Here is a 72,089-nt window from a genome sequence, read left to right on the forward strand (position 1 = left end):
CCAACACTAGGAGGGTCCTTATAGTCCCATCTCCTTACTCTATCATCCACACAGAATTTGAACTTCCATAGTCTCCACATTATGTCATGCCTTAAACTAGGAGAGGCGTGACAGGTACCTAGTGCCTCACTTGACCGAGTGAACCACTAAAACATAAAGGAAATGGTACAACGAGGGCCAACAGGGCCCTTACAATAACATAGTGAAATAAGATAATTGTATCGGCGAGGTCTCAATAATATCAAAGACATAATGAAAGGACCGGCAAGGAAAACTTAAATGATAAGGAACTACCAACCGATAAGGCTGCAATTGAAATCACATCTACGCCAAGCTAACAAGGCTATAACGGAAAGCTAAAAAGACCCTATATAGTATGTCCAAAAGTCTCTACGAATATCACAACTCAAATGGTTGGAAAATTCCCCAATGATACCAACAATCATCTACAAACTCAAGTATGCAAAACCTACCGACCCCACTAACTCCAAGAAGAATGGAGCTTACCAATCCTCAGCTGAGACAACATCCCTATTGCAAAGGCCGATCAGGGCCCGTTTCTGAACCTGTAGCACAAAATGTTGTGTTCCCAGGCAATGGAACGTCAATACAAATAAAAATATATTGATATGTAAGGCAGCAGGTGAAATCATAAATAGATGTGACAAAAGGACAATAGAGATACCACATGAAACTGAAACTGTTATGACCTCCATGGCCGACATCTGACCTCATTGAATTAAACATGTATGGTATGCTCATGTAATCGTATGTCATGAATATATATATATATATATATATATATATATATATATCATTATAAAAACGTTTAAGAATAAAGTATAATGCTTTAATTCCTAACACTCTTCTGGTTTGTATCCACTTTTTGTTTAAATGTGGAAGTTTTTTATATATCATTATAAAAACGTTTAAGAATAAAGTATAATGCTCTAATTCCTAACGCTCTTCTGGTTTGTATCCACTTTTTGTTTAAATGTGGAAGTTTTTTATCAACTCCGATGGCTTTAACATTAAAATCTTTTAATTTTTCCATTATTATGTAGTTGATTGTTGGGAAATATTCTTGCAAATCCTTGCTTTCCATAGAAATGTTGAAGAACCTGCAATAAACACCATCGTCTTCTGCATAATTCTTTACTGAACTTATCAGATGTATTGGTAATTTGGACAATTCTTGTAAATCTGGCTTGGCATAAACCTGACCTAAATAGACAAATTCGAATAGTTGAGATGTAAAGCCCGGTGACCCCGTTTGGGAATATATATATATATATATATATATATATATATATATATATACTTTAAAAGCATGTACTCTTAATTTGAATGTTAGATTACTATAATATTTCTAACTTAGGTTATGACTTTTTCGATGCATTGTGACTTTTTCAATAAGTTGTGCCTTTTTTCGAAGGGTTGTGATTTTTCGATGAGTTGTGACTTTTCCAAAGAGTTGTGACTTTTTCAATAAGTTGTGACTTTTTCAAAGAGTTGTGACTTTTTCAAAGGATTGTGACTTCTCGAAAAGATCATGACTTTTCAGATAAGACACAAAAAACATTTGTTCATACCACCATTTGTTGACTATAAATAGAGGGGCATCCTCTCATTTTTCAACCACAATTTTTTTAATCTTCTACCTTTCTTCTTCTTGCATTTTAAATTTTTTTGTGTGATTTATTGTCTTTGAGCGAGTTTGAAGTTTAGTAGAATATGAGGTACCACTATTCTGATGAAGCAAGTCGTTTTATCCTAAGAGGCTTAGGGTATATTCCATAATCTCGAGTACTTGAGAAAAATAATTTTGATGATATAATAATTATTTTTTTGCTTAATATATGCATTAGTATGTAATGTTCCAATATATAAAGTTAACATGATGTAGTCTAAATTCATTTGTTTTTGTTAACAATTTCTCTTATGATGTAGATGTATGCTTCTGAATATCTTTTCCAAAATTTAGAGAATTGTCACAATTTGTTTTTGATGATCAAGACAAAACAATAACTTTATTTATCAATGCTACTTATGTGATTTAAATTCTAATGAAGTTTTCTTCAAAATAGTAATTACTATATACACATTGCCCTTTGTTTTACTTATTTACTATTTCTTAAGATTTCAATATTTTAGATGAAGAAAAGTTCATATGACTTGTAATAATGTTAGTTGAAGTTTGTATTATTTTAATTTTTTATTATTTATTAAATAATTAATTTTATGAGATAAATATTTTCATTAATACAAATATATATTTATATTTGGGTAGGTATTTGTATTTAAATTAAAGTATTATTTATGTCACAAATGTATTATCAAGTTAACAAGATCTTGTAAACTTCAAAATATATTATTTTAATATGTTTCGAGTTTTTATTTTTTTTTTAAAAACTCACAACCAATGTGAAAATATGTGAATATATAAAATGTAGTTGTTCTCTTCACATGTTCATATGACATCTAAACAATTTAGCATGGAATACACATGAAAAACACATCTGGTTAGATGACAAGAAAAATACAAAGTAAATATTGTCTATAAGGTAATATTAGTGAGATAAGACTAATTACATGATTAATCTCATCAAATTGAAATAAATATACACATTATTGCATTTAACTAATAAATTTTTTCATTGACCATCTTCATAGGTTTGCGTGAATAAGAAATATATATGACGATCCATGTTGAACATTCACAAAAGAATCTGTAATATTATTTTTTGCTAAGCTTATTATTCAAATCTCCGCTTAAATAAGCAAATACTATTTACTATAACATATATTTTTGGAATTGGTCATCACGTGCAACACACGTGTCAAAAAACTAATATAAATATATATACAAATGCATGACATACCTGACCAAATGCTAGCAATGGTGATGCCTTCCGGTAGCTAACCGACATCATATTCGCCAACTTGTAAAATAAACTTGAACATTTAACTCGACTTTAGGAAGGTAACATAAACTTGAGAATGTTCATAAAGATATTAAGGTTCTTAAGAAATTTCATTGTAACTTAATTTCACTTTAAAACGACTATTTAGACCTATAAAACCCATAATAAACTCGAAGATCTTCACTCTTCTATAATTTAGCAAATCAATCATTTAGGAACTCAAATGGAGACTTACATGTCTAACTTAATTTACTATAGACGACTCTAAGTTGGGAAAAGTGCGAGCCTGATTAGAAACAAAATTGTTTGGCAAGTCTATAACCAAAAGAATAGGGTACAAGATTTAGTATGAATATAATTTTCACACAACATTTACATAAGAATTTCTCACAAGAAAGTACGGTTTAACAACCACTTAGACACAATATAATAAATCTTCATCATTTCAGCCTCATTCTTAGGACAAAAGCTCGCTAATAGACATAATTAATAAGAGACTCTATGGAAAAATAACGTTAACCGTCAAGTATACTTCAAATAGTACAAACACGACATCTCAATGCCCTTCACAGAGGATCTTCATAGCAATATAATAATACAAATGATTCATTCAATGATTTTCAACTTTGAGTATTTGTGCGATATAAAAAAAGAGTTTTGCCTTAACATACCTTGCCTTATTTTGCAATTATACGAATATTTCCACGCAACCACGCTAAATCTATAACAAGGATTCACGTTCAAATTAACAGAATAAAACTACTATGAATAATTGATAAGCTATTACTTCGCCATGAAGATAAGAACATTAAAACCCACTCTAATAAATAAACTAAAAGGACAAAACTAGGGGTATGACAGGGTTGGTTTGGGTTTTTCAAATATCAAACCAAACTATTTGTGTCGGATTTTTAAATTTATAAACCAAACCAAACCAATAAAACTCGGGTTTTTCAACCTCGGGTTTTTTCAGATTTTTTGGGTTGTTTCGGGTTTTTCCGGTAAAGTATTCATACAAACATATAATTTACTAGTACTTCAAATATTTCTTTAGTCCTACCAAAATACAATTATTTAAGATGTTTCTTAAAAATATAACACAATATGATATGATTAATGATACTAAAATATCCAACAAAAATAATAATAATGAAATCGCGTAAAACAAATATTGCACATTAACAAGTTATAATGAAAATGATCATAATTTATAAGTACTAAATCGTGCTAAAATTAAATTTAATAAGTATTAGTTACATGACTAAATATTAAAGGAAATTAAAATTAGATTATGTATTTTAATTGTCTAAACCAATGTAAAACTAAAGAACAAATATTCAATATTATTGTCATTCTTAGTGTTGAATTGATTTTCTTTTTGCATTAGTATTAATTTGATTTTGATTTAAGCTTTATTATAATTACCAACATCTGTAGACTATAATCTTTATTGGCTCATTCATAATTCTAAGTTTCAAACTTGAAATAATATATTAAAAGATAAAAACTATGAAAAAGTATAAGAAATATTTAAAAATTATATCAAAGTAAATATTTTTATGTATAAAATAAAATTAAAAAATTATATATATAATGTCGAGTTGGTTTGGTCTCAGGTTGGGTTTTTTTAGTTAAAACCAAACCAACCCAAATATAGTCGGGTTTTTCTTTTCAAAACGAAACCAAGTCAAACCAAATCACTAGTTGGGTTTTTTCCCGGATTGACTCGATTTGCAGTTTGGTTCGGTTTTCGGTTCGATTTTGTACACCCCTAGACAAAACCCTGACCTTCCAACAACGATAGCTCCAAAATTGCTAACCTATAACCAACACACCATATGAATAAAACTACATCAAACTGTATAATGATTTTACCTCTGTGACTAAATATTAACGTAAAAGAAAAATATATTTTAGTGTGTAAATTCATGTATGGCTATAGTGTGTAGCAGGGATCAGCTTGTTTAGACTTTTGGTGAAAAAAAAAGGCAAAGAATGAACCTGTCACGACCCAAAGTACACCCTAGGTGTAACATGACATATAGAACTCTGAGAGGTCCTACAAAAGCCACTTAACATACATCATACACGATAATAGAAGTAAATATTTTAGAAGATATCAATTTACATCCAAAGAGTTTGACAAAGCGTAAGTCTAACATAATTCTCAAAGTCATCTAATACATCATAAGAAAAGTGATTGGGACGTAACACAAACATCACATACTAAGTATGCAAGTGAAATAAAGGAAAATAAATAAAAGTATCTTGGTCCTCGGGACATGAGGAATCACCAATCTTCAAAGTCTATAAAACCAACTAGTCATGAGTATGGGAGGTAGGAGCGTCAGACCCTACATTAGAAAAAATAATGCTGGCACAAGTAAGCATTAGTACATGAAATGTACCAAGTATGAGGTGATATGCATAAACATAGACATGATGGCATGAATGACTTAAAATGAGTAGGCATGATCATATTGAAACATTTGAAAGCTTAAGAAAGAAATGACATTAGAATCATGGAACATAGTCGAATACATTAACGTAAAAGACATAAGAAAAGCTTGAAGAAAACATAATTATTTTGTGGGATCTTAGCTTTAACTGACAATAAGACCATGAGAGATATATCATGGAATCTGGTATATCCCTCATACCAAAAGAAGGGGAATCTACTTGCCAAGGTAGAATATGTACATATCATCATTTGATAAAGTGGATCCACTAGCTAAGTTATTTAAGAAAATCCTACGGCACATGTAGTTTGGGACTAGAGATTTCTACTAGAGACTATCCTATTTGAGCCTCCACCTCAAGCCCTCTCAGTGCTAAGTCTAAATTCCAATGGAATAGATAAAAGTTGAATATCAACATAACATAGGGAAGGCAATGATCAATACCAATCCACGTATTTCAAGATCAAAACATAGAAAAGCTCCTCAAACATAATTCAACATAGATGAGAAACATTTTCACCAATGTGAATCAATATGTGAGAAATACCTTTCACAATCATTATCATAATAACATTTGAGAAAACATTTCACAATAACCTTGATACATTCCTTTCAAAGTATCCCCAAATCATTTACAACAATTTCATAAAAAACATGCATATCTTCATAAATTCATAATTCATAGGCTCACGAGTTCATCCTAGGTTCATAATTGAAAATCATAATTTAGGCATGGGTCAACCTAATTTCAACTAAATATCATATAGTAACATTTAATCATGCATTAGAAAACATAATTAACAATAAACAATCTCAATTGAATGAAACTCATAAAGATTGGATAGAAACCCTAACTTAAACAATTGAATTTGAGATTGAGAATTGGAAACCTTGGGGGGGCGAGGGGGGGGGGGGGGGGGGGGGGGGGGGGGGGGAGAGGGATGGAAGAATGGATTTCATGGGTGAATACCCACATACCTTGATGCTAAAAGCCCACAAAGAATGGTGAATTGGAGACTTGCAATTGAATCCTAGCTTTTTCTTCCTTAGATTTTAGGAGGGAATTTTGAAGAATGTATTTGGTTAGATTTAGGGAAATAGAAGAATGAATTGAAAGTGGGTAATTTGGGGCTAAATAGTTTTATATATGGCTTAGGGTAGAATGTAAAATGACGTAGTATTGGATTAAAATAATTAGGGAAAAGACCCAAAAAAACCCTTATAATAACTGTCGAACTCGACCAACGGTTTAGACCTATGAATTGTAGCACTTTCTATGGTCTGTAATGGTCAACCGTAGACCAAGTACTGGTATAAATAGACCATAAGAATAATTATTAAGGGAGATACTGAGTAGAGAAAAGTCATTATACTTTTTAGAGTTCTTTTTTTTTTTGGTCTTTTCTTAGACATTAGTAGTTAAAGACTCTTGTTCTGGTGTGGCTACAAATGATTGTTTAATATTGAATTTTATGTATTCAAGTTGGTTATCGCATAGCTTGTTCTTTTGTTCTTGATTTAGTATTTCGTGATTGGCAATTATTGTAATAAATGTATTGTCCAAATTCAACTCTGTATAGAAATATTAGGAGTATAGAACGTCGGACAAAAGGAGTATGATCTTCTCTAGAAATTAGGGTTGATTTGTATCTAGGATAGGGATATATCTAGAGACCTTACTTGGTTACTAAACAAGATGAAAACGCAATGCTCTGTGATTGGTTCAGTCTATCCCTATTGAACAATGTAGTTAGACTGCCAATTGTGGTAGGCGATTAGAGGTCGGGAGACCATGATCATACATTCAACCTTGTAAATCAGCGATTTGATAACCAATTGAAGTCCATAGAAAAAGATATTATGCATGAATTCTAAGTAAGTTGCAGCCCTGGAATTTCCACAATCATAGTAAGGTAATCTTAGTATTTAATTCTTGCTTACTTTTATTTATAAATCAAATAATTTTGGCACTTCACTACTAAAAAACTACCAAAAAGAAATGGATAAAAGCGTCGCAGTACGTCGCTTTTTTGGCCAAAAGCGACGGAAATGCTACGCAATTATGTTCGTCGCTTTTCCAAAAGTGACGGACAGCGTCGCTAAAAAGCGACGGACTGTGAGCAGTTTTGAATTATTATTTTTTGAATGTTTTTACAAAAGCGACGGACTCTGTCGCTATATATATATTTTTTTAATTTCCAAAATGCGACGCAGTCTGTCGCTTTTGAAGAAATTCAATTTTTGAAAATCCCAGAAAAGCGACGGACAAAACCATGTTGTCCGTCGCTTTTTCTGCAAATTTTTTTACAGCAGAAACTTTTCTGCTGCCCACCTGCAATTCAATTGATCTATATTATTCAACCCAATCAAACATAAAATTATAAACAATCTACACAAAACATAAAACAAGAAACTTAAAATAACATTCGAAAGTATCTAAATCAAAATTTAAAGACTTATAAAGTCTTTCAAAATTACAAAAATTCATAAAAGTTCACCGATGGAAACTAGGGAGTGGGTCCTACACAATCATCCTCACTATCAGTACTGTAGTCGTCACTTTCCTCGAGAGCCGAAGTAGTAGTTCCACGAGCGAGGTTCATCACTTGTTTTTGAATTTGCTGAACGGTCTTGCTAATGCTTTCTTGTTCAGCTACTCTTCTCCGCTCCGACTCTGCCAGTACCGCTGTAAGTTTAGCTATTTGATCGTACATAGCATAAATCTGAACACCGTCAAGTGCCTCGGCTTGACTTGACGATCCAATTCCTTCTAAGCTTGACTGGAATCGTCTTAAATTGTTTCGAGAGCCTAGACCATAGACTCTACCCTTGTGTCTCCCTCCACCACTTTTTCTTTCCAGATCTGGGTAGAAAGTTCGGTGTCATTTCGACCGAACTATCTAGATTCTCATCGACGTAATGCTGAAACTCATTCTGCATATTAAATATAAAAATTGACATCAATATATATACCTATCATAAATATATTCATGATTAATATATATTATTCATATTAAATAACTTACAAAAGTTTGTTCGACTCTTTCCTCCACCCACACATCCGGATCCAACTCATTTTCTTTCTTCCTGACATGAGTCTTCTTGAAAACCTCTGGTGTAATGGGAGTGCGTCCCAATTCTTTTTCCTATAAATAAAAAACTAAAATTTATAACGATATATATGAATCAACTAATTATTTATTTAAAAGTTTGAATTAGAACTAATTACCATCTCTCTTGCAATTGTTCCAATAGACTTTGCACCTCCGGTGTGCAACAAACCACCCTTAAGACGACCTCTAGTCTTTTTGGCTTGGTCTGATATTGCCTTAAACTTGTCTGTGTTCCAATATCGACCCAGATCAACAAAAACATGTGGCAACAGTCAATTCGGACGTTCAACACTATCCCGAACTTTCTTTAGCCAGGCAGATAGTCTGGCGGATGCCTTCCTCTCAAATGTGGTCGAAAGGACATGATTGTTCCTCGGCTCCCAAGTACACATAGTCTGAATAAAAAAAATTGAATAACGTTAAATAGATCGATAGTGAAAAAAAGTAAAGTACACTAAACTTAACTAAAAAATATATACCTCAAAATTATTAAACATCACTTGGCGTATACTATTTGGTATCTTGCTCCAAGAGTGATAAGTCTATGTATATAGTCTCCTAACACAGTCTTTTAATGCCCCAGCAACATCCTTTGTCGGATGCCACCTGCAAAAAACATAATAAATATGTTAGTTCATGAATAATATATTAAAGAATAAGAAATAAATAAAATAAACTAACAAATAGATAACAAAATAAACTTACGATGATCAATCTGGCTCAATCATGTCTGTCCTTCTGACCAGGAACTAGAGGAAGCATCTCATCTGGAGTAGCACTAGGTGTAGCTGTAGAAGAAGGTGATGCATCATGATGCACATAACGCTGAGTCAATGGAGGCGTACTGGCCATAACATTAAACTGCTCGCTACTAGAATCTCTAATCCTCATGGTAAATAACTGAGGAGATGCACCTGTGGGAGATTGAGTACCTACCGATAAGGGTCATCCTCGACGAATAGCATGTAAAGGTAGGTCCTCGTAGCGTACTGAAGGCACTGCCTATGAAGTTGAGAAAGCACCTATTGGTCGATGGTAATTAGGATAATATTGCCGAGGATCCGCCGTACCAAACGGAACAACAAGTATATGAGTATCATGGTTGATGCGCTCTGGCGCAGAAGAAATAGATCCTGCAATATCCTCACGATCTATGGGTCTCCTAGACTTCTTTTTTTAGCATGTTTAGTCTGGCTAACTCCAAGATGCTCGCGATGTCTATCACTGTCACCGCCTGATGATATCTGTATGCAAATTTACATGTATAATATATATAAAAATTATAAATTCAATAAAATTAGCAAAATACACTTACATATATATACTAGCTAACTTTCATTCTATACTATTCCTCCTCGCTTGTTTCAATTCCATCATTCTCCCATTCTTCCTTCTCAGTTGTTTCATTTTCATTATCGTCCCATTCTTCGTCATCAAATGATTCAGTTTCCTCATTCTCGGATATTTCTTCCTCAACATTCAGTATCTCATCATCAGATACTTCTTCTAATATATGTTGAGGATGTTGTAGTGTGGTTTCCAATTCAACATCAACTTCTTGTTGAACAATTGCAACATCATTTTGATACGCCACATCTAAGACATTTTCAATTTCAATTCTTCCCACAGACTTACTTTTTATAAAAACCCACCAATCAGCTTTGTCTCTACGCAATGGATATAAAGTGTAATACACTTGTTTAGCATTTTGTGCAATAATAAAAGGATCATAACTTCTGTATTCCCTGGTGTGCTTAACTTCAATTATATTATGTTGATGGTCCACCTTTGTGCCTCTATGTGATGAGTCAAACCACTCACACCGAAACAATACAATCTTCTTCTTAGGCCAACCTAAATACCTCACTTCAATAATCTCTTGAATGACACCATAATATTCAATAGTTTGACCAGTACCATCAACATCACCTTGTATATAGACACCACAATTGTTTGTTTTCTTGTTCCTAGAAACTTCTTCAGTTTGAAACTTAAAACCATTGACACAATACTTATTCATTGTCAGTACTTGAGATTTAGATCCAAGTGCTACTTCTTTCACTAATTGCAAATGTTGGACACTTGAGTATTCATCGTAAACCTACGTGATTGTTATTTCAAGTAATATAATTTAGTATAACATGACTATATTATTAAATACTTAGTGATTGCACACTTACATACTTCCTCAGCTATTTGAAAAGTTCTGTATAGATGGCTTCATTACCCCATGTGTTTATTGTTAATTCATATTTAATTTCTAAACTTAATTATATATAAACTTCTAATCCATGAATTTTTATGTTCAAGTTCAAGTTCATATGAAAGTTCTAAAATTAGTTAAATATAAACTTCATATCCAAGAATATTAGTTATATATATATATATTCAAGTTTTAATAAGTTTAAGTTTTCAATTCAAGTTCATATCTAATTTCTAAATTTAATTAGTTATATATTCAAGCTAATTAGTTCCAAGTTCAAGTTCAAGTTAATTCTAATTAATTCAAGTTCATATCTCCAATCTATAAAATTAGTCATGTATAAACTTCTAATCCAAAAATTAGTTTATATATATATATATATATATATATATATATATATATATATATATTCAAGTTCTAATTCCAAAAAAAAACCCTCTTATATTCATCACATTCAAACATTCATCCTATATATGTTATGACATTCAAACTTCATTCTATTAACAATTTACTAACTAACAATCAAATTTTAAAAATTCCCAATTCACAATCAAATTAAAGATTTTCAAATTCAAACAAATACTAAAATTAAGAAACCCTAATTCATTCTCTAACAAACACAATCAATCATTCAATCCAAAACACAAATTCATTCTCTAATTAACAAAATCAAACATAAAAAATTAAAAACTAATTTAAAGAAACCCTAACCTTCTTTTTAAGGAGAAATTAGAGACAATTGGAAAGGGAGCTAGGCGGCGGCAACAACAACGACGACGACGGCAGCAACAAATAGTGTTTGGGCTTGGAGCGATTTTAAAGAGAAGGAAGAGAGAAAGGAAGAGAGAAGGAAGAGAAGGAAGAATGTGGGAAAAACCCGTCTGGGTATCCAGATATTTTAAGGAAAGCGACGGACAATGTCTCTATGTCCGTCGCTTTTTCTTTTAAATGTTTGACCAAGATTTGACCAAAAAGCGATGGATTATGTGACACTGTCTGTCGCTTTTTTTAAAAAATATTTGGCCAAGAAGCGACTGACACAAAGATGTTGTCCATCGCTTCTTTAAAAAATAATTATTAAATAACAATTAATAGAAAGCGACGGACAGAGTAGTTATTTTTAAATTTATATTTAATAAAAAGCGACGGACAGTGTCTCTACCTGTATTAAATAATTAAGTATAAATTTTATATATATTTGACGCAAAAATCCGCTAAAAAAGGCGATGGACTAAGCGATGCTGTCCGTCGCTTTTTGTCAAATAATTTAAAGAATAATTATTTTTATTAAAAAGCGACGGACAACGTGACAAAAGTCGTCATTTTTCTGGGCGACGCAGTCCGTCGCTTTTCATTGCATTGTTTTTTGGCAGTTTTTTAGTAATGCTTCTAAAAAAATAATCAGACTAGTAAAAATTAGTAAAAATAATTAATCGACAAGTCATTTGGGTTTGTTAATCCAGCTCTTTTAGAGCCACTATATTACTTGTGCGATCACGTACACTTGTGTGTACATTCAGGAGAAACAGGCAGGCCGAATCATCTTCAATTACACTAATCTTCTTTTGATCTCATAGTACCAATTCATAGAATCTCCTTTCGGTCTCATCTATATGATTAACAAATCAACCCATTACCTTACGGAAACACTCTTTCGATAGATTTCGGAAAATAGATCTGAATCATAATCTCTTTCAAGCAAACCATAGAAATCAAACCTATATTTTATGCATCAAACTAATTACCCACTCCAATCGATCTCTTTTGAGCATCAATCAGATATTGAAAATAGGATTAAGTTTGCAACCTTAACCCATGAATTTGCCCCATGCTAATTAGCCTAAATCCATGAATGAACAACAGTAAAATGGAGCAAAATACAATACCCACTACATTAAATCAACACCCAACCCCATAATTGCAACCCTATACTTGGGGTTTTAGTCACCCATCACAAAAGGTAAAGAAATTATACGTATCAAGATAGCCGCCATGGATGTGATGAAAATTAAGCAATTATAATCCACATCCATTTTTATTTCAACTTCCAATTGTCAATTGCAAAAGTAAAATTGAAAACCCTAAAACTAAAGATTTTCCACAAGGTACTCTCAAACCAACACTCTATCAAAACAAAAGCTCTCAAAAATTCTTCTGCCAAAAGAAAACTCTCGATTTTCTCTCTTTTAGGCTATTTATTATTTTCCAAAATTTTGCCTAAAATTCACTGCGTGACCAACTTGGTGACATTAGTCGGGCTCATCGAACACGATCAGAGGATCGTTGTTTTTTCCTTCACTCGATTTTCATTTATTTCAGGCTTCAGATGTTTGAGCCTCAGTTGGCAAACTCGTTCGAGTCTTCCTTTTATATTTGGCGGATCGTCGATTACCACCTTTTGAGCCTTCACTTTTAATCCAAGTCTTGTCACCTTCGACGATGGTCATCTTGTTCTCCCTTTCTCTTCGGCGAGTCGTCGTTTCTCTTTTGGTTCGCCAACCTACCTCTATTATCATTAATTGTGAACATCGTCACTTTGGACGAGGTCATGCCATTTGGGTGATTTGCCCTTTTGAATAAGTAACTACCAGTACGAAGTTTGTACTTCTTTCAATGTTTTTGGCCTTTCTTTCAAGTATTCATTTTCTCCTTGTCTTTTAGCGTTCATAGCTGCAAATCATTAAAATATTATCAGAATAAGACATAGTTAAGCATGAGGAAACTAATTGTTGAACTAAAAATGCCTCAAATGAGTCGAAATATACCACTCATCACTATCATATTGTCCTCCTGCTCTTCATGTATTCTTTCCTCTTCTATTTGTTTAGATTTCAGAGTCTGCTCTTGTTCCTTCTCCGTCTCTCTACTATTTTCTTCCAAACTGTTTTGCTTACTCATGCCTATCTCCCCTTGTCTTTCCATGTTATTTTATGTTGGTTCTTGTTTTCTGAATTTCCGATTCACCCATTCTTTTGTGCTTACTACTTTCTATTTGGTTTCCTCTTCATCTCTCTCCTGGTCTCCTTCTCTACCCAGAGCCTCAAAAGGATTGTCATCTTGCACACCATTCTCTCCTTTAATGAGCCCATTTTTATCTCTTTTTAATTTATTTATTCCTCTCACTATCCATTCTTGTTTATTTTGTTTTAGTCCCGCCACTCTTCCACTTATTAGTACCCTATTGTGGTCACCTTTTGTGCCTTCAGTTGTCTTTATTCATTTTAGCTCCTCTTTCTTCTTTGTTTCTTCTTCATTCCTTGTTTCATATAGCTCAGGATGTAATGACCAACAACTTTGCTCATTGTGCCCTTCTAAGAAATACTTTTTTTTACAATATTTAGGCATATAATCATACTGCACCTTAATCCATTTGAATTTAATGTCTCATGTGACACGATCTTCTTCCGTAATTCTCACCCATTGTGGTAGCTTGGCCATCAAAATCTACTTCAATTTTGACCTTAGCACAACTAGGTCTTTTCTGATTTCGTGTTGCCATGCCCACCCTTCTCCTTTGCAAGGAAATTCAGGAGTGGATCCGAAAACGATATCCATGTAACTCCAATCGTTGTTTCTACATTCGGCTCAAACCATGGATCCTACTTAAGGGTTCTCATTTTCTAGTAATTCTCTCTAGATTTCACATAGAAAATCGTTGTAGAGAGTAGTTGCACATAATCCTCCAAGCTTGTGAGTCTGATCAATATATGCCTTGTGTCCAATACTCCTATTGTGCATTCACTCTTTATTCCGCATTGCCACGGTATTGTTTTCCTCAACTCCATGATGTCGGGTTTGCCATACGAAAATTTGCCTATAATGGCATAGTACAAGTTTTCCCATATTATAAGCGATCTAACTTCTGAAGCCTTCCAAGTGATATTTGATTCTCCATGCAACATAACCACTGGCTTGGGGAGGATATATGGATGTGGTGGCATAGTTGTTTTTGGTTTAAGAATATGAGTGTAGTGAGTTGTGTTTTGGTCTGCAGGTTTAGGATTTTGTATGTTTGGATTGTCTTACGTAGATAAGGGTGGAAATTCTTACGGTGGGTAGTCCTACCGGTGGTGACTCCGGCTATGGATGTAACACTCCGTATTCAAAATAGACAAAAATGCAGATTTTGAGAAGTTGCAGGTGCAACTTACGGTCACCATCCACAGACCGTAGATGAGACCACGGCCCGTGCTGGTGGTCCGTGGTTCGCCACTGCAACCTCTCCCCAGCCAGCTCAAAAAATTGGTTAAGTCTCGACTCACGGACAGACCCACGGTCCGTAGATCAGACCACGGTCCGTGGTCTGTGTCCGTGGATCAAGACCTCCTTACCCAGCCTCTGACATGAACTACGGTTGACCAGCACGGACCGTCGTTCGATCCACGGTCCGTAGGTCTAACCGTAGATCGAAGGATAGCAGCCAGTTAGCTGAAAATTCTGATGGGTCAACTTCAGATGGTCATAACTTTTAGCACAAAATGAATTATGTGTCCCATGACCTATGGTTAGATAGATAATTGAATTATCTTTCCAACGCCACCTAGTTTGCTAAATTCCAACCTCCGAGTAAAAAGTTATGCCCGTTTTAGTGAAGACCTGTCGGGCAGACTCGAACTACGGACCCAATCTACGGACCGTATATTGACCTACGGCCCGTAGGTCCAAACCGTCGATCACTCCGACAGCAGTTAATTCAAGAGTCTTTTGGTCTTTTCCCATTTCGTTTAACCCCTAAGATACGTCGTTTAAACCCTAAATCATGAGGTTTTAATTAGTTTAAGCCTAGAAACATAACTAGAACTTACCTAAGTCAAATTCATTAATCAAAACTTAGAAAATTAGAAGCAAGAGAGGAGAAAAAGGTCAAGAACCCTAGTTCAAGAACGCAGCGAGGTTTCTTCAGTTCCAGCCCCGAAATCGAAAGATTTCTCCGTGGAATTCGTCACCAGGTATGTGGGATTTCACTAGTGGGTTCCTTTCGCCCATTAGGTCCCTAGAATTCAGTCAGATTCTTGATTCCATGATTATGAACAGACCTAGGGTTTCTAGAATTATAGCAGATCATCATGAATTAGTTATTTAAATGTTCCAAATCAGATTATCATGTTATTGCTCAGTTTATCGCATGAATTTCAGAACCCTAGCTATGTATTTCTTTAGTTCTTGAATTACACATGCTAGGTCAGATATTTCAGTATTCAGTTTTACATGCCTCAGTTTATGAATGCATCATTATCAGATTAATTGTTGCATTCTCAGTTTGCATGTTCAGTTTCGAGCTATCCAGTATTTACAGAAATTCAGTCATAACCAGTTAACCACTTAATTCATTGGGAGTAGCATAATACCGAGTTGGACTAGGGTTTCAGCGTACCCATATAGTCCCAGAACTACGAGCCACGTAGGTGTAAGTCCCCTCTGTGGGCAACATCAGTTTAGTGATCACGCCAGCATGCCTCTATACCTCTGGCAGGGTATATTGGGTCCTCTCGATGGGGCGTATACATCGGACTCCACATTTAGCTCATGTGGTTTTATGTCGGTTATTAGTAGCTCCCACAGTTCAGTCAGACTCTATTGCATTGACCATATTTCAGTACAGTCAGTATTCAGTCTCAGCATGTTATAAATTTGGTCATTGCATCAGTTAGCTCAGTATTCAGTATTTTCAGTATCTATATCATGTTCAGATTATATCATTGCTCAGTATGCTTTGTTCAGTTATGTGTTATTTCAGCTTTACTCTATCCTGCATGCTCAGTACCTTTCAAGTACTGACGCATACGTGCGCTACATCTTCTCGTGATGTAGGTTCAGGTTCTCAGCATCCAGATCACGCTTAGATCGATTCTCGATCTCCAGTTCAGCAGAATCAGTGGTGAGTCCTCATTCTCCGAGGACAATAGTCATGAGTTTCTTTTCAGTATTCTAGTCCTTTAGTTTCAGTTTTGCTAGACTTAGCTGGGGCTTGTCCCAGCATTTCTAGTCAGTTTAGAGGCTTATTTCAGACATAGTTAGATTCAGCTTAGTATTGAGTTAATAACTTCTTTGTATTAAACTCATCAGTTTTCACATATATTCAGTTATAGTATATGGGTATTCCCCATCTTTTCAGATTTAATTATGAATTAGCTTCCGCATCAGTTTATTTTCTTTAGTATGCTCATGATCATGCCAGCAGGGTTAGCTTGGGATCACGTGTGGTCCTAGGTCCCGTGTCCGCGTCTTGGGGGTAGCTTGGAGCGTGACAATGGAGGTCACTTTCAATACTAGGGTTTTGGTTCTTAGGGTTTTCTGGTAGAGAGTTTTTTCTCCAGAGTAAGATACCTTTTGTGGAAATCCACCTTGATCCATGCACAACCTATTTAGTCCATTCAATGATATTTTATACTTCCCTTCCATACTTCATTGAATATATTCACAATAAATTGCAATATATTTTCAAGTCTTACCTTGCATTGAAGGTTTTCTCGTGGCTCTTTTAAGTTGGGATTAGGAATTTGATGTTGATTCTGAATTCGGATAAAATGATACAAAAAGATATATTTATTGTGTAGCTTGATAGCTCATGTGCTTAAATACAGTTCACATACCGAGGGTCTTAATTTAATTTTATAGCAAAAATTGCAAGTGTTTACTTATATATAGAATTATACAAATTATCTTTTTGAAATATATTAAGAATCATTTTCATCATATTATACACTAAAGGACAAATAAAACAAAAGCTCAAACTTAAAGGACCATTTGATCATTTTCTCAACAAAAAAAAGTACAAGAAGTAATTACCATGTTAAAATAATGATCATAATCATTTAAATATTTGTGATTGACAATTGTTTTAAACTTGTAGCAACAGTTAACTGAAGTACAAGTTACCTTAAGCTTATTTAAAAATCAGATTTAAACATGTAAGATTCTAATAGCATGAATCTGAATTAACTTAAGTCTCAAAATGAATATTGGACATCTGATAGGAATAAAAGGTTATTCAAAGTTTTCATTAATTTTACCTTGATATATAAAAACTTAACCCTCGTTTTTTAAATTCTCAATGGGAACAATAAAATAATTGGTCATGCTTATTTAAATAACCTATTAAGTAGTGGAAACATCATATGGAGATGAATTGTTCAACTCTTGAAAAAGATAGAGTGCATTTCTACAATCTAAATATTTGTGATTGCATGAAACCCAACGAACAACAAACAACACAACTCATTGTGCGGACACAACTTTAGTAATTTGATCTCATAAGTTTAACCTTGATAGTTTAATCACATAAAATTTGCATTCATAGTTATTTACTACAATTTTTAAGTTTAATTACACAAAATCTTTTCAACCCTTGCGGAATAAAAATTGACTGTCAATTTGGTACTCATCCAATTAGTAAGTGTTTCTCCCTACTCGTCGGATTCAACCTCAACTTTGTTTGAATTACTATATTTGCATACGACTTTGTTACATCACCTGAATGGAATTCAAACCCAAGTTTGTTTGAATTACTATATTTGCATACGACTTTGTTACATCATCTACGCATATCACAGTGAGTCGATTGCAAAAAATCAACAGTCGACTAACGTTTAACTAAACAAAAAAAAAAATACAATTTACACTGCCCCTATTGTATTTTGGCATGTAAGTCATATGTATAGCATTTTTTGTGCGATAATTGTAAAGTGTATTGAAATGATGCGTAAGTTGACCTTGTACAGGATTTCAATTAGACACAAACATTTTATATGTGCGGATATACTTATTATGCATGGAAATACAGTGTATTGTGCCTGCACGCAAATACAACATTTTTTGGTATATTTTGAAACAAACTCTTACTACATTTTGTAATCAGGGGTGAAACTATACCATATACAAAAATTCCTCTTCATTATACCTGAGTTATTAAGGAGTAAGAGAAGGGAAAATGAGGAAAAGATTACTAGGTAAAGAATCGAACAAGTCACCAATAAAGTGAAAATTTAAATAGCCAACCAACTAAGCTTTCTGATGTGTACTACAATTTTGGTAAATATGTGCAACTTAACTCGACAGCACAAGAACGGCCAAGGTAGATATCACTTTCATCACTTGTGTTTGGGCAAGGGGTGTTCATGGACCGGGTTTGTTTGGATTTTTCAAATACCAAACCAAATCATGTGTCAAATTTTAAAATCTATAAACCGAACCAAACCAATAAATCTGTAAAGCTCGAGATGGAAGACATCCTTTGCATTTACAAGGATGAAAGCACATCACGAAGCTTAATAAGAGTACGAGGTGGGAAGAATGCAGCTCTTACAACCGTCACGTTTAAAAATAATGGTAAGAGCAAAATTCCAAGACCCTTCAAAGGATGCATAAAGCTAGACCCTTCATGATACAAAGATACATTACACATACAACAGATTTTCAGCAAGTGAGGAAAGTAATGCATTAAAAATATACTGACAAGTTTTTATCTATCATGTTCTGCTTAATCTTACATCTGTCCAGTAATTCGCCAAGTTTGTCAGTTTCTTTCATTTCCTTAATGGTCATCAGAGGTTCACTTTCACCTTCATTTAGATCTTTCATTCTATTATAACTGGCTTTTACAAATTCAACATGTCCAGCATCCTTCCCATGCTCTATTTCATTGCATGCGCCAGTTGTTGTGGGAATTTCTTCACTGTGAGAAGTCATACCTGGATAAGGTTGGAAAGCTCTTCCTTCCCCGTCAAGCATAGCACATCCGAGAAGAGGCATCCGTCCAGCTTCAACCATTTCATCAAGAGATGGATGTGACAAATGGTAATGCGACTGTGCAGAGTCTTCAAGTTCCACAGCTCCAAGCATTGAAGTGGACAAATCATGCTTTATCAGGATATACACTGAGAAAGATGTCTCCTTAACTAACTTCATCAACTGCCAATTGAATGCCCGTTGGAAAATCATAACCCAGTTTGGTACAATGTAGTAGTATGAGTTCTGGAGTTGAAGCTGCACAAACTTCTGCATCATAACACTGGCCTCTTTTTCTGCAAGTGGCAGTACCATCAACTTGCTAATCTCTGTGAAGTACTTTGTTAGACAACTTTGAAGTTGTAATATCTGGTTTTTAACATCCACATCAGAACCTCTATGTAACCAAGATGTATCATCTAGAAAAGATGGAAATTTGCAGTCAGATATTGCACGCACAACTGGTTCAATTCTTGGAGCTAAGCTCCATCCCAGCTGTGGCAAGTGTTGGGTCACAGCTTCATGCTCATGGCTATGTTCCTCCAGCAAACCTATTTCCGGACAGGGCCAACAGGTAGGATTAGCATGAGCTGCAGCAGCTATTTCCCTCATAGACTGATCCAAGGCCTCGTTAAAGGCTGAGATACAATTGTTTGGACCCACATCACAAACATTCATTTCACCAAGAACCCCAAGCAAAGAATTCAAATGGTAGAGAACCAGTTCTCGGGCTTTTACACACTGGAGAACTGGTTGTGGTGGTGATTCATTTGCCAGCCACTTCAGTCCTCCTCTTAATTGTTCATCGCTGAAAAACCCATTCAACTGTTCCATCTGCTGGTTTTTTAGGTAAACAACACTAAAGGAATGAAGTCTTGATTCATGGACTTCATGTAGCTCCAGTTCTTTAACTATAGTGGAAGGATCTGCATTTTCCTTGCACAGCTCACTTACGATCAAAAGGGGTAACTGAGAACCAGAAGGTACAGACATTAACAGTTTATGAAGCTGATTTTTCTGAAGAACCCATGGGATGCCTTCTGACAATAGGAAGAGAACTGCATTTGCACCTGCTACAGTCTCATTCAGATTCTCAAAATTAGTGTACTTGATAACTGATAAACAACAAATAAGGTCCCCGCCTGATTCGTTAAGAAGCCAATTCCTCCAAACAGACAGGCCTGGAGACGTTATTAGTGTATGATCTTCATCTTCTCTTGCAGGCATGAGTTTGGAAAGCAACCAGGACTTGGCATTCAACTGGTCCATGCCATTTTTTGGGTTCAGATTGTTTATATTATTATCCTCACAACATATTATTACTTTCCAGCAAAGGCATCTGGCAGCTGCATTTTTTTCATGGAGTGTGGTGGCAACTACATCTGAAACATTCAGCCTTGACCATGATTTTTCCTGAGTTCGGTACCATTTTGAGACAGCATGATCAATTTTGAACTCGACTGTTGTGCTATGTTGCTAAAACAAGGATGAACAGTAGCAAATATCAGTGAAAATAAATTGACCATAAAAGTGCTCAAGGATGAAGTGTATGCACATCCAATTTCAGACACACAGATAGCAAAACTTGTAAGTGAGATGGAGACATTCTTGTGCAGAAAGCTGACATGCACATATGAATGGAACATCTCCAGGATGGAGGAAGAAATCTTTATTTCCTTTCCGCTCTTTTGCTCCCATGGAACAGGATTAGAGAAATAATTTTTCACCATTTAGTAAAAAGTTAACATTATGCAGATGTCTAGGGATTGACAATAAAGATTTAAGGCTGGAGTCAAAGAAAGAAGCAGTAAAGTTCAAAACTATTTTGAGTTCATGTTGAAGCTTTTATGTCAACCTTGCCAAATAATCTGGTAAAATGACATTTTGTGAGAACATCAAATAAATTTAACAATTTGCAGAACTTGAGATTTCAACCTAGCAATTCTGTTTATTTAACCATGTTTCTATCAACCAAGCAATTCTGTTTTTTTAACCATGTTTCTATCAACCAAGAATTTCTGTTTTTTTTAACCATGTTTCTATCAACCAAGCAATTCTCCTTGGGTGGCATTAGATTGATTTTTTCTTTTTATGTGTGCATTTGTAAGAGAGGCCTCTACCCTGGGATCAGAAGATGTACTTGAATGTTTGGTGAGGAATAGACAGAGATGATGCCTCTTGTCTGTGGCATTTGGTTGGGATTCAATTCATTCCAATAACTGCCCTTTGTTGGAAAATTCAGGGAGGAGGTCGTCACTGTCAAATCACTCAAAACTCTATTTGAAGACAAGTGAGGAAATTATTTTCTTTACTTCTATGAGCTTGCTTACACAAATGTAGTGCTTCTGTATTTATAATCTAGAACTTTTAGAATGCATATAATTTAATTCTTAATTTCATCATTCCCCTAGTTCATGAACAAAACAATAGATGCATTCTAAGACTGATACAATAAGCTTCTACTTCATCGACTGACATAATTAATGTATCACCCAAATCAAAATGTTTTTTTGTCCAAAACACAAGGTTCAATTCTCGACACCCTAGGCCTACTTTACGGCAAACATTTTTCAATCAATTCATACCTATTATGCCTATTTCCACACAACAAACATACGGTATAGAAGTGGAAGTGGGAAGAAGAACTACACCCAAATGGTTGGAAATTTTAGGGTATCTTAGATAGATGAAATAAGGTTATCAGTAATCTGGTTGGATATGATGCCCCTCCAAACAAATAAAAGCAAGAGAAATCTAATAGTTCTCTAAACCATGAAGTGATCAATCCTTCATATGAAGAAATTGAGAAAAGCTTTTTATCAAGATAAGATGACCCAGTAATAGAGCCTATGCAGCAAGAGGCTAGCTTTTAGGAGCTAAATATCTAGAAACATCAGACTTGATCACAAATAACATGAGTTACTGTGACTAGCAGAGAGATTTAGAGTGTAAATTTTAGAATACTGACCAGCATTAAAGATTTTAAAATAATAGCTTAAATGTTATGTCGATTAATTAGTCCAAAATACATCAAATAAAGTTCAAACTAATAAAAATTAGTACAGATCATATCAGTTTGAATCTAAGTTGATCGGACTCTTCACTTTTGGTGCCACACCCATGTCGACATGACATGGATGTGGGTATGGGACCTGTTAGACCCTCAGCTTGATGGTTTGAATGGCTAGGGCTTGGCAAGGGATTTACATGATGAACCTAGCCAAGGCCCAATGACTTCGGTCAAGATCAAGTTCAATTGAAGATAGACCTTGGCCTTGGCATGGCTAAGGTATGCAAGGCAAGGTGTGGCTAAGGCATGACAAGGGCTGGGCAAAGCTAAGGCAAGGCCAGGCAATGCTGCGATCGTAGCATAGCCGTGGTTAAACAAGGTTGTGGGCTAAATGCTGGGCGAGGGTAGACAGTTCAGGAGACTGGATCAATGGCAAGTTGTGCAGGGCAGGACCTGCGCACAGTGCAGGCACGTGTAGGGATGGCAATGGGGTGGGCCGGAGCGGGGCGGGTTTTGTCTCCACCAAAAAAAAATTCAACCTGCCCCGCCCCACCCCACTTAAGCACTTCCACCCGCATCCACCCACCCCGCACCTACCCCACATCCACCCGCTCCGCCCTACCCCGCTTAAGTTTCTTCTATTAGTTTCACTAAAGTTGCAATCAAATTTTAAATTATAATAAGTTTGATCCTACTAAAAAAAGTTGAATTTGAAATAATACGATCACTGTATCCATTAGAGCATTAAATATTATGATTTTCTCGGATCATAAACATTATTCATTTTGTTTCAATTTATGTAATACAGTTGAAATTTCGAGAGTCAATAATATATTATTTTGGGTTTGATCAAAATTTCTTTATAAATTTTTTAAATTGTTAATTATTGTAATACATAGTACTTCATATTTATGCATTTTCTCAAATCTATAAAATTTTATTATGAAAATTTCCATAAGATGGATATGTTCCCTTTCCAGATGCAAGGACTAAGGACTATGTAAATTATATAAATTAATATCCTTTTGTAACAACAAAAAAAAAAATCCTTTTGTGCAATTCTTGAGGCTTTCGGTCTCATTTTGACCCTTGTGGATTTTAGCTTAAAATGAAACTTGGGTGTGGGACCCAGTTTTCGTCGAAACGACTTCGGATGGAAGTCCTGATGGATCTGTTGAGTCTGGCATGCCAAATTCGATGGGGTAGAATATTTCGTTTGCGCACACGGCGTTCTGAACAAATCTCGGGCACCCCGTTGGAGAATTCTGAGTTTGAGCAAACTAGCTGAAGTGCGCTTCTAGCAACCAGAATTTAAGCCTTCAGTGACCGGATTCAACTTTTAGCGACCATTTTCGACTATTTATATCCCAAAATTTCAACTTCAGCCCTCATTTTAAAAATGCAATATCTCAAGCTTGGGAGCTCTGATTAAAGTGATTTGAAGTTGTGGATATCCGGAATCTTCGTGGCTACACATTGGAGTGTTTGGTAAGTGTCGGGGACTCCCCATTTGAGGAATATTCCGCCCCGAAGGGACGCCAGCTCTCTTTTGTTTTCTTCAATTGGTGATTTTGATGCATGTGGTGGTTTGGGTTGTTCCGAGCATGGAATTGAGCCCCATTTCGGGGCACAAGCTCGATTAGTCATTTAGGACTTTTGACCGAGTCAATTTTGGAATTCTCGGTGTGGGTCCCACATTCCCATTTTTACTCAATTTTGGGTCTATTTCCAATTGTTACGATTTTAATGTCAAAACGCCTGTAATGACATCGTGATCGGTAATTTGATAGCGTGGTTTTCAAGCATTTCGGAAGGGGCTAGCCCTTGTGCGGTGGATTCAGAGCGCTCGTGAACAGTTTTGAGATGGCTTCAAGCTACTTTCTTGATTGAGCTTCTTAGATAATGCCTAGTATAGATTTCATGTGATTTTGGATTGTATTTGTCGGGTATTTAGCTTTCCTCTTGTTATTCCATTTTTTCTCGACTTCGTAGGAGCCTTGGGCTTAGTGTGGATGTTGGAATCCTTAGTTTAGGCTTGTAGCTTCCCTTGTGGTGTAGATGATCTTGCTTATCCTTGTTAGGATTGATTCATAATGGCAATAGACTAGGCTGGACATTAGATGCTTTAGGTTGTGTTTTAGCACCTTGTAGTTATGATTTGCTCCCTTTAAGGCTTGTTTTGGGTTGTTTTCTTTGCATTGATGCTTGTGACCTTGGTGGCTCATTGTAGCCGTGAATTGGTCCTAGTTGTGCTCAACCTGGGACTAGAGCGGTGTGATTGGGGTAGGGCGTCATCCCTTGAGTTTGCTCCCCCTTTATTGATTTGAAATCTCTTCTTGATCCCTTCACTTATTGTTTAGCGATAGGCCTGTTGTATCCTTATTGAGCTTATGATTATATTGTTGGGCCCGATGTCGTGTGCGAGGACCACTTGGATCCCAGGTTAGTACTCATCCCTTTGGTTGCGTGATTTGGTTGGTTGTGTGGTTATTTGACTTAAGTGCCTTGTTTGAATGTTGATGATGGCATGCATTGCATTGTTTGCTCATTCTCACGTGTTTTGTGGTATGATCCCGATTCATACATTGGCATATTTATCATTCATGATGAAACACTGTTTTACTTGGCTTTTATCCACCTAGATCAATTGATTTATTGGTTTTGAGATTACAAGACTTCTGGGACGTGCTCCTTTCCTACTTAAGATTTTAGAGGTATCTAGGATACGCTTTGTTTTTACTTGACTAGTCGGCACATCGACGCCCTTTCTTGCATGATCTTTGGCTACTTTGAGGTCTTCTTCAGAGTCGACACGCCCCCGAGTCACTCTTACTAGCTAGGAGGCGTACGCCCATGATAGTGGACTTTCTGGCTGGGAGGCTATGATATATTGAGATCCTCTTCGAAGTCGACACGTTCCTGAGTCACTCTTGTTAGCTGCGCTGGGAGTTGAATGTGGTTGTAGTTACTGGGGCTGGGAGCCCAACTTTTGCTTTTTGAGCTTGGATTCGTGGCACTTCTCTGAGGGTCTTATTGCATCCTCTGCATTCATATGTAATGCCTATCACCAGTATACTTGTTTGTTGATTATTGATTGCACCCTTCGATTTATGGGGTTCGGTTGGGTTATGATTGTTGTTTGTACCTTCTAGGTTTATGGGGTCCGGTTAGGTTATTGTTTGACAATAATTTGTACTATGTTATTGTTTTCTTGTTAGCTGATAGGCTTTGACTTTAGGATTGTGGTTGTGGGTTTTCCTGATCCTGGGTAGTTGACTTGGTATCTTAGTTACTTGCGATTAGGCTGTTGGCTAGTGTTCCAGGTACATTCTTGACTAGGCTTCTAGCCCCTTGTATCCTGTTTCTATAAGGTATTGCCGATCTACTTTAGTATCTCCTATTTAGTTGCTTGTGATATGCTTTCCTTATTACTTGTTTATGCTTGAGTTATCTTTTGAGTTCAGTCAGTAGTCAATGCCTACTGAGAACCCTTTTTGGTACTCATACTACACTTATGCTCCCTACAGATCCTAGTTTGAGTTATCGCCAGTGATTTGGAGTCGTGTGGAGCAACTTGGAGTCTCGAAGACTAGGGTGAGCTCCTGGAGTTCGGAGTTGCCGATTTCCGTCTACTTTAGGCTAGGCTTAGTCTTTATATTGTATTCAAAGACAAGCCTGTACCTATCTAGTATTTGTAAAAGCCTTGTTCTTTTATTTTGATTAGATGCTCGATTACTAACTGATACAAGGTCTTGGGATGGTTCCTTCTGTTGCATTTCTATAGACTACCCTTTCTTAGCTTCGTTATAAGATATATGCTTCTTATTGTTGACTTCCGCTTGGTAGTCAGTTGCTTATGGTTCTGGCTAAGGGTCAGGCTTACCTACTTGTGGGGTATAGTAGGTGTCATCATGACCTAAGAAATTGGATCGTGATAGTTTAGATGGGAACAAGTTATCCCAGGATTAGCTATCCTGGGATAAGTTATCCCACCATGTATGTGATATAACTTATCCCATCACTATGATATAAATGGTGGGACAAGTTATCCCAAACTTGACAACCAAACAAGACACCAAAATTATATCCCAAGACTATTTATTTTTATCCCTCATACCAAACGACCACTAAGGGTCCTAGACTGCCTAGTGGGTTAGATCGGGAAGGGTTGACCCCATAACAAGACCATGCCCAATCGGTCAACCAATTTAGGGTACTTTGACCAAAGTCAACGGAGAAATTCCAAATAGATTCAATAAAAAAAAGGGCAGACTGTAGCACCAAAACTACCAGTATATGCAGGGTCTGGGGACTTCCATGTTAGAGGTCTCAAGTTCGAAACCCCTTGCCAGCGAAAGCAAGGGGTTTGCCTTCTAGGTCGAGCTCGTCGCACCTGGCTTGCCTAGTGCGGATTACCTCTCCTATGTGGTTTGCGAGCTATTGCATAGGAGCGGGGGTTTTACCCTGTACGCACCCAAAGGGTAGCGGCTGCGGGTTTCCCTTGTCATCAAAAAAGGGTTTTATTGTACGCAGCCTTACCCTTCTCAATAGATTCTACGATTTCGGTAATCAAAACAAAAGCTAAGGTGAAATTGAAGAAAATGGAATACTTTGTATATAGAAATTTCTTTGTCACCCTTATTCATTCTCTCCTTCTAGGATTCTAATCAATTTCTCAAGTATTCAACATAATATCTCATAAGTTAGGTTTTATAACTCTACTTTTAGATATTTGAATTATCTTTAGCCAGGCCCCCACACCTGTATCCATATTTGGACCTATATCCTCAAATCTTAGATCATGAAGTATTTGACTTCTAGATCCGCACCCGTATCGTACACCCACACCCGAGTCCAAGCAACATGGGTTTGAATTGAGAGAGTGGAATGTTTTGAATTCATATAACATCTTTAGAATTACATACTTGTTTTTTAATATGTTTAACTTGAGCTGAGGGTCAATCGGAAATAGTCTCTCTACCTTCTCAAGGTAGGAAATGGTTGTGCACACGCCACCCTCCCCAAACCCCACTTGTGGAATACACTGATATGTTATTGTTGTTGTTGTAACATCTTTAGCACTAAATAATCCACCATTTTACCCTTTAAAACTTAAATTATTAGAATACGTAGTCAGATGATATTATGAACTGATAGAGGGAGAATATGTCATTTTAAGAAAGATGTCAAGTAATTTTAGATGGCCAAAATCGGAGGCAAGTCGAGTTTTGGCCAGTGGGCAAAAACACATCCTGAAAGACCAGAAAATTCACTTTCTTCTCATGTTCTGTAGAGCCAAATATTAGTTTTCACCATTACATAGAAAAACAAAGTGAGAGAACAAGATGAACCAGCACTACCTGCAGCTTCAGCATCTCCGAAGAGTATTGATTAATAGGTAATGGTTAATTACTGACTCACCAATAAAAGTAAATAGGGGTTGGAACACTCAATACTCATAGAAGTATAAATGGGTCCTATCACTCAACACTCTCAGGTCACAAACACTCCATCCTTCCCATTTTATGTCACAGATTGACCTTCTGAGGGACCTAACAATTGTTGGTCAAAACCTATGTTAATTACTAATAAAAATTATCAAAATGCAACTTGAAAAATTCTCTGGTACATAATTAGATTTTCATAATCAAACCAAGCAAAATTATCAAATTTGACCTCTAACTAAATATGATAAATAAAAAGAACATGGTAAATTATAAACCTGGCCTTCAAAATTCAAACTCTCACATAGATAAGGACACAGAAACTTGTCATCCAGACAACAAAATATAGTAAATTTGAACGGTACAGATGTATCCATTAATTTTTCAACCTTCACTTGTATTTAAGGCCTAATAAGACTAGCTTCAACCAAAATAGGAAAAAACAAAGGTGGATGCAATCATGATTTAGCTGCCAGCGTGGCTTTGGTCTAGTGGTAAGAGCACAAATGTGGATTAGGCAAACGTCACGTGTTCGAGTCTTGACGCAAACAAAAGCCCAAAATTGAGTGGAGAAAGGTAAAAGGTCGGCCCATCATCCACCCAGTTTCGAACCGTACGCCAATGACCCTCAGGGATTTCTCGGTTACCAGAAACAGGTACCATGATTTAGTTAAAGTGTTTACTGTTCATGCAGTACACAGAAAAAAAAAAAGAGCTTTTATTATAGGATACTGAGGCTGCACCAGCTCTGTATTATGAGAAAGCACGGAGGCAGAAATTTAATTGGACAAAGCTGGAGAAAAAGAAAGGAGACTTTCATCACTACTTACAATTCTGTTGGGCCACATTGGAACTCCAAGAGAGAGCGAACTCAGAGCAGCTTTAGATGCTAACTGTTTCTCCTCTCGCATCTCCCTTTTCTTTAAAGAACGTCGCTTCCATTTCCTGTGAATTGACAAGGTAAGCAGAGAAACAGGGGTAATTGCAGCAGATATGAGGTCCATGTAGAGCAAGCTGCACCTGATAATCAGTTTAAGTTTTGCCTCAGCAACTTCTTCATCATAATAACTTGCTGCTGGTTCATTAGTTTCAGCTTCCTCGCCGGTGATCACCAGTTCTTCATCTTCATTCTCTTCATCACACATGTGCTTCAATTCTGTGTCTTCTACAAGAGAACTAGCTGGCAAAACTGGAGAACTCTCCCACTCATCTCTGGCAGGAATAAATTGAATGGGCATACTTCTTGCATCAAATTGTGCAACTTCATCGTTTTTAGGTTTCCCTGAACTCCCAACTCTTGCTTGCAGCTGTACTTCAGGTGTTTCTGCACTCCGAACTCTAGCTTGTTGCTGAACCTCAAGGGAAATATGAGGAAAGAATACCGAAGGACTAGGAGGAGCCAGTAGACTTGACACCGCATGACTAGGAGGAGCCTGCAGACTTTCATATTTTATCTTCTGATAAAATTCTGTTTTAGTAATTGGAATCGCCTCTATCTCATCCTTTGGAGATGAAACAGTTACATAATCAGGCATGTTCTCCTCGATGGACAGTGAAGAACTATCAGGCTTGAGAAATTGAAAAGCTGAAGGTTTTTGCTGATGATCCTTATCTAACAGGATCTCTGTTTCTTTCTCCAACACTGACTCAACATGCGGAACCGAAACATCCTCGAATATTGTCCTTGATTTTTTCTTATGGACAAGTTTTGAGCACTTGACAGGATAGTCATTGTCTACTTCCATAAATGGACCTTCCTTCACCATATATGGTTCTTCAAACTCCTTTAATGAGAAACCATAATACTCGAGAAGGCCCTCTATGTCCTCATCCTGATACATATCCAGGAGCAGAAGTTACTCCACTCAAAAACTGTTATATAAGAACACAGCCAGCAAAAATATTCAAAAATTACCTCCATCCCAAGCCATTTGGCAACTTGGGTAACAGGGATTCCTTGGCTATTCTGCAGTCCAGAGTGTAAAGAAGCCAGGGCCTGGGTTCGTAACTGGAAACACCAAGGAAATGAAATGCTTTAACACAATGTAAATCTACAAACAGGTGAAATATTTAAAAGTTTGCCCCTATAACCTTCAACAACGGAAACTACTTCCAGACATACACGAGCATAAAATCAGTGGAGCAAAGGAAAACACTTTCAAGTTCTCTATTGCCTTAAGTCACTTATAGAGGTCCTTTCTATTTACTATGCCAAAAGAAAGCATGAACTTTTCTGTTAATAATGGCAGTATTCAATCGGAATTAAATGGTCCCCAATAAAGTGGAATGAATATATAGAATTTATGCAGCTGAGATCCCAACCCATCTGAAATTGAGGCGTAATTGATTGGTTGAATTATTGAACGAAAATACGGAACTGGATAGAAGGATTGATAAAGTCGATAAATCTCGCTACTTAAATTAAAATACTACGGAAGTGTGGGTAATACCTTCGAGAAATGAGCATGCATTAAGCAAGCTTGAAGATAGCTAGCCCTTCTTGCAAGCCGAAAGAAAGCAATAAAATTACCGGTCCTGCAGGCCCTGAAAATATAAAAGAAAAAGCATTCTTAGGTGACTTTAGTGGCAAGGTAATAATAAGGTCTCCTAATGATGCAATGATGAAACAACCTTGCCACATCACGGGCAAAGAGAACTTCTGGGGTTTGCCGCATATCTGGTGCCATCTTTGCTAAATCAAGTGAAAGCTCTGCAGGTTCAACCTAGCACAAAACTCAAACTTCCACAAAAAGAAAAACACTCGGAAAACAAATTCAGGAATATGCTTAATAGTTGACTTACTTTATAGCCTGGATGTTTATCAAGCTTTAAAAGTGCATAATAACCTCTAAATTCTCTCTCAGTTTCCACATTTATTCCTCTCTTCCGGTGGTCGTCATACAATTGAAATAGTTCAACTGATGTTTTATTCATCTGCTCAATATTGAGATGTGCATCAAATCCCTCAGAGAACCCCTCTCCTCTCGTGTATTCACACAATTCATGCATGGCGAGTATATGGAGCCTTATCTGAAACAAAAATGATAGGCAATAAATTTAGAATCTATTTCAAAACTGAGTAACATCACTAAAATCAACAAGAACATTTAGGTATCTTGTTTTATGTGAGATTAAGCAAAAAATTAGCTTCGGATGAAAAATTCTACTGCAAGGAACCATAGCCCCTTCATACTCAAACCCAAACCTATCTGTAAATCAAGCTTCTTGACAATTAAAATATCCCTATCGGTTGAATCAAGAAAACATAATAATATATGCTAAACTACATAACCATAATATTTTGTTACAACAATAGATCGCTTGTATGGTTTGTGAGTATAATGCAATGATTGATTGTAAACCAAATTGACCTTTGTGAGTAAGCAGATGCCAATTTTTGTCCATCCCATTTTCCAGATAGAGCATGTTGAGATTTTATACTCAGAAAAATATGGCTAATTTATGCGTACCTTAAAAAGTTACTAGCTTATAAGTTAACTCATCAGTATCATGGTGTATATCTCAACATTAGGATGAGTTTAAATGATTCACATATAAAGCCTCTGAAAAGTTGATAGAAGTTTCACTTAAAAAAAACCTCCCAGAAGAATAGATAATGATAAGACAAAGATGCTTGAAAGCAATATAACAATACACATGGCCAAAAATATCAACCATTTGCTCCAGCATATTAATAGCTTCACGGTTGAAAATATGTTGCATCCTCAAATCCATACGGATTGCACGCATCCTGTCCCATAAGAAGTTATACAGGCGAAGAAAGCTTTCTCCGTAAGGCTGCTCTAGCAAATTCAAAAGATAATCCATGGTCTTCTGTAAGATTGGCATTGGACGTATGAGCACAGCTTCCCTCTCAGCTGTCCTGGTGTACTGAAAAGAATCATTTGGCAATGTTCATCAATTCGTTCTTTCTATGCTCTCATGAACATTAAACTTTTTCTATTATCTTAAATGCGAATAATACTTGAGAGTTCCCAATAAAGACCTTTTTGACAGCAAGCAATTTACTGGTTTGGTTTCTGTCTCCATCCAAACGTTCATATTGGTCAAGATCTCCTTTCCTTTCTCGTTCTGCTCTTTCTGATTCTGCAACAGAAAAAAATTCAGGAACAAGTTTGACATCTGGCGAGAAATTTATTACCTGAACAAAATAAACTTCACTCGTGAGTTTGACACATGAACCACAAGCTAACTTCTGCTCCAGACCAATAAAAGATACAGTAAGGATTTTTGGAGGTATATAGCTTCCAGTTTCTTAAAGAGGGCCACCAACAATTGGGGAGTGCTTATTGTGACTTACGAAGAGAACATCGTCATGTTCAAGGCACGATTCCCGGAGCCACTGTAGCTCGAAGTTCTGGTGACAAGAGTGATGGTGTTTGAGTCAATAAGACAGATAAAAGGAATCAACCAAGGATTAGGGATTTAGGGCTCTTTGGTAATTTAGAGATAGTGCCATAGTGGAGGGGATGGAATTGACATTTCAGAAGACTATATAATAAAAGAGAGACAATATGGTGGGGGGTTGAGTTCAGCATGTAAATTTGGGAAGATTGGACGGGCAGAAACAAGAAAAGAAAAAAGACTTTTGGTTGTTAAAACTTTGACTACTTTTATTTAATACGACAATCCAGAAGGTTTACAATTGTCACAAAAATAAGGGCTTTCAGTTTCTCTGTGAACAAGAAAATGATTTATTATACAATAAGCTAAACCACAATCAGCATCAAAGAAATAATTTAAGCCACAATAATACGTCCTTAGAACTCAGGTTTCCCTCCACCAAAGCCAGTTACCTTCAAGAATTGCACCACTGTCTCTTTCCTCTAGTCATTACTTAATGGAATAGAGACTAAAGCAGTTAAACTTGCAACTATTTTGCTTTTCTTCCTTTTTTATTTTATTTTACTTTTTTTTTATGAGGGGGTTAGTAACAACTTTTCTTTTTTTACCTGTAACTACTTTTCTTTCCCTTCCAATCCATAAAATTTTTCCCATATCCTTCCCATTAGTGGTCTAGCTCAGTGGTGGATCCAGAATTTTCATACAGGGGGTTCGAAAAATAAATGTCTAAACGTGTGAAAAAGACAACTAAACACAAATCCAAGGAAGTAGAAATATATAGTTTATAGGTACAAAAAGTTAGTTCTTTTTAGCTGAAACTAAATGAAGAGAAGCTAAAAAAAATGAATTGTTCACAATGGGATTCGGACCCTAGATGTGAGGGTCAATTTTAAAGGAGTATACCACTATGCTACAGCTTGCTTCTTGTTCATGAGGGGGTTCAAAATTGATATATCTAACATAAATACAGAAAATTTACTTTATATATACAGTGTAATTTTTTTTCCGAGGGGGTTTGGGTGAACCCATGTGGATCCGCCCCTGGTCTAGCTTAACCGCAGCAGTCGGAAGTGGAAAATACCATTTGCTGGCATAACTTATTTAATTCTTTCTGAATTGTCCCGTGAAGAGGCAGGACATTTCCAGCAAAGTTGAAGATGGAGGCTGAGAAGAGAAGAGAAGGCAAAGCAGCAGAGGTTTATAAGAGTTAGAAAGAATCCCTGTTAATCTGCATGTTATGTTATTCTCACCTATAACTAAATCCGCAGGAGAAGGGGGACATAAAAGAGAAATTTGATGGGGAAAAGCTGAATTTTTTGTGAGATCACATGATCACGCAAGCCATTGACGTAAATGGACAAGTTAACTCATCATGGCAACTGCATAACTTTCAACAAGTGTGTTAGATAAGATGAATAATTAGACAACGTACCTGGACACATATCAGGACATGACCCAATTATGACACCAGAAGACTCCGACCCTTGATAATCGGATAGCAGATTGCCATCTGAGAAATCATCAGTTGAATCTACACTATCTTCCGCAGAAAATTTTGGTCTGTCCACAACAGATTGATACTGACTCATTGAAGGACCCTTCTGAGGAATACTAGAATCATCTCGTGCATTTTGTTGGCTTAGATCATCCTTGAAACGAGCTAAGCGCTTTGCCTTCGCCTCAGTTTCTCTGTCAACAAGAAAAGGATTTACAAAATAATAATCTGGTACGGATGACATGCAAATCTGTATAATTTCTTACCGTTGAATATCATCATCTGCATGATTGGAGTCATACTGAAGAACTTGATCAGATGAAGGTACGGACGGAAACTTGGTCCTTTTGGGAACTGGAAAGTTCATTGGCTTACTCAGATCAACTTCAACATTGACACTATATCCAGACATTGAGGATTGAGGAGCTAGAGAGTCAGGGGGGGCATTTGACCTCAATTTGGAAGGAGAGGTAGACGGCCTGAACAAGCATTTGAAGAAAGCAGGAAATCAATGGCCAATTGGTTTACTCTACTTTTTTTCTTCACATTCAAATGTATAGATCCTTTTTTGCACTACTGTCAATAATAAGAGTTCTCCTGAGACCACTTGATCTTCTTAGTTTGAGCCAATACTGACTCAACTTGTGCTGCAACGTAACAGATTATGGCAGATGTATATAAAATGTTGTTGTCAAAACACAATTTCATCGGCTTCTTATCAAAGTCTTCTTCAGTGGCCAAAAGCAATCGAGATACTTATCCAACCACAATGCACGATGGAAAACACAATTTCTTAGTGAGCATATAAGTCATTGTGCCAGTTCTATGTGACTTGCACAAACAAAGAACTTATCTTGAGTATAAATTACTATTAGATCACCACTCTCAAATGGTTCAGTTTGACTTTCAGCTTTGCATTGAGCTAACTAGCAAGCAGAATGTCAGGATGCTCTGATCACAAGCTCCCACCGAGTTTGTTTTGTTCACATTCCCTATTAATGCAAGAATCTACAGTAAACATGAAATTTACTTTTCTTCTATTATTCTTGTTTTGTTGGAATCAACAAGTTCTATAAGCAAAAGGCTCCCCTAATAATTGCTTGACAGAAAAACAGAAAATTTACAACCATACATGGCAGGCTCCCAATGATAATTGCTAAACATAAGAAAGAAATTTACAACATAGGTAGCTATAATAATAGTTCTAACGAAAACCTTTACAAGAAATATAGTTTGAATAAGCAAAAAATATGATATCCTGCACCTTTCAAGCAAGCCTTTTCATTGACATTCTTTGTGCTTGTTAAAATAAAGACACAAAATTGGCAGTCAGGATTTTTCTGTCATACCTTTTGGATTCACGTAGACCAAGAGCTGATTTCTCAAAAGAAGCCACGTTAGGAGGTGAATGCGGGGGGGACCTCGTTCTTTTTGAGACTTGATCTGCATGCTTCACTGGGATCTGTCTTCCAGGGTCATAATTTGTTGGAATCGAGGGCAGCCTTTGGTGAGGTAATCGAATTGGAAAGTTTTGAAACGGCTGGGATGAGTTTCCCCGCATATGAGGGGGGAGCGAAGGCCTTCATGACAAACCCATAATAAAATAGAGTTAGAAACTTCCATCTGAAGAATTGCCTACCAGCAGAAGTCCAGCTACAAGTGGTAAATAGTGTTCGATTCCAAATTGCTACATTTCTACACCCAAGGGTGTGGGCCTAGTGATCAATGAAGTGGTTGGGGTCTCAAGTTCTAATCACAATGGAAACAAAAAACACTAGATGATTCTTTCCATCTGTCCTAGCCTTGGTGGACGGAGTTACCTAGTACCTGTTGTCAATGGCGGAACGGAGCCAGAAATTTTAACAAGGGGGTTCAAAATCTGAGATGTAAACACATGAACTAGTGGAAGGGGGTTCGACATCTATTATACATACCTAAAAAATAATGTTAACCATGTATATTTTTCACCGAGGGGGTTGAACCCCCTCATTATATGCTGCCTCCACCCCTGCCTGGTGTTGGCGGGAGGTGGCACCCTATGAAATTAGTCGAGCTGCGCAAAAGTTGGCCCAGACACAACAGCCATAAAAAAAACATAAATTTTGGGACAAAAGATGACGCTTTACTTTTTAAAACTTCTTAACATAGTATTACGATAAGCAAGTGAAGCATGAGAAATCCTCATTAAAAACAATTAAACAGGAAAAAATATTAATTGGGGTATAATAATTAGCAGGACTTCATGAGGGGATCAAATGATGCGTCTAATCAGCCACTGTAGGATTAGAAAAAAGAATAGCCAAGAAGTGCACCAAGCACTCCAATAAAATATCTTTCCATATACTTGTCAGATAGAATATCAAATCATCAGAATCCACTGCACCCAGCCATCAGACAAATGAAATTGCTTGCATTGACTTTATAAGCTTCTTCAGAGTTGCAGAACATCAGCCAAGAATAAGATAATGAAAAATTGATGGGGAAGAACAAAAACAGACTAAATTAAACACATGCATGATCTTACAAGGTATTCAGTGAGAGACGTAATAAATTATTAATCAAATATAACAAACAAATTTCCTCATGCAAGAGCCTTTTTAAGCTTGCCAGATGTTCAACGTAACAAGATTCTCCAACAAACATAAACCATGCAAACCTCAAAGACAACTAAGCTGATTCATAACCAGCACTTCAGTCATCGAATAGTTCACTTCGAAGACTACTAAAATAAGATTTTTTTCAATCAACAGGCCACAAGACAAACCAGATTTCTCTATTTCTTCAAGGTATCTACACTATGAGATTACTCGATTAAAAAATAAAGATTCACACATGTGTAGCATGTAGTGGCACGCAACCTAGTATCTTTGTTGAGCTGAGAGCCATGAGCTAGCGAGATCTATGAGATAGGCTAACAATATTAAGTTTTGATGATTAACAAACATATGCAAGAACCAGTTATTAAACATGTCTCAAATAAGGTTTGGTAGTGTTTATGACAAGGAACTACTGAACAACCAATTCCTTAACATATCTACTACTGTACTGCAAGAGCTGTAAATACAGAAGTAGCGAAGGAACCAAGTCCTTCGACTACAAAGTACACTGGAAAAAGACTGTTGATCAAGCGCAAAGTAGATTACATGTGCATTGAAGGATTCCTTGAGGAATTAGGATTACGGCTTATACTATGGAGCAAGGAACAAGAAAGCGTTATGGAAATATTTACTATATTTGCACATGAGGAAAGAGTTTTGGAACTAGGAGAAAACAAAAGGAAGCCGATGCGTGAAGGAGGAAAAACCAAGTCAAACTTGAATTAGGTTCTTGGATTCTTAAGCTAATCCATGTTAAATTAGGAGAACAAAAAACGACCATCCTACTACATAAAGATCACAGAACATTGATGTTGCTCAAGACAAGAGACTCAACTGCACAAACAAAGAGAGATTACTTTGTGAGAGAATCTTCAGCTTGAGAGAGAGTCATGGCAATGATAAAATAACCTGTTCCTATCAAGCTTTATCATTACGGTTCTCATTGTCTAGTTTGATTGTAACTATTATATTCCTAGTGAATTTGTATTAGGTGTTCAAGTTGTAAGGGCATTATTGACTGGGTAGAGTCTTGAAAGAAGTAGCTACAATTAGGAAGAATTGTAGAGGGGAAAGGTACTACGAGGTAATCCTTCGTTATAGATTTGTAACCTAAAACAGTTGCTCAAATTTAGTGGTAATTTGAGGGAAAAGTGATTTTTGACTCCAACAACCGAGGAGATTTCCACGTAAAAATCCTTGTGTTGATGTATTAGTCCGCATTTACTTCTTGCATAGTTGCTAAAGAACCTGGTTCTTCAGTACATAGGTGGCAGCATAAATTATCAATCTTGCTTTGGTTCAGCCGGCAGCATGGATTGCATATTCGACTGCAGATACTTTGAGAAGGGAAAAATCCAGTAGATGGTACTTATGAGAAAAGGTCCAAGACAGGACGTCAATACTTGGCTACTGCACTGGCAAGTTGCTAATCAAATGCTCACCAATGTCTGAACATGTTTCGGGTTGAACTCATCATGCCCACTTGTGAAAAGGAATTGCTACTAACCAGGAACTCGGAAAAGAGGAAATGTGTACTGATGGAACTTGTTTTGGGTTGAATGTTCCATGTTCCAACATGCACGGAATTTCTATTATGTAGGAAATCTAGGAAAGAGGTAATGTAGTCCGAAGCGAAGTAAGAACTTTTGAAGGGATAGAGAACTTCTCTTATTAAATTTCCGTTTTCCTTTTTCATACATTTTACATGGTAATTCCCAAGGTATAGAGACTGGTTGTTCTTTGTGGATAATTGTATTTCTTTTTAAGGCATTACATTGCAGCCTCTTCTACCAAGTTTTCCCTTTTTTCATTATTAAAATTTATAAGTATAAAGAGGTCTAAAAAGGAACATATGAAATATATCCAATAGCTTTTAAAGAACAATATATAATATTGCAAATTATTTTGGCTTAAATTTATAAGTATAAAGAGGACTAAAAAGGAAAATATGAATATATCCAATAGCTTTTAAAGAACAATATATAATATTGCAAATTATTTTGGCTTCTGATCCCTTATAGTGTCAAAGAAACCAAACTGATTTTGTATTTTCTCTGTCAGGCAGTAGTCCCTTTCTTTTTCAAATATGAGACAAGTTAGTGAAGCTAATAAAAGGATCAAACCTCTCTTCTGTATGATTTTGTGCTAATTCTATCTCAAAACTTAAAACAGAAATGCTTTGTGAAAACGGAAAGAATCCATGATCACAGATACTTCCCTCAGCTTAGAGGATGATCAGTTGATCACAATTTCAAGATAAGAATGGACGAATGTACTGCCTATAAGCTTTGCTATCTTCTCATAGACATAACCAATGCCTCAACTAGAAAAGGATGTCAAGATCACAACCACTTTGATCAGATAGTAGTTAAGACACCACCCAAACCTCCATTTCTTCTTACTGATAGCAATCCTATTTATTTGTCAACCCTTTAGACCAGCCAAAGTGGACTATACCAAGAGTCAAGATGTTATATAGGAAATGGCCTAGGGAAGTGGCAGCTTAATGGAATTTGTGCCCTAAAGCCAAACCTTACAAAAGGCCTTAAATATATTCTATTCATTTTTTTCTGTCTTAGTTTGATCCGATGTGAAGTTTAAGAATGCAAGATTTCGTGCATACCATACAATTTTTTTTAATCTTCTGGTCTTAAACATGGCATGTCATTCCTATATGAGAGTGTATCATTAATACTATGACAAAAAGTACAATTAGAAACTTATTAAATACGACACATCTTTTTAAGACAGATAAAAAAAGAAATGAGACACATAAATTAAGATAGAGGGAGTATTTGATAAGACTGATATATATTTTTATTTTTATATAATGTGAGAATCATACAGAAAACGTAAGAAAAAACAAAAGAATATGTAATTCAAATCATTTACAGCTCATTTGGACAATAGTTGGCTGAAGTTGAAAAATGCCAGTTTAAACTGAAGAAAAAATATCTGGATATTGAAACTGTGTTTGGACATGAATCTCACTTGGAAAAAGTTGAATCTTGTAAGTGAAGATCATTATTTCATTTTAAATACGGAAAAGGGGTAAAATTGCCCCTAAACTATGAGAAATAGACCACTTATACCCTTCGTTACATTTTAGGATCAAAAATACCCTGCCATTATCCCAAGAGATCACAAATACCCCTCAAGAGTTAACACCCAAAAATTTTAATGACGTGGCAAGCCACGTGGACTGATCTCTCCACCTAAGCTGCCAACTGGGATTTCCCCTTTCATTCTTGACCAAATCCTAATTCATCCTCCCAAATTAAACCCTAGTTTTGAGAGAGAAAAATGAATCTTCTCCATCAAAGTTTCAAGTAATGTCCAAAGGCTCCATTAATTGAATTGAGAAAGTGAACACTCGTCTGACGTTGGCCTTTGTCGTTGCCGTAATCACATTTTTAGTACCAATAACTGGTGGCTCCACCATTTGTTCCTTCAACATTTTATTTGACAAGAAAATAAACTACTAAAAAAATTAGAAGCTAAACGGTAGAAGAAGAAAAATTATATAGAAAGGATTATTTTTTCTTGTGTTTCTAGAGTCAAATTTTAACAGTAATTCATAATTTTTCTTGTGTTCACAACGGGTTGTGTTCAAAATGGAAAATCGGTAGTGTTGGCTGAGCAACGATTGGAAAAGTTAACGATTTAATAAAATTGAACCAAAATGGAAGCAGGGATTGTTGATTCCAACAGAGGTATGGTAGGAACTAGAAACAAAGCACGATAATTGAATCAATGAGTTACGTTGCTAACGAAAAAGAGGTGGCAGACGTTCGATTTGATCCGACGACTAGGGTACCGGAGTCGGTGCTGGCAGTGGTGGAATTAGGAGGTGTAGATGCGGCGGTCTACACATGGGAATCCTAGTTGGCAGCTTAAGTGGAGGGATAAGTCCACATGGCTTGCCAAATCATTAAAAATTTTGGGTGTTAACTCTTGAGGGGTATTTGTCATTTCTTGGGATAACGGCGGGGGTATTTTTGATCCTAAAATGTAACGGAGGGTATAAGTGGTCTATTTCGCATAGTTCAGGGGCAATTTTGACCCTTTTCCGTTTTAAATAAATTATAGATTAACATCATAGAATAGTATTTAGTATTTTTGGGGTCTAAATGAAGTGCTTTACTTTCTTTAGGCTTGACACTGCCTTAGGGTAGTGTATTACTTACATACTAGAAAATCAAGATGTTGTAAGCTAGGTAAGTCTAGACTTGCTGCAAATGCCTTCTTAAAATTTACCAATAATTAAGGTCTATGTATCTATTGGTACTTCATCCTTCAGCAACTTATACCCAACCATACATGAATTTATAACCTAAGTGATCACAACATCTAAGTTCGAAGGACGGAGACTGTCACGACCTGAGCCATGACGGCATCCACTGCAACCCACCGAGTGGACAAGCGTAAACCCAAACACATGATGCGGAAGAAGCAATCATAACTTTAGGTTCACCGTTCTCACCAGTACAGGAGCAAGTGTCTAGTAGTCTCGCGGATTTATATGATAACGTTTGTATCTAATCTTTGAGAGGCTATAGGGCATTCATAAGAATACTTCACTGTTCTTGTTTCTCGTGCGTTGATGGTTGTACCAATGTCTAAACTTTGTTTGTTTCACTCTTCTCAGATGGCTAGGACGAGGTCGACTACGAGCGGGCGAGATTCTCCTTCACCTCAAGGTGGAGCCCCAGAGAAGGGTAGAGGCAGAGGTCAAACTAGAGGTTCAAGGGCGAGCACAGACTCCAGCCCGAGCTCGAGATCAGGAGCGGGCACCAACACCAAAGCCCGAGATAAAGGTTGAGCATGTTCAGCATCAGCGGAGGGTGTGGAGCTAGCCCAGTCTCAACCCGAATTTGTGTCCACGCTAGTATTGTAGGACACTTTGGCCAGGATCCTCAGCTTCATGGAGGGTATGTCTTAGGCGGGTATTATGCCTAGCACTTCAGCAGGACCACAGGCCAGAGATGAGGCACAGACTTCAGCCCGAGCATGGGCACAAGGTACTTTTGCCCCACAAGTATATCATGCTGTTGCGACTCCTCGTACACTGAGCCAACAGGTTCTGACTTTTGCTCAACTTATGGCTCCTAGGCCAGCTATGACTTCTGAGGAGCACAAGATGTGGGGATTGTATATCAAATTGGGTCCTCCCAGGTTCACTAGTGTTGCGGGCGAGGATGCCCACAAGTTCCTATCAACTGCCATGACAGGTTGCATAACCTTGTGTTAATTGAGTCCCATGGGGTTGATTACACTACTTACCAGCTTGAGGGTCCAGCGAAGTGATGGAGATCTTATTTAGATTGCAGACCAGTCAAGTCAACTTTGATGACTTGGGCTCAATTCTATGAGGCTTTCTTGGAGAAGTATGTACCTTGTAGCCTGACGGAGCGGTTGCGAGATGATTTCACAGATCTTACTCAAGGATCATTCACATTGTCAGTTGCAGAGTATGAGACACGGTTCCATGAGTTGGCTAGGCATGCGGCTATGCTGATGCCGACAGAGCACAAGAGGGTGCGCATATTTGTCAGAGGACTATCATTTCCACTTCAGTTGGCGACAAATTCCTATAGGTAGTTGATCATACACGCACCATTGAGGGGATCCATCGTAAGCCCATGGAGGCAGCAACAAGAGGCCATGTCGTCAGGGTGGTTTCAGCAGGTCTCAGTCCCGTGGTAGAGGGTTTTAGGGCCAAGGTTATCCCTAGCAGTTTCAAGCTGGTACAGGCAACCTTACAGCTTACTGATGGTGGCTCCGTAGGTGCTAGTGGGTAGATGGTTCAAGCACCGATTCAGACTTCTCGAGGTGCACATTCAGGGTATTCAGGCCAATTAGGTCCAGCTGAGTCATCATATAGGGTCAACAAAGGTTGTTATGAGTGGCACATTTGGCCATTTTGCTAGAGAGTGTCCTAATATAAATTAGTCAAGTTCTCTTCACTCTCTCTCTCTCTCTAAGCCATTCAAGGGTGACCTGAGGCTTCCTTATCGCCGACGACTTTCTCCGTTTCCGTCCGCTAAAGGTTGTACACTCGCTCTTCTCTTCTCTGTGGAATTTTGTTTATTGATAGCATAGTAGAAGTCCGATCTTGGAGTATTCGGTTCAGATCTGTGACGAGGATTGAGATTTCCGACCGCACGCGCCATCTCGAGCACCAACGCTGCTCCGACCAGGCGGCAGCTCTGACGGGATTGCTCTGCTCTCCTCTTTCTCTTTCTCTTTCCCTCTCCTTCGTTCTTCTTCTCCGTCTCCTTTTTCTCTTCGTCTGTCCAACAGCCGACGAGGACCACCAGCAACCACCGGACAGCAGTAGCAGCCGGCAACGACGCATGACAGCAACAGCTCCGGTCAACAGCAACCAGCGAGAGCCAGCTCTGACTCCAGCGAGCTACCGGCCAAACAACAGCGCACCAGCAGTGCTACTGTTTGTCGCCGGAGACCAACCAGNAACATTGAGATATGTTTCTCAAACTAATGAGTGATATGTTAGGTGTATTCCAGATCTGGCCGAAAAATTGCCCAAAGAACACCAAAGCCCTCCATCTTCTCCGACCAGGTTCTATCTATCATGTCTCTCTTTCTTTCTTGATCTGAATCTATTTTCTGGGCCCTCTCTTGCAGATTTTGTGTTCTTGATTTTTACTTTGAAACCCTTCTTGTTAGGTAAGTTAATATTGCTTGGTAGGTAATTACACCGTACTTTCAATAATTTGAAGAGCATATGAGTAGATTTTATGGTTATCTGATTGTGCATTGTGCATTGTGCATTACACTCTGATTACCTGTATTTTATTTCTGATTGGCATTTTAGTTCGGATTAGGACTCCATCTTCTATATTCCGGATCAGTACTTTCTTGTTTTCTATCATAGTTTGGATCAGTGCTTCAGCCATTAGTATAGTTGTGGCTTTCTTGTCTTTTAGACTTTACACCTGCTGCAAGATTATTAAGTGTATTCCTGTGTAGATTTTACATTAGATTCAGTATCTTTCTAGTGGATTTGGTATCTGATGGTGGTATTGAGTCATGTCTTCGGTTGAGGCCGAGAACGAGGGTAAATAGTGGTAAGTGGGTTACGGGTCCCCATATTTTGAGGGTAGGATCATGGAACATAGGTTCGTTGACGGGGAAGTCCATAGAGCTAGTGAAAATTCTCAAGAAGAGAAAGATAAATATAGCGTGTGTCCAAGAGACTAGATGGGTAGGTTCCAAGGCTCGAGATGTCGACGGGTTTAAGTTGTGGTACTCAGGAGGCTCAAGGGATAGAAATGGAGTGGGTATTTTAGTAGACGGGGATTTGAGGGAGCAAGTGGTGGAGGTTAGGGGGATCAATGATAGGTTGATGACGATTAAGCTAGTCATTGGAGGATGTACTTTGAGTGTTATTAGTACTTATGCACCTCAAGTGGGCTTGGACGAGGAGGTCAAAAAGCTCTTTTATGAGGATTTGGATGAGGTAGTTAGAGGTATACCGATCACCGAGAGAATTGTCATTGGTGAAGATTTTAATGGCCATATCGGGGCAACTTCTAGTGGCTTTGATGATGTTCATGGAGGCTTTGGTTTTGGGGAGAGAAATGGAGGTGGAACTTCGCTTCTGGATTTCGCTAAAGCCTTTGAGTTGGTGATTGCTAACTCATGCTTTCCGAAGAAGGAGAACCACATGGTTACCTTTCGTAGCTCGATAGCTAAGACTCAGATAGATTACTTACTCCTTAGTAAGGGTGATAGAGGTCTCGGTAAGGATTGCAAGGTTATCCCAAGTGATAATCTTACTACCTAACACAAGCTTTTGGTGATGGACCTGGAAATTAAGAGGGATAGGAGGAAGAAGATTGTTTTTGATCGACCGAGGATTAAATGGGGTGGCTTGACCCCTGCAGATGGGCGAGAAGTTGATTGGGATGGGGGCTTGGAGTGGTAGTGGGGATGCGGACACCATGTGGAATAAAGCAGCTAGTTGCATTAGGGAAGTTGCTTCAAAGGTGTTGGGGGTATCTAGGGGTAACTTTGGAGGCCATAAAGGAGATTAGTGGTGGAATGAGGAAGTCCAAGGCAAAGTGGAAGCAAAGAAGGCGGCATACACAAAGTTGGTGGAGTGCGTAGATGAGGAAGAGAAGCGGACGCTTAAGAAGGTTTATAAGACGACAAAGACAGAAGCTAAGTTAGCAGTTACGAAGGCTAAGACGACAGCTTTCGAACGCTTGTATGTCGAGCTGGGGGACAAAGGTGGGGATAAGAAATTGTATAGGCTCGCAAAAGCAAGAGAGAGGAAGGCTCGCGACTTGGACCAAGTGAAGTGTATCAAGGATGAGGAAGGCAAAGTATTAGTGGAAGAGACCTCCATTAAGCAAAGATGGCGAAGATACTTTCACAAACTTTTAAATGAAGAAGGGGACGGAGACATTGTGTTGGGTGATTTGGCGCACTCTGAAAGACTTCGGGACTTTGGGTACTGTAGGTGTTTTAGGATCGAGGAGGTTATTAGTAGGATGGGCAGGGGAAGAGCGACCGGACCCGATGAGATTTCGGTGGAATTTTGGAAGAGCACGGACAAGGCAGGTATAGAGTGGTTAATTGGGCTGTTTAATGTTATTTTTAAGACAGCAAAGATGCCTGATGAATGGAGGTGGAGTACAATGGTTCCGTTGTATAAAAACAAGGGTGATATCCAAAACTGTAACAACTACAGGGGTATCAAACTGCTAAGCCATACTATGAAGATTTGGGAAAGAGTGGTGGAGATGAGGGTGAGAAGAGGGGTGTCCATTTATGAGAATCAGTTTGGATTCATGCCGGGACGATAGACTACCGAAGCCATTCATCTTATGGTAGAAAAATATAGAGAAAGGAAGAGAGACCTACATATGGTGTTCATTGACCTTGAAAAGGCCTATGACAAAGTACCAAGGAATGTCCTCTGGAGGTGCTTGGAGGCTAAAGGTGTCCCGATGATTTATATTAGGGCGTTAAAGGACATGTACGGTGGAGCCAAGACTCGGGTTAGAACGGTTGGAGGAGACTCGGAACATTTCCCAGTTGAGATGGGGCTGCATCAGGGATCAGTCCGTAGCCCTTTTCTTTTTGCTTTGGTGATGGATGAGTTGACGCGGTCTATTCAGGAGAAGGTCCCATGGTGTATGTTATTTGCGGATGACATAGTACTGATTGATGAGACGCGGGACAGAGTTAATGCGAGGTTGGAGGTGTGGAGACAAACGCTGGAGTCCAAAGGGTTCAGGTTGAGTAGGACCAAAACAAAATATTTGGGGTGCAAATTCAGCGATGCGTTGGATGAGGCAGATGGGGAAGTGAGACTTGACGCACAGATCATTCCTAAGAAAGAAAGTTTTAAGTATCTTGGGTCTGTAATCCTTAAGGAAGTGGAGACATAGATGATGATGTCACACATCGCATTGGGGTTGCTTGGATGAAATGGAGGCTTGACTCTGTAGTCTTGTGTGATAAGAAAGTTCCACCTAAACTTAAAGGTAAGTTCTACAGAGTGGTAGTTAGACCGGCCTTGTTGTATGGAGCGGAGTGTTGGCCAGTCAAGAACTCACATGTTCAAAAAATGCATGTTGCGGAGATGAGGATGTTGAGATGGATGTGTGGGAACACTAGGAGCGATAGGATTAGGAATGAGGTTATCCGGGAAAAGGTGGGAGTGGCCTCTGTGGTGGAAAAGCTGAGGGAAGCGAGACTGAGATGGTTTGGGCATGTGAAGAGACGGTGCGCAGACGCCCCAGTGAGGAGGTGCAAGGGGCTGGTTGTAGAGGGTACGCGGAGGGGTAGGGGTAGGCCTAAGAAGTATTGAGGAGAGGTGATTAGACAGGACTTGGCTCAGCTTCACATTACCAAGGATATGACTCTAGATAGGAAGGAGTGGAGGTCGCGTATTAAGGTTGAAGGTTAGTAGGGTTAGCAGGTGGTCTTTCCTTGCGAGGGTATGGGTTGGTAGCGTTTGTAGTAGTCCTAGCCTTGCAATTGTAGTTCTTGTCTGTGATACCTATAGCCATTTGTTGTTTACTGCGTTTCACCTCTCACTGTATTTCTTGATGTTATTGTCTCCTTTGTTGATTATACACTATTTTTCTTATTGGATGTTATGTTTTATATATTGTTTCCTCTTCTTTTACTTGGATTTGATGTACTTGAGCTGAGGGTCCTCCGGAAACAGCCTCTGTACCTCCACGAGGTAGTGGTAAGGTCTGCGTACAATCTACCCTCCCAGACCCCACGTAGTGGGATTTCACTGGGTATGTTGTTGTTGTTTGTTTGCTAGAGAGTGTCCTAGGGGTCGATCTTCCAAATATCAGAGGTTCAGGCATTTGGGGCTCCGATTCAGTCAACTAGGGGTGGTCCTAAGATACTAGAGGTGGTCCTCAAGCAAGCACATTGAGTGGTCAAGGTGGACACGACCATATGTATGCTTTTTTGGGGAGGCACAAACATAGACATCGGATGTTGTTATCACATGTACGATCTTTGTTTGCCATCAGCATGCTTATGCTTCATTTGATTGGGGGTCTACCTTTTCATATGTGTCTACCTATTATGCTACGCGATTGGATTTGTCTTGTGAGCCGATGTATGTGCCTTCGCGTGTAGCTACCCCCATAAGTGATTCTCTAGTAGTGGGTCGGGTATATAGAGCTTGTGTGGTGACCATCTAGGGGTACGACACTTGGGTAGACCTTATTGTGTTAGATATGGTGGATTTCGATGTGATCCTAGGCATGGATTGCTTGTCTCTCTATCATGAAATCTTGGATTACTTCTCCAAGACTGTTACTTTGTGCATGCATGATTCCTCCTCTAATATTGACTGGTCCGATAGTCATATTTCGAGGGGTGTGATCTCCTACTGATATATGACATGGCCCTTTTTCCTATATATACTATTCTTGTCTTCCGCTTCTATTATTGTTATTACTTAAACTGCTTCTTCCGCATCTTGTGTTTGGGTTTAGGCTTGTCCACTTGATAGGTTGCAGTGGACGCCATCATGTCCCGAATTTGGGTCGTGACAGAGATGTTTTGACATCCCAAAAGTTAGAATAGACGGCATTCAAGAGGAGCCATCTCCAATTAAACCTTCTTTCCCAATTAAGGTACATCAAACCCTAAGTGGTTCTTTGGTGATTGGTTAGAGTTATGCAGGTACTAATAATACACAGTTAGTTATGGACGGACTTAGAGAGTGTTTGGATTGGCTTGGTTTAAAAATAGCTTATAAGTTAAAAGCCATAAGTTGGTCATATCCAACTTTTAGCTTTTAGCTTATTTTTGTACTTTTCTTGGCCTAAAAGTAAATGCTCAAAAGCACTTCTTTTCTTTCCTAAACACTACAAAAAGTCATAAGCACTTAAAATAAGTCAATCCAAACACCCTCTTAGACTGTCACTTGAATACTATATGCATATGCTAAAAAATTCAGACAATACTTAATTTAAAAAAGACCAAGAGAGAGAGAAGTCATTGAAGCCAAACTAACCGTTGAGCTCCACCAAGAGGAGGAATATTGCCCTCTGTGTGAAGATTGTTATGAAAAGCCAATGGAGGTGACCTTGTATTCTTGGGAACCAATGGACTCTCATTCCGAAACAATGGAGATGATTGATTTTGTTGGGAGACAAAGGGGCCCTGATCACTGGATATCAAATCTGAACGACTACCAAAAAAGGGTGGAAGAATTAGATAGCTCAGTGTGCACTTTAAGTGAAAAAGTAAACAATTCCACACTGTAAGCACTAATAAACAGCTCAATATATTCTGCCACAAAAATGCTTATAGAGTTGTTTAGGACAGACATTACGCACGACAAGTTACATCAAGAATCAAAATGGAATGTTTCAAGTAACGGAGAAGAGTGTTTTTGTGTAAAAAAAAGCAAGGAAATAAAAATGTACCTTCCCCTCATGGTCCTGGTGGCTCCCAGAATCTCTGCATCAGAAGAAAATGAAGTACGTGGCCCTGTTGTTCTCAAATCTTGAGGTTGGGAACCTCTAACACTAGCAGAGAGGGCAGTTTCAGGTAAAGGTGGCACTACTTGGGGAGACTGTTGGTGGGCTTGGGCATCATAATCATGGTAGATGTATTTTTGTCCATTGCCCCATTTAGGAAGAGTGTCACTGGGTGATAAATCAAAAATATTCAGTTAACGTATAATATATAATCTCTGAAAACCATGATAGTAAAGTTCGTTTGAATATTGCAAAAATCACCCTAATGGCAACTAGTTAACTTTATTCCAAAATTCAATTCAAGGTGTGGAAAACAGCGAAAAGAAGCATGAAAATAGTTTCGAAAACCCTAGTAAAGTACCTGGTAGAAGGAGTGCGAGAATTCCCAAAAGGGGTTTGCGCTTTAGGAGGGGCAATGGGGCCTGTATTCTTCCCGAAACCCTGAAACGCCATTAAACCTTATACAAAAACAACAACAATCAATATGAATATGAATTCTTCAACTGCATCTGGGATTCTCTATCGCCTCCTGCTTCCCTCAGTTTACCTTTCTGCTATTTTCCAATTAGGTTAAAGGAAATGTAAGAAATTGATCCCAAAAATTACTCATTAATTTCTTCTCAAACGAAATATATTTAAAAAGGAGGAATTATTCAAAATATTAATATTTTAGCATTTAACATGATACAAGAACCACATTTTTGAATAGTTATTAAAAATATCAATATTTTCGTTGTTATGTATCTGATTTATATTTTTTTTAATTCGTTTTAATTGAAAGAATACAATTATTTACTAACAAAAGGGAGAATTTTTTTAAAAAAGAACATATCACTTAAAATTTGCATCAGTTACAAATTCAATATTTTTAAAAAGGAACACATCACTAAAATTGTCATCAGTTACAAATTAAAAAAAAACGACAAGGAACTCATCCCACTTGTTCATCAAATTTCTAATATCGATTTTTAAATTTTCATTCATAATACTAAAATCTCTGTTGAAGTGAATTCAATTACATTTGTGTTTTTTTTCTGATTGGAAAGAAGATTTTGAAAACGGGTTTAATTTCGTTGACAAACAATTTTGGAGAAGGAATTCCCAACTGGAACTTTGATATTATCGGTGAAATACAAAATAGATTAGGTTTTCGTTAACTATTGAATCATTAATTTGTTTGGAAGTTTTTACATGAAAGTTTTTTAATTTTGTTGGGTAATTATAATTTTTTTTTATGACGAAGCAGAGTTTTACTAATGCACAAGTGAAACATCTTTTTACATTTGGATCACCTCTTCTCAAGTTCTTTTCATTATTTTTTTTTCATTTGAGAATTCAAACTTTGACTTTTCACTCACTTTATTCGGAATATCCTTTATTTCATCAAATTCTCTTTTTAATTTCCATTTTTCAAAACATTTCATCACAATGTTTTTTTTTAAGAGGGGTTCCTTTTTTGTGTAACAAACTTCAAAGTTGAGTCTCATTTCATCTTTCTTTTCCCTTTACTTGCCTTTCATTCCTGCTTCCTTTCCATACCCCCAACTTAGGATTTTGGCTTATATTGGTTATTCAAACATAGCAATACTTCAAAAAGGATTTTGGGTGAGAAGGTGGGACAATTTGGCTCAAGAGGTTTTAATTTTGTTTTGTCAACAAATGGTTTAGGGTCAAACGATGCCAAAACGGATGCACACTCTCACAAGGTATCACAAAGGATATAGAAATTTGGGTTCCCTCTTAGAATTGTTGCCAGAGATCACGCCTTACATTTATCAAGGATTAGACAATTAGACTAACAAGGCAAATTCTAGGATTCCAACGCATGCTTTCAAGTGAGGCCTCACCACACATGACACTTCGAAATATAATTATTTAGCACAATCTGAAAAGATCAAAAACATACGTGTGATGTGCCCACATCAAAATACAACTAGTAAACAAAAGATTCAAAGAGATTGGTCAAAAGTACAACCACATCGATTTCATCCTTGCAGCAACAACACTATACATTATGCTCATCATGAGTACTATTCAAGACATCGTTATTGAACACAATCAATCCTTAAATTATTATTAATGAAAACTCAAGCATTTCACAATTTTCCAAACTCATGGGGTAATTGCAAATCTGAGAGAAGGAGGCTAAGAGCAAGTAAACTAAAATGAAACACTATCATAACAACATACATATCAAAGGGGACTATTGGCACAATGCCTCACCCCACCAAAAAGTAAAATATAGTGTCCTTAATGCAAAGAAACAACATGATTAAGTGTAGATAGAGGAACTCCTTGAACAATTTTAGAATGGAGCTCACCGATCCGTCAAACGGATCGCCAAACATAGGTTGATCGCCGACTGTGCCTATAGCTTAGGAGAATTTGTACTCCAAATTTACTGTGCCTAAAGCTAAATGTGAGGGTTAAACGTCAAGGGAGAAGGGCAAAAGTCAAGGAAAATGGGCAAGGGGCCAAGGCTGCCCAAAATTGACCAAGGCACTGCCCACCATGATCACGAGGGTCTTCACGACCCATGGTGGCCACCACGCCATGTGGTGCCACCCATGGTGGTGAGGCAATAGCCTCTCTAAAGCTGCCCCAAAAAGGCTCTCCTTCACAATCGCCACAGCCCATGGGAAGGCTTGTGGGGAAAATCCTAGGGTAGCCTAGCTACTGATCAAGGGACCACGGGCACCTTCAAGGGCCGTGGTGCCCTTGACGGATCGTGAAGATGGGCGTAGTCCTTGGGAACCCCACATTAAGTGGGGGTTATTTTAGGTAATTACTTTTTAGATGGGTATTAAGTGAGGTTATTTTGCCTTAGTTTTATACACCTATATAAGCCTTTTTAAGTCAAAGACCAACTCATTCACCTCATTATTTCTAAAACCCAAAACTTCATCCTCTCAAAAAATCTCTCTCTAGTAAACTCAATGAAGAAGAATGAAAGGGTTAAACTAGGTCAAGTCTCCATTGTTTCAAGCTTGGTAGGTTTTGTAATCAAGGTATGATGGCTTATTCATTCATGGGTTCCTTTCATGAAGCCCCCATATTTCCCCCAATTGTGATGATGAACCCTCAATTCTAGTTAGGGTTTCTTCCTATATTGTGGGTATTATTGTATGATGATTCAATTGAGTGGATAAAGGTAGTTTATGATTGAATTAGTAGTATATCATGTTTTATAAGATGAAATTTCATGTTTACATGCCTAACCCATGTATAAAGAGATGTAATTGATATAGTTTGGTTTTATGCCATGAAAGGGGAAATTGAGGGCTTAGATGTGACCTTCTAAGATTGATGAATTACTTTATGAATTGCTTGAGATTAGAGCACCTATATATGAATTGCTTAAAAGTAAAGCTTGTAGACATGAATTGATTAGATTAGGGCTTATATGACGAATCATGATTAGTAGTGTTGAGATTGAGTTTATGTGATGATATATGACTAAAATTGCTTAAGAATGAAGCATGTGATTAGATTGTCTTGAGAATTAGGCATATATGATGACCATGTGAAATATTGCTTGAGAGTAAGGGTTGTAGTATAAATGTGATTTCTAGGGCCTTGAGGGTAAAATCTAATATTCATGAACTAGGAATGTTAAGGCTTTAAGAGTGAAGTTATTATGTATGTTGATTTGTATATGGTATTATTGTGGAATGACGTTACCCACATGACCTATATTGAGAGTATATGAGATTATGCATGTAGTGACTTGATTACTTGAATTATGAATATATCCATGTCTATTGTAGTGAATTCTAGATTTGTTGATTGAATAAGATCTTTGATCCTTGAAGGGAAAAGTATGAGAATTATGCATGATTATGAGATTTATGTATATGCTTTGATAACACTTTGAGAGTGAAGTGTCCATGATTTTGATAATGTTGTTGTGTTGATTGAAAGGTTATTCTCATGAACACATAATGAACATCTCACATAATGAAGATTCTAGGTTGAAAGGCTTTCTCACCTAATTGAATTTAATGTTACATATAGACATGGACGGTGAAAGGTTATTCTCACGCATGATCTAATGAGTTATTCTAATGAAACAAGTTATGACTTAATAAGTACCCCGTGGGATTCATGCTTAGCATCTAGTGGATATTGATATGAGATGGGAACTCTTCCGATAACAAGGTTGGGTTCCTAAAAGCAATCTCTTGAGATGGAAGCTCTTTCGTCAGAAAGGCCGAGTTTCTAGTAGCAATCTCCTTATACCATAAACTACGTGCCCTCGTAGGTTATTTAGCTGATGGATCCACCTAAGCTAACAAACCATGGTTCTATCTTAGGCAAGTAGGACAACCCTTTTCGGTGTGGGTAACACCAGATTCCATGTTAAGCTCACATGGTCTATGTCGGTTAAGGCTTATTCCCACAACAAGAATATGAATTATGGTTACTCAAGAAGCTTTACTTAGCATGGATGAGATTTATGGGGTCTTATTCATGCATTTCTCAAGTATGCTTTGAGGGTAGTTATGATATGTTCCTTTTATATTACTATGATCTATGTAATGAATATGCTTATGATGTATGCTTAGTTTGGATTGTACCTTGAAAGGCCCTTCCAATACATGTGTGACTAAAGGTGAATGTTCTCTTGTCTATGAGAAATAAGCTAAGGATGAGATCAAAAGATGGTAAAGATGAATGAGGACCTAAAGTGACTTACTTAGCATGGGTGGGATTATGGGGTCTTGTCCATGCATTGCACAAGCTTGCCTTGAGGTGGCTTATGAAGTGTTTCTCTTATGTTATTTTAAACTAGATGCATTGATTATGCCTAAGACTATGTCGTTATCTGTTATGCTTATTGCCTATGTCTTATGATGATGTCTCTTATGCTAATGACTTATGTTATTGTCTCTTATGATTATGATATATGTCTTATGTTGACTAATGCCTCTTATATGCTTATGTTGATGATTTATGCTAGCTATCATATTTAGTACATTATTGTACTAACGCATACTTTTGCATATTTTCTTATCAAATGTAGGGTTCAACGATATTGACTTCCATCCTCGTGGTTAGGTTCATAGTAGATCAAGAAGAGAAGTTTTGGTGAGTCCTCATAGCATCGAGGACTTGATCGCCCTTTCCTTTTATGTTTAGACTTTTGTATGGGTTGTGTTCCTAACTCTTTTCAAGTATTAGATGGTTTGAGACAAGTGTAATAGACTTCTGCTTCGTTTTATGAAACTTTAATTGTATTGAAAAATATTTTAAATTTTCGTACTTTTCTATTATCTTATGTTGTGATATGCTAAGTGACTTATATGGAGCCTTTCGGGGTTCTATGAGCCTTGTTACATCTAGGGGGTACCCCTGGGTCGTGACACTTCTCCAAAGTACACCTTCAACCTTTGACCATTAACTTTGAATCTCACCCCCCTTTGCTTCTTCAATTTCAATTGCGCCATTTCCATACACCCCCATGAATGTGTAAGGACCAGTCCACTTGGACTTAAGCTTTCCCGAAAAGAGTTTTAACCTTGAATTAAAAAGTAGGACTAGCTCCCCCATTCTAAACTCACGAGTCAAGATCTTTGCATCATGCCACTGTTTAACTTTCTTTTTATAGAGAGCGGAGCTTTCATATGCTTGCAGTCAAAATTCATCCAACTCAAGGATTTGACACACACGATTCTTGGAAGTCATTTCCCTATTCAAATTTATTCTTTTCAATGCCCATAAGGCTTTGTGCTCTACTCAACTGGAAGATGACATGCCTTCCGAAATACTAACTTGTATGGAGACATACCAATAGAAGACTTGAATGTTGTGTGATAGGCCCAAAGTGCGTCATCAAGTTTGCTAAACCAATCGGTGCGGTGGACATATACTATTTTGGCTAATATGCTCTTTATCTCTCGATTTGATACCTCAACTTGTCCGCTAGATTGTTGATGGCACAGTGTTGCTACTTTGTGCTTGAATCCATACTTTGATAGAAGTGCTTCAAATTGACAGTTGCAAAAATGTGACCCCCCATCACTTATAATGGACCATAGGTCCCAAACCTTGTGAAATATTCTTCTTGAGAAACTTTGTGACGCTTCTTCCTTCATGGTAATGCCATGGCTTCCACCCATTTGGAAACATAGTCAACTGCCACACGAATGTATTTATTCCTAAATGAGCTAGGAAAAGGGCCCATGAAATCAATCCCCCAAACATCTAATTACTCAATTTCAAGGATTTGCGACAGTGACAAATCATGTCTCCTAGAGATACTCCTCTGCATTTGACATTGAACACAACATTTTCAAAAAGCATGAACATCTCTAAACATAGTGGGCCAATATAGCCACATTGTAAAACCTTGGAGGTTGCACAGATGCCTTCATGATGTCCACATGCAGGCAAAGCATGACATGCTTCTAGTATTTCTTGTATCTCCACTTCGAGTATATAACACAAGATAATATTATAAACATATTCTCTAAAGAGGAAAGGTTCATCCCATATATACTTCTTTACATCAAACAAGAACTTCCTATTTTGATGGCTACTCAAATCATTAGGTAACAACCCACATATAATAAAATTTGCAAAATCAACATACCAAGGGACAAAGGTGTAGAAATTAACGTTACCAATTCATCAAGGAAAGCATCATCAATATCTCTCTCCTCAGCCACTTTAGCATCTGCTTCTAGCCTTGATATGTGGTTAGATACTTGGTTTTCACACCCCTTTCTATCTTCTATTTTAAAGTCAAATTCTTGAAGATGGATCACCCATAAGATCAGTCTTGGTTTTTCCTCTTTCTTTGCCATTAACTGCAGAGGCGAAGCGGGGATTGAGAGTTGTGGGGTTCTAAATTTCGTTAATAAACGTCAATCAATTTTGTTAAGGGTTCACAAATTAATTACATATATATTTAATTAATTTTCCAGTACAAATATAATATCTACCAAAAAGCTACTGGGTTCATGAACCCCCACCTAGCTTCACCTCTGCCAAAAAGTATTGTAGAGCTGCATTATCAGTATGGACAATCACTTTGGTACCCAATAAGTAAGCTCTAAACTTCTCAAACCCATATACAATAGCCAACAACTTTGCTCAGTCACGGTGTAATTCGTTTGAGCACAATTCAAGGTTTTGCTGGAATAATAAGTGGAATGAAAAAAACTTGTTTTTGTGTTTCCTAAGAACAACCCCTAGTTTCAAGCCACTAGCATCACACATCATTTCAAAAAGGAGATTCCAATCGGGTACTATAATGATAGGGGCCGAGACGAGTTTCTCCTTCAACATCTTGAAAGCTTCCAAACATGCATTATAAAAAATAAATGTGCTTTCCTTCTCAAGAAGCTTGCACAATGGAAGAACAATCTTGGAGAAGTCTTTAATGAACCACATATAGAACCCATCATGACCAAGAACTTCATACTCCCTTTACCAAAATTGGGGAGGTAATTTTTCAATTACTTGGATTTTAGCTTGATCAACTTCAATACCAGCCCCAAAAATTTTGTACAGAAGCACAATTCCTTCCTTCTCAAAAAATTGACATTTCTCCTAATTAAGATCCAAATTCAAATCTATACACCTTTTAAGCACCATCTCCAAATGCTTCAAACATTCTTCGAAAGAGTCTCCTACGACCAAAACATCATCCATGAACACTTTCATGGAGTCCTCTACCATATCCACAAAGATAGATAACATGCACTATTGAAAGGTAGCCAGTGCATTGCACAACCAAAAGAGAGTTCTCTTGAAAGCAAATGTACCATAAGAGTATGTCGTAACACCTCGAAAACTAGTAGGCTAAACTAGAGCTACGTTTGAGGGTTAGGGTCATGGAGGTGGTCTAGGGCCAAGGGAAAAGGGGCAAAGGCCGAGGGCCAAGGAAAGGGCCAAGGCTACCCAAGCCTTGCCAAGGGACTGCCCTAAGACCACAAGGGCTTTCACAACCAGTGGTGGTCACCATGAGTCGTGGTGCCACTCGTGGAGGTGGAGGCAGTAGCCTCCTTAAGGCTGCCTCAAATTGGCTCCTCCACACGAGCCACTTCACAACTCATGGGAGTGGCCTTGAACATGCCTTGTGGTTGAGGGATGATGAAGGGTGGCTTAGACACTGCCTCAAGGCCCACGAGAGGGACCATGGCTTATGGAGCCCCTCGTGAAGGTTCCTTGGGCTTGTGAGCTAAAGAGCCTAGCCACTGCCTCAAGTCCACGAGAGGGACCATGGCTCATCATCATGACCACGGCTCGTGGAACCCCTCGTGGCACCTGGGCAGCTCACTTTAAGTGAGTGGTTTTTGGGAAATTTCGATATAAGTCCTATCAAAGTGAAGTCGTTTTGGGTAAGTTTAGGATCATTATATAAGTCATTTTAAAGTCAAATTCACCTAAAATAAGTCATAATTTCCAAACACCCAAACAATTCCCAAAGTTCATCTCCTCTAAAAAAATTCTCTCTCTAGACCTCCAAGGAAGAAGAAGAAGGAAGGTGAAGCTAGGGTTGAAGGATCAAGGATTTCTACTCAATCACATTGGAATTTATTGCTAAGGTATGGTAGTCCTTCATCCATGGAGTCACTTCAAAACCCCAATTTAAAAGATAGAAATTCCCCTAAAGTTAGGGTTTCTCTCCAAGTCATGGGTTCCTTTAAAAAATGATTCTAATGTTTGACTTAGTTATATATGATTGAACTGATGATTTATTATGGTTTTTACGTTGAAATCCCCAAGAACCCATGAAGCCCCCGTATTACTCAATTATGATCTTGTGATGTGGGTTTGTTAATTATAGAAGAATATTATGAGATTATGCTTGTGATAGTTATGTTACTTGAATTATGTTATTATCCATGTCTAATGTAGTAATTCTAGATGTGTTGATGGAAATATGATCTATGGTCCTTGAAGGACAAAGTATGAGAATTATGCATGATTATGAGATTTATGTATATGCTTTTTGAACACTTTGAGAGTAAAGTGATTATGATTATGATCTAGTTGTTGTGTTTTTGGAAGGTTATCCTCATATACACACTTATGTATGATTATGATATGATGTGAAAGGCTTTCTCACAATATGATGATTCTAAGGTTGAAATGTTATTCTCACCTATTGAATCTATGAGCTATAGTATGAATTATGTTGGATTGAGTATCAAGCATTCTTCTATGAATATGAACTTAAGTCAACACTTAATATGTAATCCATGGGAATTATTGCTTAGCACCGAGTGGATATGAATATGAGATGGAAGCTTATACACTAGTTGAGTCCAGCTTCTCAATGAAAGCTTTTACACTAGCTGAATCCGGCTTTCCAAATTGTTTCCTTCTACCTTAGTTGAGTCCGGGTTCCCAAAGTATGTATCTCGTGAGATGGAAACCTTCTACCTTAGTTGAGTCCGGGTTTCTAATAGAAATCTCCTTATCCCATAAATAATGTAACCACATAGGTAGTTAGCTAGTGGATCCACCTTAGCTAAGAGTATGGTTCTACCTTAGGCAAGTAGGATAACCCCTTTTCGATGTGGGGTAGACACTGGATTCCATGGTAAGCTCACATGGTCTATGTCGGTTAAGGCTTATTCCCCATTATTATGTTAGTATGAACAAGAGTATGAATGATGAGTTATAGTTACTGAAGAGGCTATACTTAGTATGGGTGAGATTATGGGATCTTATTCATGCATTGCACAAGTATGCCTTGAGGGTATGTATGGTATGTTCCTCTTATGATATGATGATCTATGAGTTAAGTATGCTTATGACTTATGCTTTCCATTATCTTTAAAATGAAGCTTTAACTTAGTAAATTGCATGCATTCAACTAAAATGTCCCTTTTAGCATGTTTTCATGATTTTATGCGTGGCTATCATACTTGGTGCATTTTTGTACTAACCCGTATTTTCCTACATTTTCCCCAAGTGTAGGGTCCGATTCTCAAGGTGGTTCTCATTGTGGCTATAGCTTGGATTTACTCATTTCTCCTTGCTTGTTGGTGAGTCCTCATGATTCGAGGACATATATCTTCATTTAGTAGTTTCATTTTTGTATTTGACTTTCGGATTATGTTGTATAGGTTGTGTCCCTATTTGATTCAAGTATTGTAATAGATGGATAATTGAGACAAGTCTAGACTTCCGTTTTGCTTTTATGAAAAACTTTTTAAGACTTGAAATGTGTTTTATTCTTATTGTTCTAATGCTTTATGTTATGATATGCTAAGTGGATTACATGGGGCCTTTCAGGGTTCTATGTGCCTTGTTACATCTAGGGGGTACCCTTGGGTCGTGACAAACTTGGCATCAAGGCACAAGGTTTATAATGATTCTATGATGATGTCTCATAAGACACATATAGTAGAGCATTGTTCATAAGTGTGAAGCGCACAACATTTATGAATGAGAGGCTATAAGATAGTTATGAAACTATACTTCTTTCATTACTTTTAAGTCGTGCCTTAGATTTTAACTCTATAAAATCCCTCTCTTAATCCTTCTCATGTGTCTTAAGTATATGAATACACGAAAGGCTAATGCTAGAAAGGTAGAAGAGGATATTGTGAATCAAGGAGCTCCTCCTCAAGATAATCAATCTTCGATTGATCCTTTGGTTGAAAATGTGACCCATGCGGAGTTTAGGTCTACTATCCAAATGTTAGCTTAAGTCGTGATGGCTCAAGCCAATAGAGAAGTTGTAGCTCCGGCGAACCCTAATGTGAATTCGACTGCTTCAACGGTTAGGGATTTTGCTAGAATGAATCCTCCCTCGAATTTCATGTATCTAAAGTGGAAGAGGATCCCCAAAGGTTTATTGATGAGGTTTATAAAGTTCTTGCTATTATGGGGGTGTCTTCGGAAGAGAAGGCGGAGTTGGCCGCCTACCAACTAAAGGATGTTGCTCAAGTATGGTATGATTTATGGAAGAGGGGAAAACCCGTAAGTTCGGGACCGATTGAATGGGAAACGTTCAAATTGGCATTTCTTGATATATTCTTTCCCTGAGAGATGAGGGAAGCCAAGGTGGAGGAATTCATTAAACTTCATCAAGGAAGTATGAGCGTAAAAAAGTATTCCTTAAAATTCACTCAATTGTCTAAGTATGCTACGGTTATGGTGGTAGATTCGAGGGATAAGATGAGTAGGTTTTTAACGGGTGTTTTCGACTTGGTTGAAGAAGAATGCCGTACGACAATGCTCCATAATGACATGGATATCTCAATGCTTATGGTGTACGCTTAACAAATTGAGGAGTGAAAACTCAAGAAAAAGAATAGAGAGGTGAAAAGAGCTAGAACCGGTGATGGGAACTTCTCCAATACTAGGTCCGATGGACAAGGTCGACCAAGGTTTAGACAAAGGTTTTCCAACCAAAGCTCCTCTAGTGCTCCAAGGGTCAACAAGGATAGGGTTTCCAACCCCAAACCTCTAGGAGGTAATAGTGGTGGTTCTTATGTTGATATGCCTAATTGTGCAAATGTGGTAGAAAGCATGATGGTAAGTGCCTAGTTGGCACCGATGGGTGTTTTAGTTGTGGGAAGATGGGCCACAAGGTGAGAGATTTCCTGATGCTCAAGGTTAAGGGAAGGGAAGATAAACAAGCTCCTCCAAGCGGTTCAAACTCCAATGCCTAAAAGGAAAACCAGTTTTATGCTCTTTCGTTCCGAGGTGACCAAGAAAGCTCCCCGGATGTGGTGACCGGTATGTTAAAAGTCTTTTCTATTGATGTATATGCCTTGTTAGATCACGGTGCAACCTTGTCCTTTGTGACACCTTTTGTGGCTATGAAGTTTGAAATACTCTCCGAAGTGTTAGTAGAACCTTTTTCGGTCTCTATCCCGGTTGGTGACTTGATAGTGGCTAAGAGGGTTTATAGAAGCTGTCCCATTTCCTTGTCCCATAAAGTTACTTTGGTGGATTTGGTGGAGTTAGACATGCTATACTTCGATGTGATTTTGGGTATGGATTGGTTGCATGCATGTTATGCCTCTATTGATTGTAGAACTCGAGTGGTTAGGTTCCAATTTCCAAATGAGCCTATCTTAGAGGTGAAAGGGGGAAATTCTATGCCTAGAGGTCAATTTGTCTCTTGCCTTAAAGCTAGGAAAATGATCTCCAAAGGATGTATTTACCATTTTCTTAGGGTGATGGATGTTGAGTCTGAAACCCCTTCTCTAGAGTCGGTTCCGGTAGTGAATGAGTTTCCAAAAGTTTTTCTTGATGATTTACCCGGTATTCCTCCTGAGCGAGAAATAAATTTTGGTATTGACCTAGTTTAGATATCTTCATTTAGTAGTTTCATTCTTGTATTTGACTTTCAGATTATGTAGTATGAGTTGTGTCCCTATTTGATTCAAGTATTGTAATAGATGGATAATTGAGACAAGTCTAGACTTCCGCTTTGCTTTTATGAAAAATTTTTAAGACTTGAAATGTGTTTTACTCTTATTGTTCTAATGCTTTATGTTATGATATGTTAAGTGGCTTAAATGGGGCCTTTCGAGGTTCTATGTGCCTTGTTACGTCTAGGGGATACCCTAGGGTCATGACATATATAAAAGTTGTTTTCTCTTAATCCTCAAGTACAATGAAGATTTGGTTATACCCGAAATACCCATCAAGAAAGCAATACCACCCCTTGCCCGCGAGCCTATCAAGTATTTGATAAATAAATGGAATGGGGAAATGATCCTTTTTGGTCCATAAGTTAAGCTTCCGATAGTCCATACACCCACACCACCTGGTCACGGGTCTAGTGGCGACAAGTTCAACTTTTTCATTTGTAACTACCGTGATACCACCCTTCAGGGACACATTGGACCGGACTTACCCATTGGCTGTCCGCAATTGAAAAAATAACTCCTACTTCTAACCATTTTATAATCTCTTTTTTTCACAACTTCTTGCATTGGGGGATTCAACCGTCGTTGGTGCTTAATGCTTGGTTTGCAATCTTCAGCCAATTTAATTTTGTGAGTGCATACACCCGGTGAAATTCCCACGATTTCGACAATTGAACACCCCAAGGCTCTAATGTGCCTCTTCAACACTATGAGTAACAACTCCACTTGCCATTATTTAATATTACTCGAAATAATCACCGAAAGTGTGTTGTTATCCCCCAAAAGGGAATATTCGAGATGAGGGGGGAGTTACTGCAATTCTAAATTTGGTGGCTCAATAATAGATGGCTTTGCTGATGGTGCCTCTCGACTAGACAAATTGAGATCAAGTTTTATTTGAAACGAAGTGTGTGAGCCCACGCCCACATGAGCAGCCACAACTTCATCATAGTCCCTTATTTAGGCTAGATCATAATGGAGTAGCACTTGAGCCAATGATTCCCCACAATACTGCATCTCCAATACTTGCCACAATTTCATCAATCTGATCCAAGTGAGATACAACGTACAGATCACTTGGATATTTAATTGATTTATGAATATTGAAGCTAACTACTTCATCATTAACTTGGAATATCAACTCACCACCTTCCACATCAACCAAGCTTTGCCCGTGGCCAATAATGGTCTACCAAGGATAATTGGCATATTAATATCAATTTCACAATCAAGCACTACAAAATTAGTGGGGAACACAAATCTATCAACCTTCACCAACTCATCAGAGACCACGCCAACTGACCTCTTTATGAACGATCAGCCATTAAGAGCCTCATGTTTGTCGGATTTGGTTCATCAAGCCTAAGCTTATTAAATATCGTCAGTGACATCAAATTTATACTTGCACCAAGATCTCACAAGGCTTTTGCGAAAGTGCACGCATTAATAATGCATGGAATAGTGAAAGCTCTTAGATCATCTTTCTGGAGGACTGGACTGTATTCTTGGTCATCACTGCAATACATGTTTGCGACATTTCAATTATTTCACAATCTATCACCCTCTTATTTGTCACAAATTCCTTCATATATTTGGCATAACCTGACTTTTTAGTCAGGGCTTCCACCAATGGAATATTCACTTTCAAATCTTTCACTATCTCCACAAACTTTTGAAATTTTGCATTGTCATTTTTCTTTCTTAATCTTTGAGGAAAATGAGGCTTTATCTCTATTTGGGGCAATATGGATGAGGTATGAACACTGCCTTCCTTACTTTTGACTTCGGTTCACCGTCAACTTCTTTTGTTTGTGTCTTACTCATTTCCTTAGGTGATTCATCATCAGAATTCACCCCTTGAGCATCTACATTTTCGAGCCTTGTTATTTCTTGCAAAGACTTCCCAGTTCTAGTAACTATAGCTGAAACTTGGATAGCATCCTTCTAATTTTCATTTAAATGGGTCATTGAATTCTCATATGGATTAGTATACAGAAGAACAGTCAACTTCTCCATCTTTTCTTCAAGCAACTTAATGGATGATGAGTGTGAGATTACCATGGTGGACAAAGATGAAGCGTCACTCTTCATTCAAAATCATATCTGAACCCTCCACTTTGTGTAGAATTTACGCAAACAAATCATCGGTTGTAGTATTCATCGGATCATGTAGATTGAAAGGCTGCATATATGTAGCAGCTTCACATTTCCTTTCGTACCAACTTTCATCAATTTTTTGGTCCAACCTTGATTTCTGGCAAGCCTTGGATAGCTAGGCCGAAAACCCTCCAATTTTCCACCTCTCATGTGAGTCTCATCATCATACACTGTCTGGGACATTGCATTCACAAAATTCATCTCACCTTCTATAACACGCTCGGATAACAATTCGAGTTGGGTAGTCAATTTAGCAATGGTTTTGTCATGCTTTTGTTTTTCTCTTTTTGTTCCTTAAGCATCCCAGTGTGGAAGTGACACATAATCTTCACTTGTGTACCGAGCTTGGTTAATTTTGGTCGTGTCATCGAACAACCTAAATGCTTCTACGAATGATTGTTTAATTATACTGCCCCAAACAAGATGATTAACCAATCCTTTATTTACAATATCAGGACTTTGATAAAAATATTGTAACAACAGTTCATCAGGAAAACCATGTCTTGGACATCGTAACAACACCTTTCTAAAACGTAACGATGCTTGATGAGCGGGTTCTCCATTCATTCTTTCAAAATTTTGAATATCTTTCATCAATTTCATTACATTAGACAGAGGAAAGAACCTCTTAAGGAAAGTTTCAATCAATTCTTCCCATGAGGTAATAGACTTTCTTGGCAACTCAATCAACCACCTAGTTTTGCTTCCCCTATTGATGAAAAATGGAATAATCTCAACCACATTGACTCTTGTGAAATACCATTAGCTGAAAAAGGGTTACACACACTCACAAACTTGCAAGGTGCTTGTTAGGATCATGTTCGAAGCCCCCAAATAATCCTTTCAATTTGATAAGCTGCAACATGGACTTGGTTATAACAAGTGTGGTATCCTTATGTACCGGTGGTAACCAAATTACTCCAACTTCATTGGTGATATGAGAAATCACCTCATCTTCTTTTCTAACATTATTGTCTTACTCATGGAGTTGGAGAGTAGAGTCGTCACCACCATATGTACTCATTGTTTCACCTACCAAAAGAACACAAGAAGAGGTCTAAGCATAAGTTTATTCAACCACCAAAAAAATTAGTATGCAACTTAGTTCTCAAATTGAATTCCTAACTACCATTCCTCAACAGCGGCACCATTTTTATAACGCTCAAATCACTCTTCAAAACAAATCCAAAGAGTAAACGGTTATCATCTATAAAAATATCCAACTAAGAGTTGGGGTTGAATCCCACAAGGAATGATGTAAGGTTAAGGACCCAATTAGTGAATTAACTCGCAACTAATCTTAATTTAGTAAACATGGCAAATGAGTGGATGATCCCACTAAATTTAACAACCCAAATTCAGGTGCACAATTATACCAATATTAAAGCAAGCAAAAGTTCACGAAATTAATTTAGTCTAGGGTTGTGGGGATTGAACATTTATACCACTAGGTGTAGTATCAAATATTTCTCAATAAAACTAAATAATCATAGATAGGCCAGGTCATCTTCAACAATGTTAGTCTTCTTTCGATCTCATAACACTAGTTCATGAAATCTCATTTCGGTCTCATTCATGTGAACTTCAATTTAACCTAGTACCTTGGATTTACAATTAAGCATAACAAATGTAACACCCCGTATCCGAAAATAGAGATTTCAGATTTCTGGAGTTATAGGTGGCACTCACGGACACCATCCACGGACCGTAGATGGACTCACGGTCCGTCCTACAGGTCCGTGGTTTGTGACAGAAAACTTCCCCAGTACTCAGTCAGAAAATTTGGCTAAGTCCCGACTCATAGACAGACTCACGGTCCGTAGATTAGACCACGGTCCGTGGATCGATACTTCCCTTACCCAGCCTCTGACACAAACTACGGTCGACCAGCACGAACCGTCATTCAATCCACGATCCGTAGGTCTGACCGTAGATGAGGGTCAACAACCAGTTAGTTGAAAAATAATGATGGGTCAACTTCAGATGGTCATAACTCTTAGCACAAAATGAATTATGTGTACCATGACCTATGGTTAGATAGATAATTGAATTATCTTTCCAACTCCACCGAGTTTGCTAAATTCTGACCTCTGAGTAAAAAGTTATGCCCGTTTTAGTGAAGCCCTGTCGGGCAGACTCGAGCTATGGACCCAATCGACGGATCGTCGATTGATTGACGGACCGTAGGTCCATTCCGTCAGTCACTCCGATAGCAGTTAATTCAGGGGTCTTTTGGTCTTTTTCTATTTCGTTTAACCCCTAAGATACATTGTTTAGACCCTAAATCATGAGGTTTTAATTAGTTTAAGCCTAGAAACATAACTAGAACCTACCTAAGTCAAATTCATTAATCAAAACTTAGAAAAATTAGAAGCAAGAGAGGAGAAAAAGGTCAAGAACCCTAGTTCAAGAACGCAGCGAGGTTCCTTCAGTTCCAGCCCCAAAATCGAAAGATTTCTCCGTGGAATTCGTCACCAGGTATGTGGGATTTCACTAGTGGGTTCCTTTCGCCCATTAGGTCCCTAGAATTCAGTCAGATTCTTGATTCCATGATTATGAACAAACCTAGGGTTTCTAGAATTATAGCAGATCATCATGAATTAGTTATTTAAATGTTCCAAATCAGATTATCATGTTATTGCTCAGTTTATCGCATGAATTTCAGAACCCTAGCTATGTATTTCTTTAGTTCTTGAATTACACATGCTAGGTCAGATATTTCAGTATTCAGTTTTACATGCCTCAGTTTATGAATGCATCATTATCAGATTAATTGTTGCATTCTCAGTTTGCATGTTCAGTTTCGAGCTATCCAGTATTTACAGAAATTCAGTCATAACTAGTTAACCACTTAATTCATTGGGAGTAGCATAATACCGAGTTGGACTAGGGTTTCAGCGTACCCATATAGTCCCAGAACTACGAGCCACGTAGGTGTAAGTCCCCTCTGTGGGCAACATCAGTTTAGTGATCACGCCAGCATGCCTCTATACCTCTGGCAGGGTATATTGGGTCCTCTCGATGGGGCGTATACATCGGACTCCACATTTAGCTCATGTGGTTTTATGTCGGTTATTAGTAGCTCCCACAGTTCAGTCAGACTCTATTGCATTGACCATATTTCAGTACAGTCAGTATTCAGTCTCAGCATGTTATAAATTTGGTCATTGCATCAGTTAGCTCAGTATTCAGTATTTTCAGTATCTATATCATGTTCAGATTATTTCATTGCTTTATTGCTTTGTTCAGTTATATGTTATTTCAGCTTTACTCTATCCTGCATGCTCAGTACCTTTCAAGTACTGACGCATACGTGCGCTACATCTTCTCGTGATGTAGGTTCAGGTTCTCAGCATCCAGATCACGCTTAGATCGGTTCCCGATCTCCAGTTCAGCAGAATCAGTGGTGAGTCCTCATTCTCCGAGGACAATAGTCATGAGTTTCTTTTCAGTATTTTTAGTCTTTAGTTTCAGTTTTGCTAGATCTAGTTGGGGCATGTCCCAACATTTCTAGTCAGTTTAGAGGCTTATTTCAGACATAGTTAGATTCAGCTTAGTATTTTGAGTTTGATATTTCTTTTGTATTAAACTCTCAGATTTGATATATTCAGTTATAGTATATGGGTATTCCCCATCTTTTCAGATTTATTTATGAATTAGCTTCCGCATCAGTTTATTATCTTTAGTATGCTCATGATCATGCCAGCAGGGTTAGCTTGGGATCACTTGTGGTCCTAGGTCCCGTGTCCGCGTCTTGGGGGTAGCTCGGGGCGTGACAACAAAATTGCAAACATTAAACTAATTACCCACTCTTATTGGTCTGTTTCGAGCACCAAAGCGAGATTGAAGTTAAAATTAAGTTGGCCACCTTATTTTATGAAATAATCACATGGTAGCAGTTCAAATACATGATTAACAACTATAAAACTAAGCAATTCAACATACCCACTAAATTAAATCAACACCTAACCCCTTAACCATACCCCAAAAGATTGGGGTTTTAGCCACACATCACATAGTGTAAGTAAATTATACCTTGCATGAAAATAGCTATGAGTAACATGAATTTAAGCAATTACAAGAAAACCTACTTTGAATTCAACCTCAATTCATCAAATGTAGGATCACCAATTCAAAAACCTAAAAAATTAAAACTGTTTGTTTTTTTCAATAAGAAGTTTTTCTCTCTCAAAAATACTCAGAGCTTTCTCACCAATTTCGAATTTTTGTTTTCTCTCTTCTTTGGGATATTTATAGTTTCCCAAAATTCGATCCAAAATTCAATGCGCTTCTTACTCGGTGACGTTAGTCGGGCTCACCAAGCTTATTTATTGAGTCACCAATTGTGCTTCAACTCACCTTTTCTTTGCTCCAGGCTTCAGGTGTTTGAACCTTATTCAGCGGTCCTATTTGAGTCTACTTTTCTCGTTCAGCGAGCCGCCGATCACCACCGTTGTTTTGACTTTTGAACTTCTATTTTGTCATCTGGTACTATCAATTTCAGTGATGTTCGCCCTATTCTTCTTTGGCATTCGACACATCAACATTTCTCCATGAGTTCACAACCAACCTCGAGTAATAAGCTTAGTGCACTGTCAATTTGGGTGATATCGTACCAATTAGGGAATTTGCCTTTCTCGTTTGGCGATCAATAGTATATAATTTATACTTCTTTTTGCATATTTGGCCATGCTTTCACACATTCATCCTTGACTTTTCCTTTAGCCTTCATAACTACAAATCATCAAAATATCATTAGAATAACATATAATTAGGCATTTCGTACACTAATTGTTGAGCAAAATAAGCCTCAAATGAGTGCAACTATACCACTCATCAACTCTACCACTCAAGAGGGTCTGGACAAGGGCTTCCTTCACTATTGTGAGTAGGTCTTTGTTAACGTGACTATCATGATCGTGAAGATATCTTCGGGAATGTGAGGTTTGGAACACCATAAACACAATCAACACTCAAAGCATCGAAATGACCCTAGGAATTCATTCGAAACTCCGCACACACAAACAATATATGCAATTTGACCATACTCAACGATCAGACTCAATAGAATCGTCGAAACACGAATCCAAGGTCTTCTTGACCTGAAACTTGTGGAAGTCATGAGGAACTAACATAATGCCTAAAAATGCTAAATCTAGCTCGGGACCTCTGAAAATTCAACCAAGACATCTCTTAGGTCAAAATTCATCCCCTGAATCCAATAGAACTGTCAGAATTTTGATCCGAGCATCTGAACCCCGAATGTTGACTACAGTCAACCCAAAGACTAAAATTTCATAAATTTCCAACTTAGGACATCAAATCCTTAAAAAGACTCTGAATCTAAAACCCACAACTCTCGTAAACCAATTTCCACATATCAGGACTAATGGAATTGATGAAATTTCATTCTGACACTAGAAACTCCATAAGACACCAAAAACCATTTTAAACAATTTTAGCCTTTCAAACTCAAATATAAAAAAATTCAGAATTTTTTTACTTAATGTTTGAAACCAACTTTCAAAACTTAATTAGAAATAACCCAGGGACAATATCAGGAGAGGAAATGGTAATTTTACAAAAAATTTCAAAAATGACTAATTGGGTCATTACATTATTCACTACTTAAAACTATATTTTTCATCGAACATAAAGCAACAGAAAGTACCTGAAGCCTAAAACAACTATGTATATCTATAACACATAACCGACTTTGTCTCCCAAGTCTTCTCACCAATTGAATGGTGCTTCCACTACAACTTCACTGAAGCAATTTCCTTGGTCCTAAGCTTTTAGACTTGTCTACTCACGATGACTATAGGCTCCTCCTCAAAGGACAAGTATAGACCTACATCAATACCGAATCAAGTGAAAGTACATGGGACTTATCTGGCACGTACTTTCGAAGCATAGTGACATAGATCACATGATGCATTCTTGACAAGCTAGGTTGCAAGGACAATATAGGTCAACATTCCCACTCAACTCAAGATCTCAAAAGGTCCAATGAATCTAAGGCTAAGCTGTCCTTCTTTCCAAACGTCATTACACCCTTCATGGGTAACAGTCAGAGCCAAACATGATAACCCTCCATGAACCCTAGGGCTCAGAGCTCCGATATGCATAACTCTTCTGTCGACTATACACTGTCAACTGTCTACCCTGAAATATACGGACCTACTCAATAACATCTTTAATCAAGTTTGTATCTAAATAGTCTATCTTAGCTGAATCAAACCATCCATTCAAAGATCTACATCATCTTCCATACAATGCCTTAAATGAGGCCTTCTAAATACTGGAATAGTAACTGTTATTGTAGGCAAACTCAGAGAAAAATAAATGTCGATCCCATCTAGCACCGAGATCAATCACATAAGCTTGGAGCATATCCTCCAACACCTAAATCGTCAGCTTGAACTGACCATCTATCTAAGGGTGGAAAGTTGTACTCATATCTAAATGGTACACAAACCATGACCATAGTTAATGCAAGTAGGAATCATCTTAAAAACACATGTGAGATATTTCATAAAGTAACTTTAGTCCATTATTGTGGGAGATTTACCTTTAATCGACATGTAGAGACCATGGGAGCTATAACATGGAATCCGGTGTTACCCCACACCGAAAAGAGGTGTTCTTACTTGCTAAGGTAAGAACCATGAACTTCTAGCTTAAGTAGATCTACTATTTAATGTCTATCTAGACAAATCTATGGTGGCACATAGTTTATGGGACATGGGTAATTTCAACTTGTCCACTCAGTGCTAAGCATAAATTGCACGATATAGTCATTAGGCTTATCTTATCTTAGCAATCATGAGACATGGGTATTCACCGCTTGTCTAGAGGACATGGGTAATCGCCACTTGCCTCATTATCGTTAGAATAGCTCCTTAACTTGATTCATCTTAGGTGAGAAAACCTTTCAACCTTATGAATCCTTTATGTGAGAAAATCCTTTCACAATCATGTTATGAGTTGTATGTGAGAAATCCTTTCACAACAACAACAATCACATTGATGCTTCACTCTCAAAGCATCCTTAAAACATTTTCATCCATTTCATAAAGAACATGCATATCTTCATAAATTCATCTTCCATATCTCAAAAGCTTTTTCATATGATTATAGTCTAGAAATCATGGATTTCACATGGGTTCATGGGAATTCAACTTAGAAACATGCAATTTCATCAATTCATGCATAAAAAGACATAAAATAATCAATTAGATCATAATTGAAAATAACCCATGACATTGAGTAAAAACTCTAACTTCAATTGAAGATTCTACCTCACAAAATTGGAGAATTTAGGAACCCTATGGAGGAAAGGACTCCATAGGTGAATACTATCATACCTTGTTGCCAAAAGTTTGCAATCAATGGTGAAATTGGAAACTTGACCTTGAAATCCTAGCCTTCTTCTTCAAGCTTTTTAGAGAGAAATATTTCAAGAACTTTGATCAACTTTGAGAATTTAGAAGAATGATTTCAATTGGGGAAATTTGAGGGTAAAAATGTTTATATAGGAGCTATAAGGGAGGTAAAACAACATAGTATTGGGTTAGAATAATTAGGAAAAGACCTAAAAGCCCCTTTAAAATAACTGTCGAACCCTCACCAACGCCTGACCTACGGTTCGTAGGTCCCACCATGAAGTGTCCTGGTTGATCGTTGGTAGATTCAGAGACTATCATCTTTGGTCCCCAAACAACGAGAACCCATGTAAGGTTCATGGGTCCACCTACGGACCGTACACCACAACCTTGGGTCCTAATATTTTATCCTAAAATTTCTCTAAATTTGGGACTCACCTATGAGACCTACATATGACCCGTACATTGGATGATGGAACGTCCTAGTGAACCGTATAAAAGTACTAGGATTTTGACATTTTTAGAAAAATTGGACTTGCCACCCACAGTTCCACCTACCTCCCGTAAGCAAGACCACATACCGTCGGTGGCTCCGTTGGTATTGATACCAGTTCTAGGAAAAATCTGCACTTTTTCTATCTTTTCAAATATGAGGTGTTACATTATTTCCCCCTTTGGAACATTTGTCCTCGAATGGGGTTGAAGACATCATACAGAGGGTAGGAACATAAACCTAACATCCCAATATTAATGTTATCACATAAATGCACATATCCGAGGAGGAAACATTAACTCCAATAAGCATGTTAAAAACATCATATCGTGAGGTCTATATGCAACTCATACTCAAATGCACATAAACATGAAGAAATCAATCAAGTTAACTCATTTTCTCAAAATTTAATCTTTTCATGAACATACATAAATGAAGAAATCATGGGAATATCCAAGAAACATGACACTGAAAGAATAAATCATTAAGGATCGAATACCTCAAGCTAGGGTACGGACGGAGGGAAAGAGATGAGGATAGTGGGACATCATATTGGCCTCGGCCTCCCAAGTAGCACCCTTAACTAACTGATTCCTCTAAAGAACCTTTATGAAAGCAACTTCCTTGTTTCTCAACTTCTTAACTTCCCGGTCTAAAATCTCAATCGGAACTTCTTCATAATAAAGATTCTCCTTAACTCCCAAACCTTCTAAGGGAACTATGCATGTCAGATCTCCAACACATTTGTTCAATAAGGAGACGTGAAAAACTAGATGCACCGCTGCCAAATCATTAGGCAAATCATGTTCATAAGAAACTTTATCAATTCGCTTCAAAATATGATATGGGCCTACATAGTTGGGACTTAGTTTCCCTTTCTTCCAAAACCTCATCATACCCTTCGAGGGTGAGATTTTTAGGTAGACCCAATCATCTACCTCAAACTCAAGGTGTCTCTTTCTAACATCGTCATAGGACTTTTGCTGACTTTGAGCTGTTTTCAACCTTTTTCTAATAAGCCGAACTTTCTCCATTGCCTAATGCACTAACTCGGGGACCTATCAAAGGGACTTCACCCACTTCAAATCAATATGTTGGCAATCTACTTCTCCTACTATATAGAGCCTCAAATGGAGCCATACCAATACTTGATGATAACTATTATTGTATGCAAACTCAATCAAAGGCAAGTGATCATCCTAATTACCTTTGAAGTCAAATACACATGCTCTCAACATATCTTCCAAAGTTTGGATAGTACGCTGTGCTTGTCCATCGATTTGTGGATGAAAGACCATACTAAGCTTAACATGATTACCAAGGCTTTTTTGGAAATATTTCCAAAACTGAGAGGTGAATTGGGTACCACGATCGGTGATA

The 72,089-nt window shown here is 37.6% G+C and overlaps 1 protein-coding gene across 4 annotated transcripts; it reads right to left on the minus strand.

The window, feature by feature from the left end:
• Positions 1-19,127: 19,127 nt before the first annotated feature.
• On the minus strand, positions 19,128-48,906 carry LOC125861803 (SAC3 family protein B). 4 transcript variants are annotated; one of them, XM_049541664.1, is made up of 15 exons: positions 48,692-48,905; positions 48,277-48,498; positions 47,862-48,038; positions 35,090-35,320; positions 34,007-34,219; positions 33,678-33,934; positions 31,887-31,987; positions 31,556-31,771; positions 30,683-30,910; positions 30,512-30,603; positions 30,331-30,424; positions 29,796-29,888; positions 28,901-29,712; positions 28,711-28,825; positions 19,128-20,902 (listed from the first exon to the last, which is right to left on the minus strand). In XM_049541664.1, the coding sequence occupies exons 1-15, from the start codon at positions 48,781-48,783 to the stop codon at positions 19,139-19,141; spliced, it is 4,707 nt and encodes a 1,568-aa protein (XP_049397621.1). In that variant the 5' UTR covers positions 48,784-48,905; the 3' UTR covers positions 19,128-19,138. The 4 variants fall into 4 exon arrangements, with proteins under 4 accessions (XP_049397621.1, XP_049397623.1, XP_049397622.1 ...); XM_049541666.1 differs by lacking the exon at positions 48,277-48,498 and having other exon boundaries at positions 48,692-48,906; XM_049541665.1 differs by lacking the exon at positions 47,862-48,038.
• Between the last annotated feature and the right edge of the window lie 23,183 nt (positions 48,907-72,089).

Source organism: Solanum stenotomum, chromosome 4 (genome assembly GCF_019186545.1).
Source record: "Solanum stenotomum isolate F172 chromosome 4, ASM1918654v1, whole genome shotgun sequence".
NCBI classification, from domain to species: domain Eukaryota; kingdom Viridiplantae; phylum Streptophyta; class Magnoliopsida; order Solanales; family Solanaceae; genus Solanum; species Solanum stenotomum.

Coding starts and splice junctions, on each gene's coding strand:
- LOC125861803 (XM_049541664.1), bottom strand. CDS start 48,783: ATGGCGTTTCAGGGTTTCGGGAAGAATACAGGCCCCATTGCCCCTCCT. Junction 34,220..35,089: donor GGTCTACGTGAATCCAAAAG/GTATGACAGAAA, acceptor ATGCTTGTTCAG/GCCGTCTACCTCTCCTTCCA. Junction 29,889..30,330: donor TGCATGCTCATTTCTCGAAG/GTATTACCCACA, acceptor TGGTGTTTCCAG/TTACGAACCCAGGCCCTGGC.